We start from the raw sequence: 72089 nt of genomic DNA on the forward strand, positions 1-72089 counted from the left end.
TAAAAAGTTTTAAAACATCCCAAACCCCTCCCAGTGATGTAACCACTAAAGCTTTTGTGAGCTTAAGGAACCTGGCCAAGCCTCTTCCCAAATATGCCTGTCTCCCTATCAGTTGAATTAACAGAGAGCTAAATCCCTTCATTGCAAGCTACCCCTGTTAGTTCCCAGTGAGTACATCATTTACATGTATCACCCTGCTCTTTCTTTTATTGTGTTCTTGTTTCGGTTCACTGTTTCCCTTAATTTGAAATGCCAGTTTCCCTTGCTGTACATTTGGAGGTATTTGGTAGAAGGACAGAAAAGGCTTGTTATTGAAGCTGAATTAACCTAACAAAGAGAGAAGGAAAAAAAAATCAGAGCCTCACACAGAGCCATTAAACTTCAACGGCAATTTCAATACTTAAACAGCATAAGCTTGGTACAAAAATAATGTTTCTTTAATTTGCATTTATTTTTCCTGTTATGCACATCATACATCTGTATCTATGTAATAGATATGTTTGATGTATCCAATTATAAAAAAAGTAGAAAGCATGATATGTATAAAGAATAGTAAATCACATCTAATTCTGGTGTCTTGTTTGTAACTATAAATTAGTTCTTTTGTACCTGAAATGACTTTTATTATCAGTGCAAGGACACATCTACAGTACTTCAAGTGCAAAGCTCAAATTATATGTATTCAGCATATACAGTACAGTATTTGTTTCTTCAAAACCCACTGGGATTTCAAGTCACCAAGCATTTATTATGCTGAAACAGTCTTTTAAAATGGATTATTTTGAAAGCTTACAAGGAAGAGCTTCTCCATCTCTATTAGCAAGCTGTGGACTGGTTCCCTTTGTAAGAAGCTGCAGGGGATGGAAATACTTGGCATCACATTGCACTTTGCTCAGGAAAATGTTCAATATCCTAGTACAAAATACAATAAGAGAGCTGTTTACCATGGTGTCTATCACAATATCTGTTCAGAACCGCCAAAAAAACCAAGGGTCTTACAACAGAGATAACAAAATAGCCAGGAAGACAAAAATCTACTCAACACTTGATTTAGAGAGTTTCTGTGGGAATCTGTGGTTCATGCTTGAGGGTACAATGCTTCTTGTTTAACATAGTTAATAGTCCATTGAACATTCCCTGCACCATTAGACTTACACACATATTGTGCACAGAAAGGGGACACAAACACTGTGGATTACCACCTATGGTTTTATTAACTGAAGGAGAGATGAAGCGAGAAATATAATAAAGGCGTATGCTAGCCCAAATGAATGGATTTTTTAAACATCCATGGGGAAAAATAAGAAACATTGTTGTAAGGTGTTATAGAAAAATACATTTTAGAAACAGGAAGGTTATAATTTTCATTACAGATCAATTTGATTTTCTCAAGATTCAAAATCAAAAGGAAACAAATCTCTTGATCACCTCATAAACTGAGCTCTTTTTAAAGCTGGTTCAAGATGCACCATCTCCAATGAAGCAACATAAGGAAACATGCAACAGACCCCTCAGACAGGTACTCTCATTTGTGATTTTTTTCATCTGTTTTAACAAGCATGACTTGCTTCCTATCTCTGGATAGGGTGCATTTAGAGTTCAGTGTTATAGTCTGTGTGGTTACTTTCTCTTCTCAAAGTCAAATTTGAGAATTACTATGGTCAGCTCATACACTACAACTTTCCTTTAAGCATAATAGTTTGTACTTCATTTTATGAATCTCAGCATGACTTATGAAAATGATTTGTTTCCTCATGACAAAAGTTGTTCTCAAAAAAGGTAGTTTCATCTAGATAAAGTGATTTTAGGTGGTTTTTTTTTAATTAAGGTAAAATTGTCCTTCCTAGCTAATTTCATGGCAGGCTGTACTTGTGCTATCATGATATCTAATTCATGTTAGTATTATTCTGTTAAAAAAATTCATACAATTATGTTTCTGATTAAAAAAAATTGCTGCCATATTTAAATAATATTTCTCTACCAACTCAGTCATAGAAAGTTTAAATTGCTTATGTAGATATAATGTTCCCCTGTATTTTAGGCAGTGAGTTGGAAGGCCTATATCTTGGTTCTGGAAATTTTTGTATTCACATTCCACCTTCTTTAATTACTGAAGCAAGGGGCCTTCTACATGTGTGTATTATATCTGCTTTTGCAAGAACAAACTCTGCCCCACTTATAACCCTGTGTAAGTGTTGTGGGTTTACATGCCAGTTTCATTAGTGTAATCTTTTAAATTGCTTTATTTGTGTCTCCCTTTACTGCGTAAGAGCTCTCAGAAGTTTACCTTCCCCTTTTTCATGTGTCAATACATAGCTCTGCTACAGAAAATTAGACCCATTAGTATTTCTTTCATATAGCTTTTACAGTTTCATAAACTGAGAGGGAAGGAGGTACAAGTGAAACTTCAAGCAGTGTCTTGAAATGGGAATAATTTAGTTTTATGTTACACAGGAGCTTAGGCAGTCTTAATAGTTTCTTCCTTACCTGAAATCAATGAATCTATATATCAGTGAAGTCCTGTGTTTTTTTTACAGATGTCTGTAGTAAACTGAACATAGAAATTTGAAAAATAACAAAGAAACAATATAAAACAAAAATAATGCGGGCTATTGCTCTCAGTATGCTTTTCAGCTAAGTGATCATTGCAATAAAAAAAAAAAGCTTCCTCTTTAAATATCCCCAAAATTGCCTTAGAGTTCAAGCTAGCACTCAGTTTTGCTGATGAGACAAATGTTATTGTCCCAATATTTTTAAAATCCTTATACAAAGGGATATTACCCTAATTGGTATAAATAACCTATATAGTCTATATTTCCTAACTTTGTATGGTTATGTTCATCCCTTGCAGCTAAGGATTCACTCCAGTTATCACATAAGCAAAATTATTATTTGCTTAAACAAAAGGAGTTGTAGCTGACAAAGTGAAACTCCAAACTTCACAACCTGTAAAGCTATAAATGAGCCTTTTATTGGAAGTTACCTTTATGGTAATGGGTAATGCTGAAGTGTACGTAATTGACAGTTGCAGTTCATACATATGCAGTTCACAAACAAGGTCTTCAGACATTCTTCTCCCATTATGGGAAAGTAAGAGCCTTCATGAGGATCTCAGGATATTTTTTCCAAATAAAGGGTCTTTTCTTTCACTGTCACAGTGCCTGGGAAGCCTGCATCTCCTTTTCTCCTGTCTTTAGTTGTTCTGTGGCACACTAAGCTGGTAGGTGCAACCATTTGCAATGAGCCATGCAATATTGATTCTTCAGTTTGTCTTCCAGAGGGAGGAATTGCAGTGTTTGGAAGACTGTTCCCCTAGAATTATCACCAGCTATATCACACTGAACAATCTGACCAACTTGTAATGCTGGGCACAATGCCATTGCAACAGATGGGCATGGATGCAGTGAGCCAAAAAATCATGTATATGTATCAAATGTGAGAAATGAGGGCAAGACTCCAAAGGCAAAAATATAGAAGTGTCAGTCTTGATCTGATACAGCTTGCATTCAAAGATGGTTCATAACTAGGATCTTGGCAGATTAGCTAAAAGAAAAGATGCTCGAACTGCGTAATAAGAAATGTGGCCCTTTTAACCAGGTAGAAACAAGGCAGTAATCAACAAAGTAATCTACCCTTTCTCATCTTCTTGCAGTGGGTACCAGGGAATGGGCTAAACCAAGAATAATTAATTAACAGGCATAAACTCTGCTCATCTGTATTTCTGCTTTACAATACTATATGTAGAGCCACACACCTCTAAGAGCTGGACAGAAAGTAATGAACAGAGGAGTGGAGCTGAATTCCATCTTATGTTAGAGTAATTTTGGACATCTGAAGTTTCTTTCTGTTTTGTGGAAGTGAGATTTATGGAGGATATTAGCCTCGTGATGAGGTTTGCATCTAAGCTCACAGCTTCTCAGGTAGTATTCCTGGTCTTTGTGCTGTCCTTTTTCTAGCCAGCACTTTACAGAAAGTGCAAACATTTCCAGTCTTACATGCTGAAGAATGAGCAATGCTTACCCATGCTTTTCCTCTTGGTTGGTCTCCACTTAGACATTCCCCCAAAGAGCAACAATTTTCCATCAGCTGCTGTGTGTGGTTGGCAAGATCTTGCAATATCACTGCCTTTATATACAATGTTATATTTCTTCTCATATAATATCTTTTTTACAAATGGTGATGATAATAAAATGCACAAGTAATAGAAAACTGTAAAGAAATTAACCTATGAAGACATATATATGAAAAAATAGGATATATTATTAATTTCAAAAAAGAGAAAGTAATGGTGAAAAGAGCAGTTAAATCCATCTCCAGATATCTCAAAATACAGCTGTTGGCCTATCCAAACTTTTATTTCTTTCCAAGACACAAAATGCAGCAACTCAGTTTTGCTTGCTTTTTAAAAAATATTTTCCTTATCAAAACACAAGATAATTGTACAGTTCTCATGACTGAAGGAAGAGAAGGAGGAAATCTTTCAATCTGCAGGTTCAGGAGCACAGGTCTACAAATTTTTCAGGTTTTGTTTCAATTTACAATGCACCTGTAATTACACCCATGGTGACACTGAGTTTGGTTCAATCTCCACTGAAGTCAGTGGAACACCATACAGGTGTCCTCTCCACCCACCTCTTCCTGAAATATTGAGGTCAGAAGGTAAAATGACCAGGTCAGATCTAAGAAATAGCTATCATAAAAAAAATGGCCTCTGCAAAGTTCATGGGCGATCTGAAGTTCAGAGGTTTTAATAAAGGGCACAGCACAAAATCCCTATGCCTCATTCAGAGCATGACTTGGGGAAAACTATAGTCAAAGGGTGTGGTGGGGGAAATGTCACAGTGTCTATGGATGCTGACAGTGTCAGAGTGTTAGACAGGATCTGTAGGTTTGCCTTGAAACACTCAGATCCTTGCAAACTTTCTGAGTAGCTCTGTGGATCCTATTTCTAGTGAAATAATTTATATGCAGTATTTTTCTAGATGTAAAATTCAGTTCACGTACATTTATTATTTAAAATTCTTATTCTTTTGAAATTGTCTTATTTAAAATCTAACTGACATTACATATTCAGAATTGGTCTTATTGGGCATGTAAAACTTTCTGTTTGGAAGGATTCAAACCGTTATAAATAAGTTTCTGTTTTATTGACTGCAGAAAGAAAGAAATATGTGGTTTTCCACTTCTGTCAAGCAATCATGCTACAATTAGCTTTCTGCAAACATAACTTCATAACCCAACTGTGGTCACTTGACAAGTAGTGTGAAAAAGATCAGAATGAAAAGTTAACTTCCAGGTAACTTAAAAGTTATTCAAAGCACTTAACAAGTTACTTGAAAATTAACCTTTAATTTTTACTTACTTCTTGAAGAAATTATTCTCAATATTTGCTCATAAAGTTACTGAGATTTTGACATAGATTTTCTTCAGTACTTGGCAAATGTTAGCAGAAAAATCAGGAATTGTTAAGTCTTGCTAAATTTTTCTAGAATTGCTAAAAATAATTTCTCTGCAGTAAAAGATGATCAAAACTTATCCCCTGAAACTTCAAAAAAACATTTTGCATTCTGAAAATTATTTCAAGTTGATGCTCTTTTTTTCCCTTCTAATGTAACTCTGAGTAGCCTATGCAAGTTTATTATTGACATATAAATGTTTCAGATCACATTTTATCATCGGTTTTAGTTAGTTTTGGTTTTACATAAAGATAAAACTTTTACTCATACATGTTAAGATAGAAGGACCTCGTTTCTTTCACATGTGCATGTTTATAGACCTACTTACACATAAACTTTAAAAGTTACTTTCTACAGTATATATAATATAAACCAGCCAGTTTGCAGTCTCTTCCTTTACTATCGTCTTTGTTCTCTCCATATTTGTTTTCCCTCTCTACAATTCTCCACTATATTTGCCTTTCTTTCTACTAGCTTTTTTATTTTCATTTTTCCTGCTTCATCTGAATTAGACAGGAGCACAGTGATTCATAAATTGAATTTAAATTTAAAAGTATTCGTGATCAAATATGTTTAACATTAGGCCAGATCTACATGCAGTTTTGATAGACTATCAACTGGAATGAATGTATTTAATAAGTAGATAATTTTTTTATCTTCATGCTAAATTTCAGTGAATAATTTAAAAAATGAGAAGCACTAGATGAAACTAAAAAATAAAGATGCAATTTTGTGGCACTGCAATTCCCATATACAGTGCCTGTTAGTGAAAATCCAAGCTAATAAGGAGATAATATTTCATGAGGGATGGTATACAGACATGATTCTTACCCAGGCAAGGTTTTTGCAATTGAATTATGATGGGACTATCAAATTACTTTATATAGGATCTGTCATTTGTAAGCTGTTTAAAGTATAGTTAAAGCTAGCATTGTGGCAAGAGACTATATACCATAGGTCTCTACATCTTTAATAAGGAAGGATTTATTTTTTTGTTGAAAAGAAATTCAAAAGGGGGCACTGTGCTTTAATTAAATAAAACACAATAAAGATTTTTTTCATGGCCTCTGCAGCAAAACACACAGTGATAAACCCATGTGTATGTGTCTTGTTTCCCCCTCCAGACTCCAGTGCTAGCAAAAGATTTTGCCCTTGATCATGCGGTTTTAGACATGAAAGGCTTCAAATCTGTCCAAGCTCAAGATGAACACAGAATGCTAATTTGGGTTCACATGAAGAGCTGGACAAGCAGTCTTTAATTTTAAATTATTAAAAATTCATTCTTATTGAGGTCCTTTACCTACTGTATGTTTCTGAGTTACACAAAACTGATTCACTGATCCTTTATGAAAATATAAATAATTTCTATAAAATATGCCTTTTACACTAACACGCTTCCCTATATTTGAAGAAGCTTAAAATGTTATCTAATTTTAAAAAATATTCTTTTTTATATACTTTGTACTTTTTTATCATATTGTAATTATACACTATAAATGGAAGTAGTTTTACACACACAATGTATACTGAAAAAAATATAAAAGGCTTAAAATCAAAATATAACAAAACTCACCAAAACATGACACTTCCTGGGAATACGTCAGTTTAGAAAAAGGGATTTTGGAGAACACTGGTGGAAAGAACAAAGGTGGTATTCAGTGAATTAATAATTTTCTAAAAGCTATATATGGAAACCCAAAAATGATGTATTAAATTTATAATATATGATGGTAGGATGAGAAATAAAAGTCATGTTTAATTGTGATGAGTTTAGTATGTTGTATGATGATGCATCCCTCTCTTTCACTCTCTCAGTCCAAAGGAATGTCAAGTAAATCTCTCTAAGTAGAAGAATGTCATAATTTGAAGTTCAGTATCTGGGGATGCGCTACAAGCAATTACTTCATATCTCACTGGAACACAGAGACTTTGTCCCTTTTTAAGAATGTAATGGTTTAAAACTACTAAGTTTGCAAGGCACAAAAAATTAACTTACCATTGACACATTCATGAACATTGTTCATTATTGTCACTGAAAAATTCTAATTGAATTTCGGGCAAGGAAAAGGGAGAGAACAAGGGAGGAAGAGCTAGTAGATTTATTACTACTGCTAGATACCACATCTGACTAGATACTGGCTGACATTTCTCTGCCACCTGGAAAACAATTACCTCAACCATTTAGATTGCTGACCTCTAAATCTGACTAGATCAGTCCGCTTCTGAAACCATCTATTTCTGTTGTAAACTGGTCAGAAGCATGTCTCTTCAATGTAACTGCAATTGCTCTTGCTGTCCAAAATTGTTGTTTTTCTTGGAACCAAAATTGCTAACAGAAACATTCTGCACCTCTGAGCTGTAGATAGGAATGAATGGATGAATAAAAATCCAGTGTAATGAAAATGAGAAAGAATGAAAGTGAGAACTGGTTTCTTGTTCTTCCCTAATTAATTTTCTTGCAGTTCATGAAGTTTAGTGTTCTTGAAGTATTTTGATTTTTTTATCTTTTCTGGAAACCAGATTAACAGGAATGTAGTATTCTGGAATTACCACCTCAACCTCATATAATCTTCAGATACTCATACAACCAATACAGAAAAGAACGGAACGGAACAGATTGGAATGGAATGGAATGGAATGGAGGTAGAATCAGTATCAGAAACAAAAAAAAACTTAGTATCCCAGCTGCATTTTTTTCTTGCAGCATTCTGAAACTAGTGAAAAAATTTTTATGACAATGAAATCTGAAGAATGGAATGCTACAATGTTTTTCATTACAGATTACAAGCTTTTTTTACTTTTTCATCTACTACCCTCTGTAAACTCTGAAATGCCCTCCAGTGTTGATCGACCCTTGTGCACATCATTAGAAGCTATATAGTAAAGAACAAAAAAAGATCATTCAAATTTGACAACAGGAATAGAAATACAAGGATAATATTCATGTAATGTATGAATCCAGCCAAACAGAAAACTGGTCCCATAAGGTTTTTGAGCAAAGGATTTTGTTCTCTCCAGCACTTCATGAAAGATTGTAAGCCAGACTGTGGGTAAACCACGTGAAAAAAAAATCACTTTTCTTGAAAAGTGTCTTGAAAATAGTATAAAGCTATACTAAAAGGAGGTGAGATCAATTAATTGAATACTATCTATGTTAGAGATCCTAGACTTCATCTCTTTCTAAATAAAAAATGAGAACACACTAAACACGTATGTAAATTATATGTATATACACACATATATAAAGATCAAGAGAAGACTGAATCTCTGTGCCTGTAGCATCAAGCAGATATATTTTGTGTTGATGACCTGCAGTTCAGGCAAAAGTAGTTGACTTAGAACGGAACTGAAGATGTGTTAGCAATTACAGCAGTAAATGTTACTGCAACCACTCAATGACATGGAGTCACAGCTGGTAAGCCAGTAGTACTCCGTTGTACTGTTAAAATGCTAAAAAGCAATAATCTAGCACCAAATATTAGCTAATGCAAACATGTATATTCAGACACCATGCTGGACTCTTTATTTAGCTGAACCATGTAACCATATTTCACTTAAAATTTTCCTATATTAAAAAAAACTTCAAACCTTCATATAAAACTTTATTTTCTTGTCTAGACAAAATTAGGGGAAAAAATTAGCATTGCAGACCAAAGATAATTTTCCATTTGATATTTATTTATTTATACTATGTTAATTTTAAACATTCTTATAATAGCTGGTGAAAGTCTTTAATTATTTCCCTGAGTATATTATTTGTATGTTAAACAGTAATGCAACTTTTCAGTAGATACACCAATTAGACAGATTTCTGATTGTGAATGACAACATTTTAAGAGCAATATCTTAAACTAAATTATAAATAAATTGTGGATAATTTCAAAATTAAATAATTTCTGTTCATCTCATCTGAAAAGATTGTTCTTCCACTCTCCTAGCCTCCCCATCCAACCCATCAGAAGTAGCACAATTGGATACAATCACATAACTGAGGGAATGCTGTGTAGCATGATGGTCCCTAAGCAATTTTTATACTAATCAAATCCATTGTATCATTCGTCTTCTTGCTGTTATTCATGCACATTTGGCTAATCACTACAGACAAACATCATTCAACTGTATGTCATGAAAGCACCTGGAAATGGAAAATTTGCTGACATTTTCACTGCCAATCAAGAGTCTATCACTTCAGCACCAATACTACCACTTGCTGAGGAGTCTTACCGTGCTGCCTTATGGATAAAAATACATTTATCAGATTCTGAATTAAGGCACAGATTCCAGATCCAACAGTAGTACTTCTTGCACTTGGCATGTTTATACTTCTTAAGGCTATAATCAGCCCACCTCACAAGCGTGTCAAGGTCCCTCTGGATGGCATTCCTTCCCTCAAGCGTATCAACCAAATCACACAGCTTGGTGCCATCGACAAACTTGCTGAGGGAGCACTCAATCCCACTGCCCATGTCAGCAACGAAGATGTTGAACAAGACCGGTCCCAGCACTGATCCCTGAGGGACACCACTCGTTACTGGTCTCCAGCTGGACATTGAGCCATTGACCACAACTCTTTGTGTGCAGCCATCTAGCCAGTTCTTTATCCACTGAGTGGTCCATCCATCAAATTGATGTCTCTCCAATTTAGAGACAAGGATGTCGTATTCTTAAGAGGTAAGCCAGCATTTCATTTAGTCAAAGGAGACAAGTTAGGGTTTGTTTTCAAAATATATTGTATAATTGCTTTTTGATTAAGACTCTGCAGAGAAGAATAGTGTTATAAAGAATATATATAATATAGGGAAGGAATCCTGGTATCCAGATCAGATCTCATGTCTGATGCTGCTCCATTATTCCCCTTCCTCTTTGGGCTGCAGCTCAAAGGAAATCAGACTCATGGGATGAAGAGACACAGACAGCAACCCTTATCACAGAGGCAGGTCCTTTCTCCAGTCACCCTTACTGTTACTAAAAATGAAACAGAAGTTGGACTTTGTGGCACTCTCACAAACCTGTAGGAGGTGATAAAGACTATTCAAAGAGAGAATACCAGTAAAAAAGGAAAGATGAAAACCATACTAAGGATGAAATCAAGACAAGTCCTGCTTGCAAGAAAAAAATGTTCTACCTCTGTCAAGACAAGACAAAAAAAATTAGTCAATATGTACTGTTGCAGAGTTTTGGATTTGAGAAGGTATTTAGGGAATTGGGTGAGAGCAATTTCAATTGCACTGAAGATACAGAAGTGGATTGGGAAATGTATAGAATATGATTAGAAACTAATACTGAACAGCAATTGCAAACATTCTCAGTGAGCACACTGATAGAAGAAAAAGTTTGTAGAATAAAGCAGAGTCAAGCAGACTTCTTCCTATGAAAAGAAAAACTGAACCATTTTGCTGAACAGCACTGGTTTTGCTGAATAGTACTGGTTCTGCTGAACTGTAATGCACTCTGTGGTCCTGTATTGTAAAATGCCATCAGGAAAGATGGATAAGATTAGAGTGGATGTATTTGAACTAGTCGGAGAAAGAAAGGAGATAAAATACAATACTATGAGGGAAAAAAAGTGGAAGCAGAAGGAGTGAAGGGGTTTGAAGAATTGTGTTACAGCAGCTCGGTCTGTCCATGTAGGGTCCAGATTTGTTTACCTAGGATGAATATAGACCTGAGGAACAGGAGATTGAGTATAAGGTGAAGAAAGGCAGCATAGTTGTGATAATTGCAGGCATTTGCTTCTTTCTGAAAGCAAAATCCTAGGATGTAGACACTGCAAATGGCAATAATGGGACAGACCTGCAGAAAGAGCTAAAATCATAAAGTGCAGAAAAGCCTTGCTGGTATCACTGAAAAAAAAAAAACACAAAAAAAAACAGGAAGAGAAGGCACAGCATAGGAAGCTGAGAAATTGTAAGAAGGCACAGAAAGGTTGAAGATGAAAAGCTGAGAAAGGATAACACCAAAGATGATACAAGTGGGTCACAAAATGCTGGAAGAAGAATCAGGAGAGCTGGGTTTGATGAAGACTGAGTGGAGTAAACAGTCCATGTGGGTATCAGCAAAGCTGAATGAGTAAGGGACAACTGAGAATGGGTAAGAAAAAGCTCAGCTAAGGTATTAGACAAATAATCAAATACAACTGAGTTACTGATACTACTAGCTGTAGCTAAACTCATCTGTAACTATCTGTGCACCTTAGTCCTTCAAATCTGCACTAGTAATATATATGTAACAGCACATTTCTGATTATTTGAAGCTTACATAGAGAATTCATAGCCTCTTTCTTATACCTTAGCAAGCTGATTTCTTCCTAGAAGACATATATAAGAGAAGATAAAAGCAATTTAAAGGATAATTTTCTTCCTAGAGCCAATGCTGGCAATTTTGTTTGGATTTACACGTGACTGTATGGTGAGAGAAAAACAGATTAAATGGAAAAAGATATAAACAAAATCATTTTGAAAGAGTACTCAAGGATTTATGGAACTGTACTTGCCTAGAAGTGATTGGCAGCACATTAAATAGAGCTTTGTGTCAGCTGCAGAGTGGACTCTGCAAAGACAGGATGTCAAGTTACGAACTGCAGACTTTGAGACTCCAACTTAACTCCTTGTTACATTTTGTGATATTAGCTGGGAGAAAGTTTATATCTACAGCACTGAAGAAATTAAACACACACACATTGTCATGTTAGCCAAGCAAAATTTTAACTAAAATAAAATATTAGTGAAACAAAACTAAAAAGAGAAATAAAACAATCCTGGCACTTTATAAGTAGGTTATTTCAACAGGAGCTGGATGCATTGCAGAGGCCCTACACTAAGCTGTAACTTTGTCTTTGAAATAAAACTATTAGTTCTCCCTGAAGGTTAGGGCCTCTTCAGTTTGACAAACTTCACTTAATTGGTTTCTAAAGATTACTTAACAATCTGTGCTCCAGCTTTTTTTTCTCCGTTAATGTTTATGACACCATAGTCACAGTACAGTATCATTGGCACAAATAGAAAAACCTGGTTTATGTACAAGTAACCAAGTTTATTTTTTTGTTCTACTCATTTAAAAGATCTTCTCAGGAAATATCTACTGGGATCTAATTGAGTTCTGGAAACATATGGGAGCCTAAAAGATGTGGACATTGAAATCAAAGTAAAAAATATTCCCTACTGGCAAAAATAAATACTTAGAACTGCTATGTCCATTCTACGTGGGGAACTCAAAGTGTGTTGTGGATATTAGCCAGTGATTCTACGTTCATGTTGGCCCTGTTAGAGAAGTAGGCAGAGTTTTAATGCCACTGTCTATGGCCCACAGACTATAGTTGGGAATTGCATTGCCTTTGTAAACTATAGATTTCTACGAGGCCTCTAGACATCATTCAGTATCAAATCCTCATAATAGCAATTTTCAGAATTTATTAAGTACTCTGAAGGGTTTTACTATATATATTGTTACTGCCATACTTAGAGTAGCTTGAAATCATATAGTGCTTTGTTTGCCTTTCCTTACAAATACCATGTATAAATGACAGCTGCAATTAAGAACAATTTTATCCAAAGGATTCTGTGAGAGAAAGATTTAAACTTTCATATGTTCAGAATACGGGCTCTGCAGCAGAGTTACATTTTCCAAGATCTGACTCTGATAGAGAAGCAAAATAAAAAACTATCTGTATCAATCAGCAGCTTCCTGAAGAAAGCCCTAAGATTCATCAGAATGATGTATTTTAAAAGTTGTTTTGCACCATATTTCCTTATTACTGAATTTTGTGTTTCCTCAGGTGTCTTGGGTCTCTTGTGTCTAACAGCTACTACTCTCCCTCAAATATGTATGAGCAGAGGTGCCATGTGATTGCCAGATGGGTTGAAGTTTCGGTGTCCATTAGGCTGTTTGCATTCATTGCTAAGCCATCTGGAAGCAGGTGTGACTGGCACCAGCATCACCCCTGCTACCTACCCAAACTCTGCCAATTATGTCCGATACATAGATCCAATTTTTACTCATGAAGATGCCTCACCTGTGAATTTTAAAGGACGTAGTTCTGCCCTTCTGGCTCCATTCTAATCCCATAAGCCTTGCCAACCCATTCTTCATCCTCAGCACTGCTGACTCACTGAACCACCATAAACGCTGACCTATATGAAGATCTGATCTTTCAAACTGGACCTATTACAAATACCAAAATGGATTTTAAATATCTCTTCTTTTCTACTCAGATGACTGTGCCAGACTTTCAGACAACATGAATTAATGGAGAGCTATTCTTCCTTGTAACAGCTGAGGGGCTGATCCACTTTCTAATTGAATGTATCACCTCCCTTCCTCCCAAGAATGTCAATTTACAAACTAACAATTAGTCAACATTTAAATTTTATGGACACAGTCTGAACCTGCTGGGGTTTATTTAGGGAAAAAAGAAGAACATATTCTGTGGCACTACATACACATTAATTTGAAAAACGCAACCATTACTTTACAAAGACAAATAAGATGGACTTTGCCTTTACCTCCAGATTTCTACTGAAGCAAAAATTCTCGTTGTTCCTTGTAGAGAGAGTAAATATTGTTTCTTCTTGCAGTACTGATCAATGAAGAAAACCAGGGAGGTCAGTTTTAGTCATATCAATGAGTGCATCCTTTATCACTCTTCCAGATTAACTATCAAAAGTTAAATATATCTATGAGATAGTGATATTAGGAGAATGTACCATATGTTTTTTCATAATTAATTCCATGGAGTGCAAATAAAATTGGCATGAAATTCTTTATTACATACAGAATTCTGAATAAAAGATAATGAAAGGAAGAAAAGAATATAAACCAGCAGTCTATAATTTTTTCATTTCTTTTGTTTATTACTTTTCCTAACACACATTCTAAAGTTGACACCGCAGTAGTACCATTAGAAAGTAAAACCTATATGTTGTTACCAACAATATTCAGTTACACTTTATTGCGATGTAATATACTCTAATGTGACATTTCTAAGATTGTCAGTTTTAAGAAACTGTTCTTACAAATTTTGTCCTTTATATAAATTTAAGAATGAAACCTAATAATTTCCCCAAGTATTCTTAACAAGAATTTTTTTCAATGATCCAGCAACCACTACATAATATGTAAAGATTGGATTATGGAAGAATAAAATAATTAACTTCTTCCAGTAAGAATAAAGATAGACAGAAAGAGGCCTTTACTATTATTAGAAGTTAAAAACAATTCTTTCAGATAATATTTAACAGTTTGAGGAGAGATGCTGTGATAATTTTCAAATAAATCACGCATGTATAGTAAATAGAACAATAATAAAAACCAAATGACACTAAAAGCATTGCACTGTTCTCACTGAAATAGTTTCATTTTCTCAGTTTCCCTATATTGTTGAATTCACTGTACTTGTGTGGTTTACATAATATGCATTCATTTTTATATTTATATTTCAATTATCTGAACAAGGAAATTCTTAGAGAGGAAGTAGACACTCTGAAAGGAAGGCATATCACTCTTTTGCCTTTAATGGATATTTTTGGTGGGTAACTTTTCAAAATTTCTGATCTCCTGAATTCATTTTGGAGAGAGACAAATAGAAGGTGGATCCTGTTAGAGCAAAATGCATTCTTGAGCTTTTACCCTGTATATTTTACAGATGAAGGCACAATCGTCAGGGGGTTTCCATAAGGTGAGGTTTCTGAGAAGTGTTACCTACACACACAGATAAAAGAAAGAACATTAATGGACACGGAATTTTTGTACCAGGCAATCTTATTAGTAAGAAAGTTTTCTGGGCACACTGATACAGTAAGACTAGCAAAGGGAAATTCCACAAAGGAATAAATGTTACTCTAAATGGAAAAACATAAGTACTGTGCAACATAGACTCCACACAAAAGAAGTTTCCAAGTATTTAAGCTCTCCTTTAGATACATGACCATGTAATTATCATAGTTACTCAAAATCACAATAAAACTAAGAAAATTAGTATAGCTATTAAGCATATTTAAGATAAATATTGCCAGGATTCTTTTAAATAATAGCATAAATGAATGAGAGAAAATTTTATTTAAAAATATAAGGATTTTTTTCCTGGGGATGGATTACATTGACAACATTCACATTTAGTAATTAACTCAAGTAACACATGTATTTAAAAAATAACTGGCTATAATTTAAAGGATATGATAGTCTGATTTGTCATCACTATAAATAACCTTGGGTGTTGTTTTTTGTTTTGAAAGAGTGAAAAAAGTGCTTACCAGTGACATTCTACAAAACCATGGCAATTTCCTTGTTATGCTACACAGTTCATATATTGACTGAAGCCACATGACGAGGCCAGCAAAGTCCTCACTAAGGGTGGGAAGTGCACCAGTCTCAAGGGCTATCTCTTCCCCTGGGAGGTGTCCAGTGAGTGCCTGAGGCTGAGACTGCTGCTATATGCCTCAGATATCCTGCTCCTGGCTGCCAGTCCCTGCCCTGACTGCTCCTGAGGAACCCCACCACTCCTAGCCCCTGGGAGCCACCAGGCCTTGGAGCATCCTAAAAGCGTAGTGTAGCCCTGGGAACTCATATTTTCCTCTGTAAAACATGTTTGTAATATTTATAAGCTCTTAGGACTGCTGTGAAAATTAATTAATTGTCTTTGCAAAGTGCTCTGAGGTCTTCAGATGAAAACTACTATGTACAGCCTCATTCCTCAGATTGCTGTTGATTATTCTTGTTTTGAAGTCATGGTCCTGTCTGGTTGTCATACACATGCTTTGCATTAGTCTTACCTCATGCTCTTGGTCTCATAAAGAAATATGCAGTCTTATATCTTAGGCCATCCAACACCATGTCTGGGTGAGAAGGAAGATCTGCTAGGACAATGAATACACATTATGGCACCGGGGAATAAAAAGGCAGGAGATACAGTGGAGAGTTTTAGCAGCATAAGGTGCAATTCAGGTCTTTTTGCACTGCAAAAATGAAGGTTGAACCACTTTAAAATTTCATCTCTGAACACTCAAGAACCTACTCTGAATTTCTTTCACTTAAAAAATTTCATAGAATCATAGAGCCATTAGGGTTGGAAAGGACCTTAAGATCATCTAGTTCCAACCCCCCTGCTGTGGGCAGGGACACCTTACGCTAAAAACAAACTACTGTGATTGTGCCACAGATATTATAATTTTGTCTTTATATGTGTCTGTATCGTTTTTCCTTAGAATCTGAAACTGGAATGCAAATGGAAAAGATTATTTTGTGCTATGCATTGTCAAAGGAAAAACAAAAGACAAGGTGGGGAAGGGAATATGGTTTCATGTCAATGCAAAGGAATGAGGTTCTTATACCAACAAAACCATTAAAAAATAATGAAAAATAGAACACATATAACTTCAGAAAGCATTCATGTTAAATCAAAACTTTGTTCAGAAACAATGATTCAGCTCTGTCTCCTGTCAGTGATGAGGTAAAGTTTAGATTATCATCTAAGAAGTGTTTAGTGCTTCATGATGTGTTTGATTCTGGGTGGAGCTGCACACCTTGCCTGATAGTCTTTGCCAAGACTCTAAAAAAAGGAGGTCAAATATCCTCCATACTTTCATGCCAAGAGCTACTTTCACTCAGGTTCTTGGCAGGAAGAGAGGGTTGACGATATGCCTGCCTTCACCACAGCCACGTTGTTTTCAAACTGACTGTCAACCTCCAAACCTGCCAGATGTTCCCTTCTGTAAGGTCTGGACTTATACAAAAAAGTTATTAAAACAAATAAACTTTTAATATGTTTGATTGCTCTCCCTCATCATCACTATCTTTGTTTTATTAACATTTTTTTCCAGTTTCTATTTTCTCCACATAATAGCTTAAGAATTTATTCATTAAGACTTAAAATCTATTTTACATTAAGTCAATACATAACTTACTTTTAAAAATTATTCTTTTTGGATTATTTAAGGTAATTCAATCTTTAACTAAGAGATTGAAAATGCACATGACCCGCCGCCACTGACTGTGTCAAATCCTATTACCATGCTAAACTCAATTGTTAAGATAATTAGGTTAATGTGCATTTATTGATCTCTTTTTAATGAGAAGAAAATAACTTTTCATAATTTTGTGCTTTGATAGGTTGTCTGAATTATTGCTGATTTTGTTGTATCCGTAAAAATAAAACTAAGCTGAACTCACAATGTTTCTGTACAAGAAATATAAAAATAGTATTGTTGTCAAGCTGAATAAAGGCATGAGAATGGCTGTCAGAGAGAGGTACAGAAGTAGGAGGGCATTCATTGAGTTCACTATGATTTATAATCAATATTAACTACATAATATACCGAGCACAATGCTCAGAGAAAAGGCGTGATTGGTACTGTTCTTTTATCCTATGAAGGCTGTAATAAGATAGGTGAAATGACAAGAAAAATTGATGGAAGATAGTTTAAACTACAATGGGAAAAAGAAAAAACCAGCTGTTATGATGAAGAATTCCCTCCAGAAATCTTGCAAAAGGACTGACCTCTGCTGTAAATTTGCTTGAGAACTAGAATAGAAAGTTTAAATGAGATCTTTAGTGATTTCTGGCCTCACTGAAAGCTGGAAAATGACAATTATTCAATTTAAGGGTCTCTCTGTCTCAGAAAGGTAGAAAAAGGGTCTGACTTGATGGCTCAACAGACTAATGCTACAGCCTGTAGACCCTCTTGCTTCTGAGACCTGGTGTTCTAAACACCGCTAATCATGTCAACACATTTGTTTGTTGTGTCAAGTAGTGGAAGGCTTTGTGAATTGATCTTAATTTCAGTTGAAGGGGAAAAGAGGAAGAAATGTTGATAAAATTCCCTCAGGAATTTTCAGGTAGATGTATGTAAGTAATTTCACCAAGTAAAATTCCCATAGAAGCTTTAAAGTGCCTTAATGTTTCCCCTAGTTTTCCTCACCTCACTTAATGATCCCCCGTAGATTTCCTTTTAGATAAATTTTGAAATACTCTAGGCCGAGGAAAGGCCAGTACTATGAACTACCATCTGATATTCCTCAGTAGGGCAAGGAAGCTAACATTACTATGAATTCTCTTTTCTATTACCTTCTATACTAATTTTACTTAAAGAGTTGCTTGCTGTATGGAGTTGCTTCTCTTAACTGAATACTACCACAGTGAACGTTTCTGTGTCATTCACAGTGAAGAGTTTAATGCACATTAGGGAAAGAGTGTCATCCTCGTCACTTATACGATGTAATACTAAAAGTGGTGAAAGTGTCCTTGTGTGAAGATTGAACTAAAAAATAATACCTATTTGTTTCTAATGTCTGGCTGATGGTTTCATCACAATGTAGAGGTGAGTTTCATGAGGTCCAGGTTCACAGAGATACTGCTCTTTGGTACAAGCACTTCTTGCTTTTTCTGATAGACAGGCCTCCTCATTATATTTTCTCCTTGTTTCAGAACATATTAGTTATTGATATAAAGGTTTGTTTCTGCTTTCCACATTCTAGCCTTCTAATTTAAAAATAGCATTAGTAGTTTTGCCTTTTCCTACCATTCCCAAAGCAACAATCTAGATTCCCTTATTATCTGAAATGAAGGTAGATTGAAGACACAGAAGGAAACGTGAATTGTCACAGTTAGATTAATAAATTTGATTTCTAAAGCCCAATCCCAAATGCTTAAAATAAAATACCAGAAATGCTCTGAGGTACTGCCTGCTCCTTTGCTAACATTTATTTTAAAGATAATGTCTGGAAGCAGTTTCCCCAGGGTTCACCAAATAATTTTGTGCTCAAAAGGTCACACTATTACTGAATGGTGATTAACAAGAAATAACTATCAATAATAACCAGGACTTGTAAACAACCCTATCCAATTTTAGCTTTGAATTCAAATATTTTGCAGATACCTTAGAGGCAGCGTCCCATAAGCATCAATTCATAAAAGGTGATAGAAGATGGTATGCTCATTCCTACTAGATAGAAAGGTACAAACCTGTAGGCACATGGCAAGGAAACACAATTTAGCAGCCACTCATCTCAGGTTCAAGACTGTCTGCTTACATTTCCTGGTCCAACCTACCTTTAGCAGCTGCTCACGTTACATAGTTCTTATTCTCATTGAAGTCTTTCTTTCTGTCTCTTTTGCTTTCCTGGTTTAACTTACATTGCCCACTTGTACCTAGTATAAAATGGAGATGCTCACAAAAAGAGGGGAGGGCAAATACTGCAAACAGTCTTTGACAGGTGTGAAACAATTCTTATTCAGCATTAATTTATTCAACTGCTTTTGTAAATTGGAAACTGCTGCATTTGGAAAACAAATATTTCTTTTACATTGTTATGCTTTCATATTTGAATATTAAAATACAAATATATTTCTCTGGATATTTTTGTTTTCTCACTTGCTTTTTTAACAAAGTTTTTCAGATATTCAAATTAAACCCTAAAAACAAATTAACGATAAGAACAAAAAAAAATTCCACAAAAAATAACAAAATAAACTGAAACTCTGGAAGATCGTCCCTTTACAGTTTTGTACGGTTCACTCTCATATAAATTGAATGTAGCCCTACAGCTTCCAAAATGTGAATTGTGGAAGATATCAAACACTGGAAGAATGCCAATTATTCAAGTGTCTTATTTTCTGCTTGGACAACAGATTCAAGAAGAAAAAGTTCACTCAAATTAAGTGTAAAAAAACACTCTGGCAGAAAACATTTAGCAACATTTCAAGCACTATATCTTTTAGTTTAGTTCAAGTAAAATCAAAATCAGAATATTTTCCATGTTTTTAATCATTTTCCACTTCATTTTCTATATTCATATCTACACATCTTAAATATCCAGAAAGTTTGTTTTGAAAGTTTGCTCAAAACAATCCTTGCAGCAGACTATCAAAGGAAACAGATTTAAGCTTGAACACTACTTTAATTTCCATCTATGATCCTGCAAATATTTCAAAATGCATTTGACATAGAACATTGCAAACATTATTTTGCAATGCCCTTTATGCAACATAAATACACTAGGAATTCAATAATAAGGTGCCACAAAGCATCTGTCTATATTCCTGTATAATAAATAGCTCAGCTCAAAAAAAAGAGGATACTCAATATTTGGTGGAAATGAACTGTATGATTTTACTGTTTCAAAGATTCCCATTTTACCAAAATAAACATCCTCTTTATGTAGCAATAGCTTTTTTTAAATCTCAAATTTTACACATATAACAATAATGATACATATTGTAGGATTTCCACTAGAATATACAAGGCAAGATCAGCAGGTGGAAGTAAGAACATTCGTAAGATACATTTCTCCATGTTAAATCCCCACACAACACAGCACTATTTAAATACTCATATTGCCACTTTTTTCCATTAGGATCTATAAAAATCTAAAAAGATCTTTTATTTTACTACTTTTCTAAGCAGCCTTTTTAAAGGATAATTTGTATCCACCATGCTTGCATTCTTAGAGTTCACATAAGATGGGATCTCCTTTAACTAAATTCTGAGAAATGTGTCCTACTTGCCCCCTAGAATTTTATAGTGTTTACTCCTTTGTGTTACTTCTTATAACTCCTGACCCAAATCTGAAAGACTAAGTTCCCTCAGGAAATAGAAAACCTAAAGTTTTGATAAGAAAGACACAGTCAGAACAAAGCTCCTGCTGCAAAGAAGTTAACCTCTTGGCAAGGCTTAATATAATTCTTAGACTTCAGGTTGATAGCAAGATGTTGTTTTATGCCCTACAATATTGTCTGCTAACAGAGGTCATGTGTCATGCAGATATACTTCCCTGTATTGAGTGGCCTTTTAATTGTCTGTCAGTTCTGTCTAGGGTCCTGCCTGTGTACACTCCAGATGCAAATATGAAAAGCATGAAAGGTGGAGCAGAGCCCATGCTTTCATCTGTGTATCATTTTTCAAACTAACTGAAGCTAGCCTGTCATTATATTACAGCCCATGCATTAGGCACTCTTGTTTCACAGTAGCACAAATCATAGTGGGAATAGGGGCCAATCTGTCAAGCAAGGCTTCCAGGCAAATTCTTGTTCGGCACAATGGGAAATGCTACAAAATTCCTTTCTTCAACCTCTCGGTAAGAAAGGTTGCAAGACTTCTACCGATGCTGACAGTTTGCCTGAATATGATGCCCTGATGATTCATACCATGGTGCTTCTGTTACGGTGTCTCAGGGCAACCTCTAAGGGCTTTTTTATTTCCTTGAGTAAAGGGCTTTGCTCTTTAATGTTTTGCAACACTGAACTCACAAGTGTAAATTGCTTTTGCATCACTTCCCTCCTTAAAAAAATGTCCAGTTCTCTCCAGCCCATTGTGCTTTCAAATTGCCTCAGTAGGATATGGCAAGAGATGATTTTTACATAGCTAAATCAATCCATTAAGCTTGCAAAACCAAAGTATAACTCACTAAGGATCACTACCTACCAAACATTATAATTTACTATTCTGAAATTAACACAAGGCTTTCCATGCACCCCTTATAGTTGTACTCGCTATCGTCAGTGGACCCAAGACACATGAAGGAGATTAATTGATTCTGAAGATGAACTTTCCTGCTGTTCTGCATATTTGCTACAACAGAGCTGTGCCTCCAGGCACAAGTCTAGCTTTTGTGTATGAAACACACTATTCTGGGGTCACCCTGTGTCTCAGAGAAATCCTCAAAGGAGACTGGGAGTTGGTTGTTAGTTGCAGAGGCCACCACCAGTTCTGAGTTCTTGCATGCTGTTTCTAGGTCCTGTGTCTACCCAGCCTTATATCTTACTCATGGCCCCACCTTCTTCCTGAAACAGTCTGTTAGCATGGGTTTCTGGAGAAATACTCAGGACACAACAGATCATGGTAGTTTGGGCCACCGCTGTCTGGCAGGGAAAACATCAGTCCATTAGTATACTCCCTGAAGTTGAGCCTGGGTGTTTCAGAGGTCAGTTCCATATGGGCAGCATGTGATTGCATCTGAACCACAAAATGTCATTTCACCTCCTATAGGCAATTTTAAGCAATAATGAATAAGAAATAGCAGTGAAATTAGCCTTTTGCTTGAAAGCCTTGAGTTTGAGTATGTTTTCTGGTAACATCTGTTGAAATTAAAAGAAAATAAAACTCAGGAAGTTGTCACTTATGACCTTTGTCTGCCTTTTCAAAAAGTGATAAAGTAAGTGTGTGTATTTGGATTCCTCCTAGTACTACACAGACCTCTGCCATGTGAACAGCTGAATGATTTCTGTGGGTATAAATTGCTAACATGTGTATTCACATACTCCACTATCTCTAATGAACAGTATTGTGCGATAAATATAAACACTTTTGCAGCTACTGATGTGTAAATTTATATATATATGCAGTCAGTATCAGGCTGCATGATAATGAACAGTTGATTTGACAAATTGTTTGGAACAGGCATTCAGAAAACCATTGTCTAATGAATTTCTGTGGGTTGAGCCACATGTCTCCTCTTTATTCAACTTGTTTCTAATAACTTATGTCTTTGGACTATGAATTCTGTAGTTGGTTCATATCACAGAGAGGAGTCTCACTGTTGAACTAAAATGGAAACAGCAGGCCCAAGTTCTTCAGCTTTTTTTCTGCCAAATACCACAGTTATTTTAAAGGCGTTTGCCAAACCACTTATGAAAATTTCCATACAGGAAGAAAGGGTTCCAGTATAGTTGTAAATCACAAGACAAATATTCTTCATTTGACAAATTTGGTCTTGTGGTCTGTAAGAGCAATGAGTGGTTCAACGAAGGCATGATGATTTGACTTTTCATTATTCAAATCAGTTCACTGGCAGTCAAAAATTTTCAGGAAGTCAACACTGACTGATACATATACATATTCTCTTCAAATGTAGGGACAACTGTCAATTCCAGAACTTTACCATGGCTTCTCTAGGTCTAACAAACTCCAGATCAACTCCAGCATCATCATAAATGGTCACTTCCTGGCATTAGGTCATGTTTATCACTTTGCCTACTAGCTGGTAAATGAATTCAGTCCACTGGAGATAACTTTAAAGTAAGGAATGTGGGCAATTTAGCAGAATGATGAAAAGAAATCACATCAGCAAACTAAATCAGCTAACGTAGCTTTTAATTTTCACAGAAAATTATGTTTACTTTTTTTAGTCCACCACTGAACTCAGTCTTGAATAACATATTTGGAGCACATCAGAAATCTTCTTGAGTACAGCACTTTTCCTAAAGAATAACCTTTCAGTGTTCACTTACATATTTTGTTTCATATGATAGCATTCTGATATAAACTGAAGATGACCATAATTTTCCTTAGAAAAGACAACCTTGCTATCAAACATCCACCTAGCAAATTCCTCATTGGAAAGTTGCTTATCAAGATTGTATGCAAGAGACAGAGCTATTTTGAAAGTCAATGGTTTTTAAAAAAGCTCTACTTGCTGTGTGTTTTTTAGATGCAAGCTTCAAACCTTCAGGTTATGTTATTGTTGATAAAGCTGGCCAGGGATTGATGCCCAGAGGGGGGTCTGAATTGAAATTATGAGGCAAAACTTGAATTTAATTCTCTTGTTAGGACGAGCAAAGGACAGGAGACAATACAACCCTGTTGCTATCATACTAACGGCTAATCTATGATGATTACTGGTTACTAAATACCTTCATCTTCCAGTTTAAAAGACATGTTTAAGATCTAGTTTTCAGCAGAACTACATTTATACCTTTATTAGCATTTTTCATTTAGAAAAGTGACTATCAAATATAGACTCATAACACCTAAATATCCTGAAATACCTTTCCGTACTATAAATAGAAATTACTTCAAAAGTGACTGTACATCATTTTCAATTAATATTTGTGACAAAATCTTTATTTATGCCCCTGTAAAGAAGGTCTGTTAGATTTCAATTTCAAACTAACCACCATAGAGATTGTGAAAAAATTTTCTTTGCCTGATGGTCTTCTAACTTACTAGATGTAGAAGAGAGAAACCCCAGAAAGATCAGTGTAAATAAACTCTGCCTTGAGTTTTCAACAAAAAAATAAATCTATAGAAAAATATTCTATTTCTAGGCAATGTGGAGCCTGAAGTGACTGACATGTCAGCCCATACACAGTGTAAGGCAAGAAGGTAGTCTTTTTTATTACAAATCTAGGCAGACTCAAAATATATAGCATATATTAGTGCAAACTGACATTTCAAATTGCTTCCCACCATAAATGCACCTTGGAACCAGAAACAATTGAAATGTTTTACATAAAATGTTGCATTTCTTTGCGGTAGTTTCACAAGATTGTAATAATATTGTGGTATCTCTTCAGGGGGCATGACACAAGTTCAAATATTATGATCTCACCGTACAACTTGATGTGAGTTTCCTTGTATCAAATTTATTTTCCTTCCATACCACAAATGAGTGCAAATACTGAGTGAAGGTTACTGCTAAAACTGTACTTTTGAAATAGTGCTTTTTCCAGTATTTTTCCAGCTGTCTTTTCCTATTAATGTACAGTTGAAGCATCAGCTCCACACCCTCAAAAGCTGGAAAAAGCCAGTTGTTAATGCAAGCAGCTAGTAATAACAACATGATATTAAAGCAGCTGCATAGCTTTCTTTTTTCTCTCTTACTGGACGCTGTCACCTCAGTCTTACTATTCAGTCAGTTCACCCTAAAGAATGATTTATCATTGGAATTTAAGTGAGATACCCCATCCCTGGAAGTGTTCAAGGCCAGGCTGGACAAGGCTTTGGGCAACCTGGTCTAGTGGAAGGTGTCCTTTCCCATGGCAGGAGGTTGGACATAGGTGATCTTTAAGGTCTTTTCCAACCCAAACTGTGATTCTGTGATTCTATGATTAAAGTTTTGAAGACTGAAACTCAAGCCATGAGAGAGAGCAGCAAGAGCCAACAACCCAGTTTGTCACGTGCACATGAGGTGAGAGCAGCCGTGAGATACCCCAATCCATTCTGACAGAGCCCAGAATAGTGCCTGCTACTCATGAATGGTGAATGGTAGTGTTAAATGAAGATCCAGAGACCATGAGGGTGGTCATGACCATTCAGGCTTATTAGTGCACACAAGCCAACCACTGTTCTTCATAGTGACAACTAATGGATTTCTTACTGTTCTCCAAATAAGCAAAGACATAGGACCCAAGCTGGCAAAAATCTAGCTATCAGTAACTTCTGAGTGATTGACTTAACTAATGACACACACAAATTAAAGATGTTAATCTAAACCACCAGATATAGATAGGAATTTTTCTTTCATACATGTAAACAGTAATTTTATACACTTGATTTGTTTTAAACCATACTAATTTTGTGTCATATTCAAGAGCAATAAATTTCACTGAAATCTCATGGCTGAATCTAATGAAAGTAAAAAGTCAATTTTTTTTTTTTAATAAAAGAAAATAAAAGCATGCTACCCATTTTTTAGTGGTTTAAGCCCAGCCAGTAATTCAGAATCATGCACCCGTGCCATCACACACCCTCCTTCTCCTCCAGGCAGGATGGGGAGGAGAATTGAAAGAATGTAAAAATTGAAAGAATGTAAAGAACAGTCCAATAACTAAAGTATAATACAAAACTACTACTGATACCAATATTAATGATAAGGAACAACAAGGGGAGAGGATATAAAAATCAAAAAATGGAAAGAAAAAAAAACAAAACAACCAATAAACACCTGTGATGCACAATACAACTGCTCACTACCCACCGACCAATACCCAGCCTGACCTAAGCAGTGATTGGTCTCTTCTGGGTAACTCCTTCTCAGTTTATATACTGGGCATGATGTGCTGTGGTATGGAATACCCCTTTGGCTCTTTTGAGTCAGGTGTCTCCTCTCTGCTTCCTCCCAGCTTCCCATGCCCCTTCTTACTGGCAAAGCACGAGAAACTGAAAAGTCCTTGATCAGGGTATGCGTTCTTTAGCAACAACTAAAACATCGGTGTTATCAGCATTGTTTTCAAAGCCAAAACACAGCACTGCACCACCTAATAGGAAAGAGAAAAATAGTTGTTACAGGACACTATCACTGTAGGATTTAATGTAACAATTTTACTGGAACAGAGGTTGCACACTTAGCCAAATATAACTCGGCAAAAATTATTTGAAAATGTAAGCAGAAAAGGCTTAGTTCGTAGTTTAGTTTTTGCTAATTCAGCTGTGACTTTTGTTTATCTGTGTTTTCTTTACAAGGGCTTAGAAAAATATAAGAATAAGAAATTAAAAACTAATTCTCTTAGTCATTTCTAATCATTTCTTCCATTTCTGTACATGAGCAAGCTCTATGGGACTGAATGCTAATCATTGCTGTGTTGTGAACTATCTATTGTTAGAGAAGCATTTCTTAGTTTTAAGATAGATAGACTTAAAACGCAGAACAAGACTTGTGACATACTGAGATATGCTATGAATTTAAAATAGTCTTACAAAGCTAGACATCTAAACAAGAGAACTCTGGTAAATTTGTTTGATCACTCCTGCTTCTGATTTTTCTACCACATTAATATAGGGTAAAGTAAATACCCTTATAACAATGAATTAGTTTAAATTTTATCGTATCACTTAACACCTTAACTAAATGGTAGTGGCACTACCAGAGGCTCTCAGAAAAAAAAAACTGAGCTAAATGTGGGAGAGATCGTTTCCTCACAGAATGTTTTTATTTACCATTTCAGTAATCTCTTTTATCATGCAGACCACTTAACAAGTTACATTCGTAAAACAGTCCCTATTTTTAGAAACTCATTACCAGCATCTTGTAATAAATCAGCAATAAGATTTAGCAAACTGTTACCATAAGAAAGCATACAAAAAAAAAAACAACAAAAAAAGAAAGCGAGTTTGTATAGAAAAGAAACAAAACCATGAACTTATAAACTGCAAATTGTGAAGCAGGGACTTTTTACAAAGAGCAGGAGCTAAGAACTGAAGTACAGAGGAGTCTGATGTTGAAGCAGAAGTCTCATTGAATGAAAAGACTTTTTCCTGTCCTTGTTTCTAACATATTTTTTGTCCTCAAGCCATATTATACCCTAATACCATTGTTATTTTGAAAAATTTGCTTTATTATAGATTAGCAAATGCTTACCTTCCAAATGTAGCTTTGCTGAAAGAATGATCTAGAAACTGTTCTGAAGTCCCTAAGCTGCAAACAGTTTAGTATGCTCAAGAAGCAGTCTGTGAAAAGGCCACTGCATTTTGGCTCTAATCATCTTATTATAAACAGTCTTGTTACACTATTCAAATGTTACTAACCATTGTGTTTGTTATCCCATTGTGATAAGGGTATTATTGCTGTACATATAATCATGCTTTTGTTTGCTTTAGGATTTTGAGGTTCCTATTTAAGTAAAAGTATTTATGAAGGTTACAATTTAAAGCACTCTACTGCTGTTTCTTCAAACAACAGTAATCAGTGTATAGCCATAACAAAGGAAGACAAGATTTTTCCTGTGCAAATATTCAGCCATATTTCAACCTTGGCAAGCAATACAGCATAGTAACAAAGCTGGTGTACAAAACTTGAGATTTAAGGCAACAAATATTTACTGTAGCTGCTTCAAACCTTTCTGTACACAACTGACACCACTTTACTTTGATGTTTTATTAGTAACAATTGAAACTTCATGCTTAAATACTTGCTCTGAAATGGTAAGATTGGTTTGTGTAACTTTATAGCAGATCATGTGAGCTGTACAGTCTGTTATGAGACTGCTTGTGTCATTAGGATTCTTCATATTTATTTGCATTCTGTAATTTTAAGGATATTTCACACTCTCCTTTTAATAATATGAGCATTAATTTAGCAAAGATCTTGAGTTAACTATGTGCTTAGCTTTGGCTATGCATGTAATACTTCAGAGGAACAACCTACAGGGTGGAAATTAAACATGTGCTTAAAAGGCTTTGCTCAATCAGGGTCATATCTGCTAATATGTCCATTGTCGCTATGTCCATATGTCCATATCTGCTAATATGTCCATTGTCGCTGACATGGACAGTGGGATTGAGTGCACCCTCAGCAAGTTTGCCGATGACACCAAGCTGTGTGGTTCGGTTGATACACTGGATGGAATGAATGCCATCCAGAGGGACCTTGACATGCCTGTGAAGTGGTCTGAAAGGTCCTACACCTGGGTTGGAGCAATCCCAGGCACAGCTACAGGTTGGGCAGAGAAGAGATTCAGAGCAGCCCTGCAGAGAAGGACTTGGGGGTGTTGGCTGATGAGAAAATGAACACGAGCCAGCAGTGTGTACTCGCAGCCCAGAAAGCCAGCCGTATCCTGGGCTGCATCAAAAGGAGCGTGACCAGCAGGTCAAAGGAGGTGATCCTGCTCCTCTACTCTGCTCTTGTGAGACCCCACTTGGAGGTGTGCATTTTTGGTGTCCTCAACATAAAAAGGACATGGAACTGTTGGAACAAGTCCAGAGAAGGGCCACGAGGATGATCAGGGGACTGGAGCACCTCCCGTATGAAGACAGGCTGAGGACGTTGGTGCTGTTCAGCCTGGAGAAGAGAAGGCTGCTTGGAGACCTCATAGCAACCTTCCAGTATCTGAAGGGGGCCTATAGGGATGCTGGGGAGGGATTCTTCATTAGAGACTGTAGTGACAGGACAAGGGGTAACAGGTTAAATCTTAAACAGGGGAAGTTTATATTGGATATAAGAAGGAAATTCTTTCCTATTAGGGTGGTGAGGCACTAGAATAGGTTGCCCTGGGAGGCTGTGAATGCTCCATCCCTGGCAGTGTTCAAAGCCAGGTTAGACGAGGCCTTGGGTGATATGATTTAGCGTAAGGTGTCCCTGCCCACAGCAGGGGGGGTGGAACTTGATGATCTTAAAGTCCTTTCCAACCCTAACGATTCTATGATTCTATGATTCTAATCATGCAACTTGAAGACTTATATGTGTCATTGAAGCTTGCTGAATTTTCTCTCTATTTACATCAATAGGTGCTTATTTTGTGATTATGGATGCACAAATATTGTATACATAAAAGAGAGGATGTAGTGTTTCTCTGTAGTGTTCACTTCCTGTGTTCATACAAGAGAACAACCCATTCTCACAGGATTAATGGTATTTCTACATGTGCACACAGACACAAATTATGGGAAAAGTGGTAGTAACACGTTAACACTTAACTAGTTTGTTTTTCTAATCAGTTTGGTATTTACATTATGGATATTCTATACCTGAAACCTCTGTATTTTTCGTACTCTCTTCCACTGTCCCTGAATATAGGCATTGCCGGAGCACCTGTGTCTTTTGCTGTCAACATTCATAAGCAGTGTCCTGCAATCATTCAAGCCTGCAGTTACTTAAACAATGACCAAAACATTCAAAATAGCTGTTGACTCCTGAATCAATTTTAAGGAGTTAAATAAATGTCCCTAACAATTTTCAATAGTAAGTGGAGCTATGCAAGGATAAAACTTCATCGGAGGCATAATTCTAAACCAGAGTATCCATAACAACATTTTACCTTTATATTTTTTCAAGATGAAAGCCACCTTTGCAAAAAATGTGTTCTGATAGGGCTTGACCTGTCAGCAAGCAGAAGCTCTTCACTGATCTCAATGGCACAACAATATACTAAAAAGTCTTCCTCAGAGATATCCTATGAAATAACTTTTGAAGAATTTTACCAAGAAGTCATTTCTTTCTTTGGGACTGGACAAGACAGAATTTGGGCACTAAATAAGAAGTTGCTTTCCTTCTCTCCCCATTTGTAGGAAGAGTGCACACACATTTAACAACAGATCTCCTGTGTAAAGACTTTCAGCCAGAAAGGTGCTGAGTTCCTTTGGTCCTTGCTTGAGATTGGTCAGTGAGAATTACAGATTTCTCCTGGCTCAAGCCCAGAGTGTAAGAAGGATTAGCAGCACCTTTTTCCAGAAGAAAGATGAAACTGATTCTTCTACACTCTGAATGTTTGAAAGATTTACAGTAATGACACATGCCAGGCTAAAACTCTATTCAAGTACCAGTAAATTCAGGTCTTTTTTGTGTGCTTTAAGAGTATCATGATATCAATTTCTCTTGGCAAGAAGTACCTAATGGTAATCTTTTCCTGCATTCCACGAGAGTTATTAGTCAAAGTAATAGTTTATTTTTTTTACCAGAAAAATAAACCATAACGCACTCAGGACTGCAGTTCACTAAACCATAATTCTACTTTGTTTGACTTACAAAGTGCTCTATATTTTGAAAAATTGTTCTGTAATGGATGAGGGATCTGTGAAAAGTTCTACCCCACATTAATTTGCTAGCTCTGTTGGAATTGCCACTGAATGAGACCACCAAGAATTATCTTCCAAGACTGTGCTACTGATGAGATAGCATAATTTATGAAAGATTTCATGCTGAAAAAAACTTTAACTGCCTTGGCTGATCTTTGGTTACAGTGTGAAAGCAATGCTGAAATATAAGTAAGTCTTCTCCAGGAACTGTAGATTCTCCAGTGAGGAGAAAGCTGCAATTCGATACATAAGAAAGAGCTGTAGCAGGTTAATAAAAATAAATGTTAATAAAATTATGTCTACAGAAGAAGATACATAATGCATACGTAAATTATATCGCATTCAAAAACTTCCTTGCTCTACCTTAATGATTATGGCATATACATGAAATTATTTATTTTATCATATAAAGCTTTTATAATAATTAAGTAATAAAAGTTCTAAGGAAAAGACAGATCTGATGTATGGCAATATAGGTATATAATGTATACCAAAAAGCATACCTTCCAACATTATATATATTGCTTGGAAAACTAACAGAATGCCGTTTTCTCATTTCTCTAGAGAAGACTTTTCATTTTTGTCCTCTTAAATATTCCATCACTGTCTTAATAATTTTTATTTCAAAGATCTAAGGAAATAACATATATGTATACATGTATAAATATACATATTTGTCAACAGAGTATAGAACCAAGAACTGTGGCTCTATCTCTTTAAATGACTCAATAAATTAATCCTGAAGAAAAATCATTGTTTCTTAGAACAGATAAAATGTTAGAAATTCAACCGCAATGGGTTCTTTTTTCTCTGAAAAATAATTTGCTAGGGATAATGCTGAAAATCTTAAGAGCATCCGTGGTAAAAGACAGTAACAATACAATAGTCTTTAGCACATAAGTTACAAGACAACAAGAGACAAGCAATAATGAAAATAGGATATATGCAGGTTTATCGTCACCTATTTCATATGCAGTATTAAAAATTATCATGCCTACAAAACAACAATACTATTTGATGAATGCTCTGTGAAGTTGCATTGGTTTATTTTATAAATCTGTATTACTTTTCTACTCACTATAGTTTTTGTTTACACAGAAGTTACCCTTACAATAGCTCTTTCTCAGTGATTTTGTATACGTAAACACTTATTTACCAAATGATAATGTTCTTGATGCAAAAGGGGCTCAGGATTTCCAATGAATAAATATTTTCTACCAAATTATTGAGATCACTCCATATATTTACTATTATCATCTCTGAGACATTAAGTGGTCCTCATCCTTTTAAGAAACAAGGATTTTTTCCCTTTCTTTAGGTGGTGAAATTTCATGTTAGGCTGCATTAGTTAGTGAACTATAACAAGCTTTTTATACTCTTGTTCTCAGAAAATCTGTTACTGATCTAGAATTGGGCTTCTTATGCCCTTACTCTCTCTTAGATAGATAACTTGATACAAATTTAAGCAGAACAGATTAAAAAGGGATATGCTCTAGAAAGGGACTTTGAAATAGCATCTATTTAAAAGTACTGAGGGTAAAATGTTAGAGTAACTTTCAAAAGGGTTATATTGGTGAACAGGAAGCAGGTGGTCTGATCACAGATGTGTGAAAATTCATTGCCTGGTTCTGCAGTTTACTATATAAATGCTATTTCTACATACGTGGTATGCAAAACAGAGAGAAACACTACTTCTTACCCTACCAGACAAACAAAACCTGAACCCAATTATGTTAAATGAATGTTATTTAAATTGCGAAACAAAGCACTTGAAAGTTAGGAAATGCCAGAAGGCATGTTATCCATGTAATGTTAAATATGGCCTCCTACAAAGCAAGGTTTATAATGTAAGGTACAGTTTCAGAAGTCCATAGATGTCTTATGAGCCAAACTTTTAATGTCACTTAGAAGCCTGGTTGATTTCTGTCTAGGTAAAAGTTTTATCAACAATACTTACTTTAACAGTATATTTTCAGTAAGACTATGCCTTTATCCAGGGCATATAATTCACATGAAGTCATATGAAGTCAGTTCTCATCCATACAAGGTTTCCCTTTGCAGCATATGAATCCTTCCCAAAATTATATGATGTTCATTCACTTCTTCACTGTCTGAAAGTATCACACACCATGAAACATATTTAATACACTGTGAGCATCAATTTCATCCAGAGAATCCCTAACATTTTCAAATTTTACTTAATTACTTTGTTTCTCCCCTCTTTGCTTCCCACTTTAATTCACTTCTCATCAACAAAACATCAATAATTGAGACCAGTAAAGAATCTCTAGTATATATACCATTTGGGGGTGAAGGGGGAAAGTGTGTTAAACAGTGAAGCTATCCCCAGTAATTTTTATGGTGATGTGAATTAGTTCTGTTGCAAAAATATTTCCCACACTGCTAATTATGTTGGGATTTTTCTTTTCTATAGCTCTGTTCCTAAAGAAGACTGACTTGCCTGCTGTTAAGTAACGGATAAAAAATTCACTGCCACTGCAAGAATTGCTGTCTTTAGATTTGCCTAGACCAGAACTATGTCTATTGCAATGTTTTCAGAGGTAAGCACAGAAACTCTAGTCCTTGTTTGCTTTCCAGCAATACCAAGAGAATGTCAGATACATACTTTAATTACTCATTATTTTGGAAATGTTATTCACAGTTATTCAGCACAAGTTGCCACGCTGCTCTGTAGTCTGGGTACCACTGTGGAATCAGACTGAAGGCTCCATTAATGCTTGGATAAAACGTTCAAAGAGATGGTAGATTCAGGTAGTTTGCTTCACAATATGAAACAAACCATCTGATATTTGTCTGTCCCTTGTTAAAATCCTGTCCAGCCACTTTCCTTCCAACCTCTTATCTCTGCTGCTTAAGCATGCTTGGCAGGAGCTGTGACAAAGAAACACTGACAAAATTTCAATAAAATATGACTGAATCATAAAAGTGATGAAAGAATGAAATTGTACTTTGTGAAGCATATATTTGAATGTAAAAGGAACAAGCTTGCCTCTTGTATCACTCAAATTGTTTTAAAATATATCCAGCCAAGATCACCTGTGGAAAAAAGAAACAGATTGAAAAAACAGGATGAAGGAAGATTGCATCTGAAAAAACTTTGCTTAACAACGTTAGCTTTTTTGAATAGCTTTTTTGAAACCAGCATCTTTTAGATTTTTGTGATCATTTTCTCTATTAAGAAGGTAAATAATTCAGGAGTTGTTTGGGTTTTTTTATTTATTTCTGACTAAAGAGGGACTCAGCAGTGCTGGAGAATTATTTGATACATAACTTCTATCTCCTGTTTTCCGAAACCAAATAATTAGACGTGGACAACTATTTCCTTGGATGCATCAATTTCAGAATGCAACAAAGCTTCAGTGTGGTGCAAATTATTCCATGCCAAGATTTTTTATTTATATGTCATTTTCCCAACAATTTTAACCACATATTTACAAAGCCTAACACTTTAGTGTGGTATTCATACAGTGTTGCAACTTTTGACAGTTCCATGTAGGTTGAGCCAGTGTGAAAGTGGAGCAACAGGATGAATCAGGTCTTGGAATATATATACAACAGACAAAGCATTCAAACCCGGTGCTTCACCCAAGCACTGGAGTTGAATGAATTCATCTTATTTACTGTAGGAGCAGTCTGGGCATAGGGGTAACAGTCATGTCACTGTGAACAGGATATTTTTGCCTTTCCTTTTTCCTTTTGTCTCCCACTTCCAGCTTAACACACACAGGTTAAATGGAAAGTCACTTAACTTCTGGAAAACAGGGTTTTCCAGGTACTCAGGCATCATATTTTTACTTTTGCCTATGATCTTATATTTTTAAAATTGTACAGGCTCAAGACCACATCCAAATCTAACCCCAGCCTCCAATCAGATATATTCAATTCAAAAGCAAAAGCCGTTATCTTTCTACATTGTCCTGATACAAATCTAGGTAAAAAGTTGAGATCTGGGAAAAAATGTACATGAGTTGAAATAATGTATTGCATCTAAATTAACAATGATTAGGCATTTTTAGATTAGATAAGATAAAAATTACCTGAAATGTGGACTAAACGGTGCAGGTTTCAAGCTAAAATTTGTCTAGTGAACCACACATTCCAACAGAGGTGTGACTAATACAGATCAAGGTGAATAGCTGAAAAAAATAACATTTACAGTGAATAAAAGGAAGGTGATATATAAACTTGACATTAGATTATATGCCTTGATCTTATGTGCCTTCTGTCCCTTACTATTATGCCTTTATTAATGGATAAAGATACATTGTTTTATATTATTATGCTTCAAAAATATCAGTAAACAATTCAAATAGGAAAGAAATATATTTGGTGCTATAAATTTCTAAAATTAAACCATTTAAATTCCTTTCCTTGTCATTCTTCCTATAGAGAATGAACTTTCAAGTGAACTAAAAGCATTCTTTAATTACAGGAGTGTTGTCTACATTGGTCATTGACTCTTTAGATATTATAAATCAATGTTTAATATATTTTATGCTCTCCATCAGGGTCTTACTCAAAACCCTGCTGTGAGTCAGTCAACACTTACTGTCATATGTGGGGGATTTGAGACCTTCTCTAAGATGCTTCAGTGGCTGGTGCATAAGGCACCTTCCCCTATTGCTTGTGCACATCTTTTTGCAAAGATGGCCTGCTTTGTTCAAGACTTTGATCAGCATCTGTCAGCCTCCAAGTCCTCAGAGGCATTTTATTTTAGAGCATGATTTTATTAAATCAAAATCCCTTATTATATTGTGTTATTTTAGATTATGTGAGGAGGTGACAGGATGTCAACAGATGGAATAGTATAGTGACAACTCAAAAAGGCAAAATAAAAAAGCTTATTTAGACTGTAATTTGTGTCAAATTTATTTGATCTGAATCATTACAGACCAGAATATGAGGACACAAAAAAGCATGTTTTCTCCCCTGTTGCAATCTAATGCAAATGTGAAGGAGAATATCATTACGTCTCACATGGTGAACTGGAGCAGAGAGGAGAACACTCTAATAAGCTTCAGTGGAATTACAAGTCAGCATAAACCCATCTTGAACCAGTGGTATAGCCTCACTATAGACAGTTTACAGTAAGCATTAATAAGTGCTGACACACTGCAATAAAAAGTTGCTAATAAGGCAAAGACAACTAATGTTGCAACTAATCTAGCAGTGATGGGTACATCACCAGGAGGCCTCAAACAAATCAGCTGCAGTAAACAAAGAAGTGGTCAACCTCTGTAAAAATAGAAAAGCCAGATTCTGATCTGCAAACCGCAGACACCATAATTAGAGTTGAATGCAGGAACAAACACATAATAGAAATAAACATGTAGGTACTTTGTGTTCTCTACAGGTAATTGAAGGTACATCCAAAGTAACCAACCTGGCAATGCCTGAAGAAGGAAAATGGCTATTTTTTCATCAGCTCTTCTTTGTGCACTACAATTTTTTCACAGCAGTTACTCAAGAGGACCTCATGATTAGATGAAATAACACTGTTAAGAAATTATACTCCTGAACAAAGCAATTGAAGGAATGTCAAGTAAGCAAGATCTACAGGATGACATTCAGTCTCTGCTTTTCCTGGTGCTTGAAAATATTTCCCACATGACAGGTTGCTTTGGTCCTTTTCCATTCTTCATAGCCCGAGGACACAAAAAGCAAACAAAACCTTCATTGCTTTATATATATGAAAAGCCAAATAAATAAGATTTGATCGTTTTCCCCGATGTGTCAGCAAAACTGTTTTCAGAGGGAAATTTGCACAGGCAGATTCTTCTGGCTCAATGTGTGTCTTCTTAATCATATTAACATGGAAACATAAAAGTTCATAAAGCAACACATTCTCCTTTAGAAATAAAATCCACACGGGAAAGCTAAATCCTGAGGCATTTACTCTTTTTAACAAAATTTAATATTCTGCCAGTCTTCTATTGAAATCAAATGGAATGTACTGGAGTAAAGCGTTTAGGATTTACTCAACAGTGTGAGCTAGTCTGAACACACTGGCATTAGAAAGACTAATTAAGCAACTTACAGTAGTATCATTCAGTCCATTTTTTTTTTACTTTGAAATTCATATAAACATCCAGATCTTTTACATTCAATCTACTGAGAGAGATGTTTCTGATACTGCACATGTACACATTAAGTTACTGGAGCTAATTATAATAAAAAATAGATTCCAAGAAAGTAACATTTTTGAAAGAACTTTTGGTTCTGGGTCCTTTTGTTGGCCTGACCCCAGTCCTGTGGACTGTGTCTGCCTGGACATAGATGGTCAATTGTCTCCATGCTTAGCCCAGTGGAAAAGGGGAAATTCCTGCTACACTCTGGATTATCAGCTGGACACATATTCCAGGAGCATGGGGTAGCTTGGGGATTAACCCAGCTCACTCTCCTGGCCAGACATCGCACTCTGGAAAACAGGCTGCACTGGAAGGCTTGTGTCTTCTATCCTTCTCCTCCTGGTGCCATCTGCACTTCCAGTCATGGGGAAGGATTTGCATTTAGCATAGAGAAGAAAAAAGCCGTGTAGCACATACACTGCCTACCCCTCGGGAACTCTCAATAGCCATAGACTGGCAGCATCCAGTTGCTGGCAGCATTCCCACCTGGCCCCTACTTATTCCTACCCTGATACCTTCTCTCCCAAAGCACACATGATACATAGTGACTCACAGTGTTCAGAGTCTATAGCGGCTCAGCACAGCCCTTCCATGTGGCTGGACCTCATAGGCCTGTTTTTTAGCGCTCAAAAAGAATCCAAAATGCTCAAGATCTAACAGGCATTTTACAGCATGTTTTGGACCGTGTTGAATCAACTGTCCTCATGGATTCTAACCATAAACAAAGCATTGCCAGAAGACCTTTCCTCTGAAGTTTCTGGTTTTGTTTTCTCAGTCTGCTTTTTTTATATTAATGTTTTTCAGAAGAAGCATTTATTCCTATTCCATATAATACAGGAAGAAAAGTGGTCTTGAGAGACAAAAAGCTCCACTCAGCCAATTTTAGGTCATCTGGATGTGTTAAAATAGTTCACATTCATGTTTAAAAGGTAGACTCCAGGTTTTTTATCACTCAGAGTCATATGTGCAACAGCACATATGTCTTAAAACTCAGACTAGGATATTTATTGTCTCAAGTAAGTAATTTGAGCTTTGTCTTATCTGAGAAAACTTAACTTTGAAGTGGATATTTTTGCCTGTGTAGTAGTGGCAGATATCTAGCTGCCTTCACCATGGAAAAAGGAAACGGATAGTAGGCAATTTGAATATATTCTGAATGTTTCTTGCTTCCTGCACACATAGTGCAGGGTTGGCACTGCTGTGTAGGTTTGGACTTCCACCCTATTCTGTTCCCTTCAGCTGACGGCAATGCACTATCTCAAGTGAGACACTTGCACTCAGTACAGACACAACAACAAGGACGCATCCAGACATTCACAAAGGGCCGCAGCCAGTTAAGCCTATTCCTGGAGACTTCATATAATGTTGTTAATGCCCTGGCTTACTTCAGGTAAATGGTACCTGGAAGATCTACTTTGATGTTGTCATTCAAGATATGTATATGTGTGCATCTTGACATACAAAATGTATTCATTTGCATGAGCAGCAACCAAAAAAGATGTAGAGGTGTCTACTGTGAACACACATTCCCAGTATGCTGAGAGAAAAAGTGTGAAATGGGATGATTAGTTATACTTTTACATTATGTGAAAAAGGATGGTTTTGAAAAGGCAGGATCCATTCCCATTAGGATAACCAGGTGTTTTACACATTTGTCAGGACCCTTATGGCTTCTTAAGGATCAGTGTATCTGGGACAATATCAATATTGGCAAGTTATAACATTTCTGGGTGTACATTTAGGACCCATGTAAGCTGTTGGGTTTGTTTAGGGAAAGGAACTGAATACTCAGAAATGAGTTTGAAGGAATCTGAATGTAACCTTTCTTGGATGATTTTAACACACTAGCTGTAACGGTTGTGTAAAGGCCTGAAACAGAATATACCTGAAATGACCTCTACCTTTCCTCCATTGCACCAGAGTTCCCCTGTGTCATGGTTTAAACCCAGTCAGACAGCTTGTTCACTCACTTCCCCCCCTTCTTGCCCTCCCCCTACTCCCGGAGGGACAGAGAGGAGAATCGAAAAGAATGCAACTCCCACAGGTTGAGATAAGAACAGTTTAGTAACTAAGGTATAACACAAATCACTACTGCTTCCACCAATAATAATGATGATAAAGGAAACAACTAGGGAAGAGAATAGATCTCACCACCAGCCAACTGATAACTCCCCCCTCCCCCAGCCCAACCAATCACCAACCCTGCAGTCTCCCAGCCCTTCCAGCTAACTCCCAGTTACATCCTGGGCATGACGTGCTGTGGTATGGAATACCTCTTTGATCAGTTTGGGTCAGGTGTCCTGTCTCTGCTTCCTCCCGGCTTCCCCTCCTTCCTGGCAGAGCATGAGGCTCACAAAGTCCTTGGCTAAACCAAAACATCCTTGTTATCAGCTCTGTTCCTGAGCCGAAAGTCAAAACACAGCACTGCACCAGCTACCAAGAAGGAGAAAAATGACTGCTACTGCTGAACAAAGGACACCCTGACTTCACTAAACTGGTCTGCTTAACTGAGTCTACTTAATCAACTGGTTTTACTTCTTATATATATATATATATATAAATATATAAAAATATATATATAAAAAAAAAGAATTTATGTATCATTGTATATGTATTTATATGAAATACATATAAATTATGTATATATATGTATTTCATTGACTTTTTAAAGCTATTGGCTGAAGATCTTAAAAGACATTAAGCTCTAATGTTTTACATTGATATGGCCTTTTCATACTACCTGACATTTTAATCTACTTATACACATCCAATTATACTGAAACTTGATTTTAAACTACAGGTATGTTACACATACATCTTCATAATGCCATATGATAGAAAATCTTATTTTATTACTCACAGATTCTCTGTTGCTCACTATTTTTTTACAAATAATTTTTGTCTGTGCAAGCATTTACAGTGTAATGCTTAGCAACATATGTAGTCATACGACTGAATTTGTCTTAAAATGACAGTTCACTTAAAAAGTACAATTTAATATGTATAGAAAAAGTTCCCTGAGGAAAAAAAATAAATAAATATCTCTAGTTATATATACCTCTGTAAATCCTGAAGGCCTTCCAACATAAATTCAGTTTCTCAATGAATACACATAGTATCACTTATTTGAAAGAAAAAAAAAAAAACAACCAGAAAGTAAAACTAAATTACAGTATTAATTGTACATCATGCAGATTGAGTAAATTTTTTAGAAGGGATTATCACAAACTTTGACAGGGTAAGTTTGCTTGACTGTTCCATACATGTAAAGGTAATATAAAACCAAAGCATTTTTTTCAATATTATCTACAAGAAAGAGCATGAAGAGAAATAACAAAGCAGAGATCACTTTTGCTCACCAGCTTGGACGGTGTAGATTTCATTGGCAATTAGAGAAATAGCAGCTCCAAATGTGCTTTCTCCCCTGTTCTGGCTTATCTTCACATAGCAACAAAGCATGAACAAAGCTGTTCAATTAAAGGAAACATTAAAAAATACAATAAGTTATTTGCATCATCTCAGTGATTTGGGATTGATGTCTTGTACCTTTTAATAACACAGCTTGGTTTTTCCATCCTCACTGGGTCTCTTGCCAGTCATCAGGCTTTTCCAGCTGCAGACTGTGGTCATTTACAGTTTTATAGACACTAGAGAGGTCTGTGTGAAGGATAAGAAAACACAAATTAGCTCTTGCAGATTGGCCTCTGTCAATGCCGGCTTTGTGCTGCAATATCCTTATTCAAACAGTTGGATATATCACTTCAGGCATGTTGTGTCAAAGAATTATTCAGAAAATTACTAGAAGGATGGTTTCCCTTTGTGTGTTGTGTTTTTGAAGCTTTTGAGGACTTCTGAACATCTTTGAAATGCAACACTATATGTGTATGTTGCAAAAGGGAGCGGTAGCCAAGTTGAAAATTTTATGTCAGGCATTTTGTAAAGAAACAACAAAATGCAAATGTCCTCTTAATTAATAGCCAAAACAAAAAGGGAAAGGCCTCCTTTTTACATTTTTTTCTCTTTCTAAATGAAACTGTGATCGTGCAAATTATATGTTTCCAGTATGCAATAATTTCCTAAACTGTGTGCTTTACAAAGAAATCCCAAAATCTTTGACTTGATTCCCCAAATTTATTAATAACTAATAAATTTCAAACCTTTTTACAGGAAATTTGCCAAAACATATGGCATTCATCATCTAAATAATTCATTGCGATCTATCCACTCAGCTTTATTATTAATAAAATTTTCTTTGAAATTGTTGAAAATCCTATGGATTTTAAATTAGTTAGATTCTGAAATTTTTAGAAGTGTCTGTGTTATTATTCATATTTGACAGTGTTGAAACTGTCTTTTCCTGGTGGAATCAAAGAAAATATTTTTTCCTCTAAAAGGAGTGACAATCATAGTAAGCCACCAAAACATCTACTCTTCTATAGCATTAGCCTAAATGTTCAACATCTCTTGCAGACTGGATCTGACAATCATTCCTGTTTTCTTTGAACCATCTCCCTCTTCCTGTCTCATAACAAAAAGGGGAACATTTGGCAGGGGAGGGGTGTTCATTTGACATGGACTGGTTCATTTTACCCATAACATATTACATCATTCAAGATAGATAGTTTCTAGAAAACACTATTTGTAAACAGATACCTGCATCTACTTAATTAACTTTAAACTGCATTCATTTTATGGAGTGTAATCAAGATCTCATTTCTAGTACCAGCATATTCCTCTGCTTAAGTAAACCCTTTACAGAGAAGCATAAAGTTAAATGCTGTTCTTAGGGATGTTTTTCTCAATTGCGGCATAATAACAGACATGGCCCAGACCTTGCTCATTTTGTCCAACTCCTGACTGTACATATGAAGACTATATATCTCCTTGGAAAAGCGTTTTTGTCATATGTGGCTTTGTATTGTCATAGAAAGTCAGAGACCTGAATTTAGCACTCCATAAAACACTACTAGCCTGGTATGCTCTGTGCTAATACTTACGTATAAACACAAGACAAAAGTCACTGTAAATACAAGCATTTGCCCTTTGCTTCTAATACGTCTCTTTTATGAGGTTTGAATGTCCAGTAATATCAGAACTGAAAACCTTTAGATTTATTTCTGCATGGAATGAAAATGCTTCTTCCTAGAGAGTTTTTATTTGCTTACCTGGATCTTTCCATATTTATGAAGAGCGTTCTGTCCATTTATTGAGTTGTTTCCTGGCATTAGAGGTCAGAATGCACTGTCAAATGAGGAGGGTGGGAACATCTAAGAAAAAAACAAAAACCAAAATACAAACAAAAAAACAAAACGAAAACTGAAAATATGAAAGCAGGGGATAAAATGGAAATACTAAAGAGATATTTAACATTCCTATAAAATGTAGCAGGTTTAATACATGACCAGTGTGGTGATTCAAAAAAATGAATAAGAGAGAAAATCATATACTTCTTTGTGAAACCATTCTTTTCAGGGTCTTCACAGTCTCTAATATTAATTATGTAGTCAGATATGGTATTTTGATATGTGTGGACAATTAAAAATTCTTACTTTGTACTCTGAAGGATGCCATTTAACATTTAGACCCTAATTTTGCCTCTTCTCCCATTGTTAAGCCTTTTATGTCAGAAATGAGATATTCTATCATGGGTAAAATAAAACAGCCACAATCAATCTGCAAAGGGAGAAGTTATTTATTATTTTTTTCTTTCAAACATGTTGTACAACTGCATAATATTCTTCTGTTAGAAATTCTGTTGCAGTGAGAAACACAATAAGTATTGAACAGCATAAACCAACATGCCTTGCACTATACATTTCTATGAAATTCTGTTCTCATTTCAAATTTTTCTGTTCAGTTTGACAAACTGTAATACAGCATTCAGCTTCACTTTCCCTCAGGTGGGTATAAACTTTCTACTAAAATAATTTAAACATGAAATTTGGCTGATAGTGAAAAATGTTCACAAAGCCATTGATACCACAATCATAAATTTAAATGCCACTTTTTGAGTAGATTTCATAGCGCAAGATATACATTCAAATAGCCTGAATACTAATGTGAGGTCTCCGCTACACGTTATTTTTGATAGCCAGGTTCTTTCCAAGATTTTAGCAAAATGAAAATACCACAAGGCATCTGTGGTGATATATTCCCTTTAAAAAAAAAAACCCTTTCAACTAAGTTTCACCTATTATTTCCTTCTGTATTGCACTTTTGTAGTATTTTTGTAGAAAATCTTTAAAAATATACAAAATGTACAAAAAAAATACCATACTGTATGAAAATTCTCAACTATTTCTATCTAAAAGCCTTGAAAACTCAACCCATTTATTTATCTACCCATGTTCTTTGTGCTGGCATTGTAAACTGTTGTTGTAATTAAGTTACTTTCTACAGGTTTTAGGAAAACATTAAAGTAGGACCAGGTTAGGAATGAGAAGTTCTGTCTTATTAATGAGTTTTAGGTAAGTTCTATGGAAAACAGTAGTTTCTGTTGTTATTTGCATAACATATGTTGGAGCTTGCTGAGCAACTTATGTGGAACTCAGTCTGAAAGTAATTAAGAACATACTATGCAGTAAATAAAAGTTCCAAGTCAACAATTCATTTCTCTGCTTTAAAAAATAAAATCACTAACATGTTTCACACTTGAAAGTTTATAGAGAAGCTGATACGAGTGGTATGATATCCCTTTCACTGTTCTTTACATGCAGCAGAAATGTAACATGCCAGTCAAAAATCTATTTTGTTGCTTTTTAGGACTGGCCAGACCTATCATATATGAAACCACCAGACACCCTTATTCTTTGGATGAAAATCATCTGGACACCTTTGCCTGTTCAGGAGCACACAAATAAGCCTGTAACACACATGTAAAACATCATTATGGTCTAGAAATAGACAGAGAATTGACTCAACACTTTACAAGTGCTATATTTTAGTCTAGTGAATGGGATCACTGGATCCCATACAAATAAATAATCCTTCATGCAAACAAGAAAAAATTTGTCATCACAATAAGTAACTGCAGGGTTTCTTACAGATCTTTACAGAATTCACAGGAAATAGGTCATGAATATTCCTTTAGATATTCAAAAAATTACAGTCGGGATTCAAGATTTGAAATACACATATTCTAATCTTTTCAGCATTGGATCTATATATAATCCTAATTTTATTTTTTTTTTCTAGATAATTTTTTTAACAGTTGAAGATGCCAAATTCTTCAGTTTCTGCAAATGTATAAACTGCAATCTAGTAAGTATTCATTACTGGGAAAAGAAAACTGCGCTAGGCAAAGAAAGGTGGGGTAGTAATATGAATAGTAGGAGGTTCAGATATTAAAACTATAGATTTTATGCAGGCAGCAGCTCCTGTGAATCCAGCACTCTTTTATGAAAGTCCAAAGACTTTGAAATATAGTAAACTAAACTGAACACAAACAGAAGGATACACACACACAAATAAAAACAACAACAAAAACAGTCCATATTTTTGTCAGATGAAATCTGCTGTGATTGCAGAGAAGGTCCCAGTATGTTTTCTGTGTTGCTCTGTGTGTCTAGAATTAGAAGATGTAAATACCATCTGCAGATTTTACTGCTTGGACCCCTTGAACTTCCATAATTTTATAGCCAAAAAAGCAGATCTAAAAATATTGAGAAGCATCCAAAATTATTGGGGGAATGTTTAAGATAAAATAAATTAAAAAAAAAAAAAAAAGAAATAATTCATAAGACCAATATATTTCAATTACATAAGGATATTGGTTAGGAGAATTATACTACACTTTTATCTCTTTTGTTACAGCTTTGCAAGGAAATTCAAGAAAATCAGTAGCAGTTAAATACATTAAGTAGAATTTTGCTCTCAGTTACACCAGTGTAAAATGAGGCAACAGCACTGTTTTCAAAAATGTTATTCAAAACTTCATGTTTCACTGTGAGCACACATGGACTAATTATCTTTACTACACTATCATTAAAAGCAAACACACAAAGTCTTGAGTGTAGATACTGACAAAACATTTTTTGTGAGTTGATTTTCCTCTCATTTGAAAGGACTGAATTACAGAAATATATGTGTACTAAAAAGAGGTTTTCATTAATAGCAGCTCTCAGTATTTTGAGAAAAAACACTGCAAGTTTGCTTTTAAAGTATTTTTACTTCCTTTTACGCATTTTTATGAGTTTTATAGAAATAATCTTTTATATTTGTAACAGTGATGTTCATGGCAGCAATTCGTGCACATGTGCACTCTTCAGAATGCACAACTAGGAATCTGAACAGGTTTTTAAGGACAAAATGCTCACACAATCCTCTCTAAACTTTTTGCACCTACTCACACAATGCAAGGGATGAATTAACAATCATCAATATATTTCAAACAACCCACAGGCTGAAATATGATGGAATGAAGAACCCACTGAATTATTGCAAATATCAAAGTTGGTGAAAATCAAAATGTAAATTATAAATAGAAAAGATTATTCTGATGAAATATATTAAAGACAAATAAATTGGCCATCCCTATTCTAGGGATATGGATGTCATCCAAATCCTGTTCCATATTTTTCTGCCATTCCAAATACAAAAGAATGAAATGAATGCAGGTGATTGGAAAAACACATTGAATGAGGAAAAACACTAAGCTGCTTCATAAAGATGTTGGAAAGTAAAGTGATTAGGAAGCTTAATCTGAAAGCCGAAATGACCTGATTTTAAAACTGTAAGTTGTTCAGAATGGCAGTCCAAGCAAGGCTCAATAGCTACAGGGTTTGCTTTTTTCTCTCAGTTATTCCCACATACCTGATAGTGGCCTATGGAATGTCAGGCACCATGTAAGAATAAACCAAATGGCACAGCTGACTTTCTGGAGACCCATGAAGCTGCTGTGCACAGGTGACTAACACTTAGCATATAGGGATAACAGAAGTGTGTTTGGATTTCGTCATTCACACTCTAGTGGAAGAAATTACCTTCTAAGTACAGAGGATATAAAAGTTAAGGAATCATTATCAAGGAACTTTAATAGACACTTTCAAAAAGACTTGACAGGAGAATTCAATGAAAAATGGAATGAAAAAATTTCTATAAACCCCTTTCCTTACTCAAGACTCAAGTTCTTTGACCCAGGAAAATTTCTACAGCATATAAAAGTGATACTACATTAAAAGAGCAAATAACTTCGTTCACTCCAACCGGTACTGTATGTCTTTAATGAAACATAGTACAAGGGGCACATCCATGCTGGTCAGAGCATTTGATCTTTGGAAGTGAACTGACTGGTTAGTCTTCTCATAAGAATCAGGCAGTATCTTCACCCATATAGAAATCTATGAGTGACAAAGAATATCAAAGGATATTATTTGTTAATGGAGTTGGTCACATGTCACTGCCTGAAAGTACAAGCCCTAAGAACATGAGAGAAGACATTCCAAGTCTCTGAAGAGCCTGAACTGCATATTAGCGTGAACTATTCACCCATTTTTTTTGTTATTGTTATCATGTAAAGCGACTAAGTCAGTACATGAACACTACAGTTGCACCTACATGTTGCTGGATAGTCCTCCAAAGTCCACATGCAGGGAAGGGCATCTGTATAAATACATTTCCTTTACAAGATGGGAATCCTACTAATGTTGGGTAAGATCATATAACTTTGCTTACACAGCCTCTCTGTTGGCATATTGTCTCAGCTTGAATCCTTCTTACTACTATTAATCAATTTTTGAGCAAGAGGATTTTGAATGAGGTGTGACCTCCTTTGCAGATGATGGACAGAACACAAAAATTAAGACTCTCATGTTTCATTCTAGATCTTCTCGGAGGACTTACACTGAAAAAGAAGCACGATAAAAATATGAAGTTTTGTTGAAGCCAAAGTGATTTTTTTGAAACATATAGGATTTCCATAAAGTTTTCAAAACATGAGTTCTTGGGCTGAAAGGGAGAATCATTAAAATACTTGTTTGCCATTACAAAATTGCATTTCAGCATATTCAGAAGTTTTAATAAAATTTCATGCTGTGATGTACACAGAGAAGTATTATAAGTAGATTACTAACGTTTGCTTTATTTACAATGTTATGAACACGTTAGTCCATATCAAGTGTGCTGAGACTGTAAGAGCTAGGAAGAGCCAAGTGACACCTCTACAAGACTACACTCTTTGTTAGGATGCTTCCAGTTCTTCATTACATGTTCAGATACAAAACCTTTCCCCTCAGAATACCAGAGCTGCTTCACTGCAACTCTTATACAGTGGTAGGGTAGACATGCTCTCTCAGGAGCTCAGTAGGGAAGAACTATTTTTTGTGCAACCAGTTTGGATGAAAAGATATTAAAACCTGAGATGTCCACAACACAGCCTGACAAGAAGGAAAGGATTTCGTTTCCTTGTGAATGGAAAATCTAATCAGTAGCCTTCTCAGGAGGAACAAGAATGGCTTTAGTTGAACGTGCTGGATGCTTCTCACTACTGGGAAGACAGCTACTAAATCCTTATAATGTCAAAAATACTGTTAGCTTCATGTACATATCTATATTATTGAGCATGTATGTCTGCATGTGTAAGAGAACACCAGTTCCCTACCAAAGACTTTGAACATATTAAGGAGGCAATCACAGCCAAGCCTATCAGAGGCCTTTGATTTTTTCGTTTTGCAAAAATAAACTCAACATATGGATTAAAAAGATCACCAGCACTGATAACACCACAAATTAAAAGTAAGTTATAAAAATTTAGTGGTAAATTACATTTTCTTGGACAGTTTCTGAACCACAGAAAGGCTTCCTGCAAAGAAAGAAGTATTCGGTCCTCAAACCTCCCACATGAAACCCATCATCATAAGGCAGCAGTTGTCTCTACCTTAAATGAATACTGGATTCTCATCTGAGCAGTAACATGAGATCTCATAGCAGCTTTCCAGTACCTGAAAGGGGCCTATAACGATGGTAGGGAGGGACTCTTCTTTAGAGACTGTAGTGATAGGGCAAGGGGTAGTGGGTTAAAACTTAAACAGGGGAAGTTTAGACTGGATATAAGGAAGAAGTTCTTTACTGTAAGGGTGGCGAGGAACTGGAATGGGTTGCCCAAAGAAGTTGTGAATGTTCCATCCCTGGCGGTGTTCAAGGCCAGGTTGGACAGAGCCTTGGGTGACATGGTTTAGTTTGAGGTGTCCCTGCCTATGGCAGGCGGTTGGATCTAGATGTCTTAACTTCTAACTATACTATGATTCTATGATTCTATGATTATTTTAATCTCTTTGGTGTAAGGAAGTGAAGATGATATTACGGTGACTCTATTGCTGTATCTCAAACAAGATTTGGAAAAGGGGATGGTTTTCAGATGTGAAAGTCCTCAGTTCAGAACAACAGACAAAATTTTAACTTTTTATGTGAAAAAAAAAAAAAAATAGCCAAGCATTTGAAATCTGAACTTTTAAATAAGTCTTTTAAATATTTCATCTTTTAGCTGTGCAATTTCTACAGCAATAAGTTTTTCAATAATCTTTTAAATCGTACTAATCAAGAATTTAAGTCCTAATTCTCCTGGAACTGACTGAAAAACAATAATACCTAGCAGATTGTAGACACTACTACAAAATTTTAGGCTGGAACTCCCTGGGTTTTAAGATTATTTTTGCATTATTGGTTGGAAGCCAGTGAATTTCAGTCCCTCTTTCAGCAGGAGGTGAAGATCTCATGGAAGAAAACAAGAATCCCTTAATGGGATCCACAAAGTGTGTTTCTTGTTGAAACTACTTGAGTCATTATTTACCCTGATGCATAATGTAATATGTGTAGCACTGAATTACAGGACTAGGATTTGGAGTTTAAAGGATTAAGGTGAACATACATCATACTTTTCAGCACTTACCAAATAATTTGTGACTCTTTAAAGAGTCTTACAAGGTTAAAAAATAAGTTGTACAGTATATTATTGCCTCTAACAATTACATCTCTCCTTTAGAAATGTTTACATTCCATGGCACTTTAGGACATCATTGTCAGAAGGGGTGGAAGAATGCAATCAATAGCTGTTAGAAACTACACAGCATAAGGGCCTGAGGAAGATAAAGTTCACAGGTGCATTGACTGCAACACTACTGCAGTAACAATGTGGTTTTTAGTCAGTGTTGAAGACTTTTAAAAGAGCATTTGTGAGAGACTGATCTGAAATCAGACTCCACTGTCCATTGTCTCAAAGATTGGTGTGAGGAACTGAAATAGGACTCCACCAACCACTGTCCCAGAGATGTGTGGGAGGAATTGAAATAAGACTCCAATATCCATTGCTTGGGAGAAGGGTGAGAGGAGCTGAACTGGGACTCCACCATCCATTGCCTGAGGGATGAGTGAGAAAGAGCTGAGATAAGACTCTTCTGTTCATTACTTTGAGGATTGGTGTGAGCTATTATTCCAAGAATTGCTGCAGACACACGTGTCAAAGAGCTGACTGCAAGACCAGGGAAACTGGACCACCAGGAGCCTGTAATACATGACGTGAAGAGCAGAAGTACTCCCCCTAACTCTTTACAAAAGGGGAAAAGCTAATCACCAAGAGACACATCACCAAGAGGCACATTGCCAGGGAGTCTCTCCCATGAGGATGACACCAGAAGGACACCTCCATGAGGACACTCTCCATTGATGACTACTACAGACCCTGAGGGACACCCCCCGTGAGACATGGCCACGAGGGCAACTCCACGAGACACACTCCATGGGGTACCTTCAAGGGGACTTCAGAAGGACACCTCCATGAGGACACCCACCTCTGATGGACTCTTGGGGGAAACTCTGGTCTGATACTACGAGACTATGAACCCTGAAGAATTCCCATCACCAATGATGACAATCACAGATCTCTGGAACACTGCTGGATCGATGGTGTTGACTCACTCTTTCTCCAAATTCTTGCTTCACTTGCACCCCAAATTCTTACTTCATCTTCTACCTTTTTTCCAATCTGTCCTACCACTATCCCCTTTATTACAATAATATCCCTTTTTTACAATAACTGTCTTTTTGCAATTTGCAATAAACAAACTGTGCAATTATGGTATTTGACCTTGTTTGTGCCTTAATTTCACTCTTGGGATCAAGAACTAAAACAGGGTCCAGCACTGGAGTTTTTCTCCGATCGGATCCTGACAGCATTTTGTGAAATAAAATTCACATTTTCTAATAATTGTGCCATTTAAAAAAGGCTTTCCTCACCGACAACCCTGGACAATTCTAAGACCATTTATGAACTTCATTTGCTACTCAACATACTTTCTTTTCAAGTACTTCAAGCCTTTTTTTAATGTCCTAAAATCCTTGCAAAATCACAGTGGCATTTTTTTTCTTTTATTATTTTTACTTGTTCAGGGCCATGCAACCTAGAAACTATTAGATGAGCATCTTCAACAGTTTCTGGTGGGAATAAGTGTTTTTCCAGCTCCTCCTTCCACTGCAGAAGGCAATTAGTATTGCACAAAGAAGGTAAGAATCCTTTCATAGGAACAGTGGACATTACTTACCTTGTGTCTGTCTGACATGAGGTGTTCATCACAAAAGGCTCCATCAGGTTTATTGCAGAATTAAAAACTAACCTGATCACAAGAAAATTTTTCTCCTAAAGCCCCATTGGATCCCAAGTTTGGTTATATCCTAGGGCAGAGATTCCTGTGCCTTATATTTTTATTCTTGTGTCTGTATCTCTTGGCATTCCTCTGCACCAGGAAAAGAAACAGGTACCTAAACCTACTGAGATTCCTGACACCCACAAGTATCTGACCAGGAGACAGAATTAAATACACTGATTCACTACTGACTGCAGCCTATCAACAATGAAAGTGTTGCACAGCATGCTGAAAAAAAAGGAAGATAAGTTTGGCATTAATTACACGTGGAATATGTCAGGAATTTTAAGTTCTTTTTCAAAAGAGAACTTATTGAAAAGGGAGTTAAAAACTGCTGGTTTATTGTTAATGAAAAAAATCATTAAAAAAAAAAGGAAAGAAGCAGAAAAGTTCTATATTTCTTTTGAGATGATATTACCCACCTTTTGTTGTTCTCTTTTCTTCTTCCCAGTCCTATTGGTGTAGATTATTTGTACAGGATCTTCTGCAAAAAATGGTTTAAGGAATCAGAAAAATCTCCACAACTTTCCAAATTCTATTTGAAGATGAATAAATGTTTAAGGATTTTTAGGGATTGCAAGATTTTTCACCAACTAAAGCAGCACCATGAAGACATGTCCAGGATTCCAGACATCTGCGTCCCAGATCAGCTGAGATTCTCCGCTCATGCTGACAAAGAATTTATAGGTACTGACTCACAAGTGACCCTGTAAAAGCCAAGCCCAGTGCTCTATGGTAACATATTACAACCAGAATAGCCTTTGAAAGAGCATGTGTCTATTCCATGACCATGCAAGCTTACTGGGAGGATATGGGTTTTCTGGACAAGCACTAGTAACATTCTCAATATCATGCCAAAGGATCCTATTTATGGAAAGAAACATGAAGTATTATTCCACTATTTTTTTTCTCCATATATTCTGCAGATAAAAATATTTTACACGACAACAATAACATATTTCTTAATGCTGTCCGATGTCAACATGCTGTTTGGGTAACAACGAAGTTTAATTCTTACTAAAGTGCTGCATGACATTTCTCTCCTTTAAAATAAAAATATGACAAGGCCTAAAGCAAGGCTTAGAAACAAACATTTAAATATTCCAGCTCTAACCACACTGCTTACAGAAGGAGTTTTGAATAAAGAACCTCCCTTCTCTCAGGAGCTGCTTTTAACTTTCAAATGAAGCATGACTAAATTCTAGCAAAGCAGATTTGATGTTTCCAATTAGCTCAGAGAGTTAAAAATAATAGTTGTGATGTTATCAGACAGTGGGTTCTGTGAATGGGAGCCACATCCTAACACAGCCTGCATGCTGGCAATAATTTCAGAAGAAACATAAAAATTACTTAATAACATAATTATGCATTCTGATTTTTTTGCATTATTAAATATTTTCCAAAGAACTGCTGCTCATAACCAAGCAACTGAGTTTTATTGTTTGGTCATACCTTTGGCAGACAAATTGACTAATCTGTCTTAAAACAGTTAGCTTCCACAACATTTTCACCCAGGGTCTGATCCAGATTTCTCTGGGAAAAAAACTCAAAAAAAAATCAATATGAGCCCTTCCCAGTTTTGTGTATTTTTGTTAGCTTGCTGTAACTTGATTACGAGCAATAATACCAACCTAGGCCACTATCACCCAAAGCCTAATCTTTGCACTAAGCACAATTGCTGCTATTGGAGACAAGTGCGACAAGCCTGAGTCTTGCACTTTTCCTAACATTTAAAAATGTAAACAAAAAATGTTACATTACTAATGAGTTATTCTCTCTTTAAATTGTGCTTAATAAAATAAAAGACCCAATGCTATCGGTAATGTAAGAATCCTTTGTTCACATGCTGGTTTATTATTACTGTATTATAGTTGGCTCTAGCCTATGGCTTTTTTTGTAATTCTTATTGTTTCCTTGTATTCTCTGTTTATTTTTACAGCTAGTAAAAAACAGGCTCATCCAGGACATGCAGACTGGATTAAACTGAACAAAGCATTTTTAGAGTCAATAAACTAGTTGTTTAGCAGTTGGAGTTTGGTCAATAAAATGGCTCTTGTAAACTGAATGCAAAATGAGTAGGCAGCATTAACATATTTTTTCCAATATTTTTAATTTATTTTTAGTGTAAACACGAAGGACAAAATACGGAACACAAATTTTGAACAACACACACATATTTTCCTGGGTTTCCTTCCTTGTTGAAAACACTACAATGTTGTCATTTGCACTTGAGATTGTATTGCTAACACATTTTCGACTTCTGTCACAGGAAATCAGATGGTGGTGCATTCTTTTCAAGACTACACAAAATCTAATAGGGTTGCACAGTGTGAGAAAAAGTAAAAAACTTTATTTGACAGAACCTTCATCTGACTCATGTGGTCAAATCAGTACCTGTCATGAGTGTGAATGCCTTTGAATACACAGAACTCAGTAAAATATTTTTTCTTCTAAATTGCCTCAGAAGTAGCATCAATTGCATGAGAAAGTAAATAGCTTTTCAGTAATACTTCTGTTTCCAGTTAATTTCATAACTCAATCTCAGGGTTTTGGGGAAATAAAAAAGCAAAACAAAACAAACTTATTCTGGGTGAAGAAATTAAGCTGGTGGTAAAATCTGTGGGCCTTCAGAGAGGTCAAATTTTCACCACCAGTTTTTAAGCTGCACTGTGATCTAATTGACATTATTTTGTCAGGAAAAAATTCACAAAGTATTTTAGAAAAAGAGATCACCTTTTCAAGGACTGATTATGATATGGAAATTGGCATGTCATAGAATACATTTTAAGCAGGGTCTCTTTTTTCCAACATTAGTTTAGAAAGATACTGACTTTTTCCTTTCTTGGTTTTGTTATTTTTTTTTGCTTTATAGGGAAAGAAACATCCCTCATCCCTGAGTCCCTTCCAAATGTGAAACCAGTTTCAGCCAATTATTTAAAAAGAAACAGCAAATTATATGCAAGGTTTCTCGCCTGTTATACTCTATAACAGGAGCTGCTACTGTCCTACAGTTTTTCCAGAAGTTTGTGAGGTTTGTTTCCTGACTTTATTGAGAACTTCTCCTATATCCCTGGAAATCCCTTGAAGAAGATGAGGAAGTCCAGCCTCTGAGCAGGAGGACTCCTTATATGGTAGACCTCTCTGCATCTATTATACTGCAGCTGTGTGCAAACCTCTTCCTTATACTAGCTAGAGGAACAGAAAAACAAGTGTAAGCTATACTGTGAACAAGTTGTGCTAAGGAATGGAGCTCAGCTTTGCTTAGAACGTGGGTTTGTCAAATGAAATAGAAGGTTGATGAGTCTGAAAGGGGAACTAGAAAAAGATAATCCAGGAGCCATCATTCTCCATTCCTGACGTACATACCACTGTCAGTATCTTCAGGTCTGAGGCTTTTTCTGCTTGAAAAGTAAATACATAGCAGACTACTCATTTGGTGATTAACAAGAAAACAACCCCAAACCCAGCACTGTAACCCTTGGAGCCTCAGGTATAGCTGCACATTTACTCTGAAAATAGAGATGATCACATTTAATTGCTTCCATGCGTAGTTGGATCACAGATGTGACAGGCACTGTGCCTGACCACAAATTATTAGTGAAAAACATTAGCTGGTATAAGTCCTGTTTATGAAAGAGTGCCAGTGGAAAAAGTCACAGGATAGTGGTATCCAGCTACTACACAGATGCCAAGGAAAAGCATATCAACAAGGGCTGAAGTTTATAAAAAGGATGCTGTGCTTTCTGGAATAAAGAGGTTTCTGACTGCATTAACTTACGTTGTTGTTATTTTAACAGTAAATAACTTGCAGACATCCAGATAGCTAATTGGTTGCTGGAGTTTTCATTTGGAATAATTTACAAAACCACAACACAAGATATTATGTAACGATTGGCTGTCCACGAGTATAATTTCACACCACGGCCCTATCTAAGCAAAATATCAGTTGGGCAGACATTGTCCATTTTTCCTCTCGTTTGGCTCCAGGTTAAAGATGTTGATTGCCAAGCACTGGGCTAGGCCTGTTAGTCCACCCCAGGCTCTGCAGGCTCATGTCACCCCAGGGGGAGCCCTCAATAAAGAGTGTCCTGGTGAACAGCTACCCAGCTCCAGCGGATACCTGGGACACTGCTTCCGGCACATCACTGAGGGCTACAGCAATGCACCTCCCCAGGGGGTATTTAGTTCCCGTATTGCATTTGCAGGGAAGGTTTTGGTAGTGGGGAGGCTAAAGGAGTGGCTTTTGTGAGAAGCTGCCAGAAGCTTTTCCTATGTTAAATAGAGCCAATGCCTTGGTCAAGGCTGAGCTTCTCAGTGATAGTGGTAGCAGCCCTGAGATAGCATAGTTAAGAAAGAGTAAAAAAGTTCAAAAAAAACAACTATGCAACTGCAGCCAGAGAAAGGAGTGAGAATATGTGAGAGAAACAGCTCTGCAGACATCAAGGCCAATGTAGAAGAAGGGGAGGAGGTGTTCCAGGTGCCAGAACAGAGGTTCCTCTGCAGCCCATGACGAAGCCCATGGTGAGGGAGCTTTGCCCCTGCAGCCCATGGAGGTCCATGGTGGAGCAGACACCCAGCTGCAGCCCATGGAGGTCCACAGTGCAGCAGATAGCCACCTGCAGAGGACCCCATGCTGGAACAGGGGGATGCCCAAAGGAGGCTGTGACCCCGTGGGAAGCCCATGGCTCCTGGCAGGACCTGTGGCCCCATGGAGACCAGGTTTGCTGCAGGGCTTGTGACCACATGGCGGACGCACACTTGAGCGGTCTATGCCCAAAGGACTGCACCCCTTTTCCCTCCCGAGAACACATTGCTAAGCAAAGAGGTGTACCTGAACTGTTTTCCTCTTCAGTTTATCCTTTTTGCTAACTTTCTGTGCCTTCCTGCTCAGTCTGCTTCTGAATTGCTCCTTATTAGGTGCAGAACTGCGGTGGCTTATGTATGACTCTGACCAGCTGTAGAAAAGCTTCAGAATTGCAGCAAAATAGACACACAGAGGAGTGTCAGTATGCTTGTCTCACTTCCCCTTTTTAACCATCCAGAGGGCTAGAAATTACTAGTTCCCATCCTTTTAGACTTTTGGGGTTTAAATGGAAAAAACTCTGTGTCTATTATTTATCTCATGTCACTCTGCTTCATTGTTTACACTAAGTTTTGATGAAGCTTGATGGAGCAGTAGTGCTGTTGTAAGAAGAGCACAGGCAGAGGTATTTGCCGCCAAAAAAATCCAATCTCACCCCTCTACCTGTCATTTCTACATCTTTTTTGTAAAGATCTTGATCTACATCATAGAACTGAACACATAAATTCTTCACCAGTGAACCTGCTGCTAGACCTGTCAACATGCTGCTCTGCTGGAGAGACTTAAAAGTGCTTTTCTTTCCATAACATGTGCCCTTTATTAAGCCAGGAGGGGAAGATTTCCCAGTAGAAAGCATTTAGTGTCCATTTCCAGCTTCCACAGACTTCCCTCTATAGCTGCTCTTAGTACACCTCTGCCTAGCTGTAGCTGGCAAAGGAAATGACCTGTCAGATTACTGAGTCCTTTTCCTTGCAAGGGTAGGACAGAGTCCCATGGGAGGTAATGTATCAGATACTGAAGTGATTTCACACTTGATTTTAGTCAAGAGGTCAGACCTAATATTTATTGTACATGGCAGTTCTATGACTTTGGCTACTTAGCTGCATTGCAGTAAATAGACAAAATCTGTGTAGTAAACATAGGCTCATTGCCTTGTTTGGGGCACAGACTGACCCTAGTTGTAACAGCTTTGATTTTCAGGTAACTCAGGACCCTGATAATCCAAACAAGGACTCTCACAGAGGTATGGTTTCAGAAAGCTCCCAAAAGCATCAGTAGAAGGCCAAAGTTTAAACATCATGTGTGTACTGGAAAAAGTGCTGCTAGCTTATAGTATGTTGGACACCATTAACCATATGCACAGGAGCTTAATACCAGGCAAGGGGCATCCTTTATTAAATCCTAACATAATGTATTCAACAAAAAGCCCATTTAGAAATAAATTAACAACAAAACATAGTGAATTAAAAGTCACAATGGAGAAAAATACTTTAAGGAATGGAAAAACGAGAACAATTTTCAGCCATGAAATGTTTTTATCTTCTGATAACTTGCAAACGGTAAAGCCATGAATTTATGCATAAGATACAATACACAACAAAGAGATAATTCATATTCAAATCTCATGGTCCTCCATCACACATCCCTCTGTTTATATGTAGATAGTCTTATGAGAAAATGACACTAGGCACAACCAAAATTATGAGACAGCAAGTCAAGCCTGAAGATAATAATTACTTAGTTCACACAGGCATACTGAAATTCTTCGGCTCACTGTCTTGGTGGACTGCAGTGGCAAATGCATCGTGTGAAAGCAGTAAATTAGAAGGACATTCGTCTCTTTTTTCTCTTTTTTTTTTTTCCTGAAACACTTTATGAACTAATAACTGTTTGACACAAGTATGCCTGGTATTTAAGAGGCTGACTGAGAGTACCGCAAGACCTGATCCATTCACATTTACACTAGTGTAAATCTTGACCAAGCCCCCTGGCTTTGAGAGTTACTTTAGATATCAGTGGCATAATGTGGGGAAAAAATGGACAAAGGGATCATATTTTGCTACAGAAGGATATTTGCTTCCAAAAGAAACACACACTATATAAACACACACTATATAAACTGCAAGGAATACTCAGTGTCCTAGTTAAAGGTAATGTGGTAAAATAAAGCAATGAAAAATTAATCTAATCTTATAAAACAAAAGCATTAGAAAAACTTATTTACAACATTTTCCCCTTGATAAAAGGGACTATTTATCATTTTGTCAAGATGCTTAGCTATTCAAGGTCTTCGTTAGACTAGCCTATTGAGATATATTTAGCAGTTTACACAATAAATGCCTTAGTCGTCTCTTTCTGAGAAAAGTTTGCCTATTTACAGTTTCATCAACACCCATATTCTCCTTTTTTTTCCCCTCAAAACAGTCAACAGAGCAATTAATTATGACATTTCTCTCAAGATGACTACAGGTTGGAAAGTGTGCAAAGTGTCTGTTTAATATAACGATACATTTAAACTTCCTAATTGCTAGAATCATGATATACAATAGTCTTTTCTCATAGAAATTGTGATTAAATAGTCATCAGGTGTCTAAGAATAAAGTACTTCTGGCACTTCTGTAAGAGAATTTTAACATCAAGAAGGTTTTGTTCTAATGAGTCTTAAAGCAACAACATGTTACTGTTAAGAAATGCCAATACATAATTCTGCCTCAGGATTTTTTAATATGAATTTTTGTATTCTTTCTCCAGATTTTTTTTTTTTTTCTCTAAAAACACCTTTCTCTTCCAGTCTCTTAAGTCACTTATAAAAATGATCATTCATGTATTTGTCATTCCCATTAAAGCTGTAGTAATACCTGTAATAATTTTCTCACTCTACTGGTCAAGTTCACTGAAAATTGCTAGTTAGAATATACTGTATCCTGGTTCCCAAATGCGATTTCACAATTTGCTCAAAGTAAACCAAATGCCACTGACTTTTAAACCAGCTGAGACTATCACAAGAAATGTGAGAGGACACTGAGAAGAAATACTTCTTTCTGAAAGAATATAAAGTACAGCTTGTAAAATGGAGTGGTTCTTTCAGAGTTTCTGAGTCTGCTTGTGAGCTGGAGAGGACTAAATGTAGCAGATGAATACAAGCGAGTGCAAAGACCATCTGCTGAAATGAGTTGCAACAAAAAGAAACATTATAAAATACTAGGGTATATAAGATGTAAAACATGACCAGAGGAAAACACAAAATCAAAGACAATATAAAAATTTGGACATACAGGAAATTCATCACAAAGTTAAGACAATTATCTTAATTTAGAAATGTTTTAACAGAACTTGTGTAAACATATGTTAATATAGACTGAATTTGGAGAGATTGGCTGTACTGAAAAAAATAATTTGATTATTTTCTTCTATAAGATTTTGCGCAGGAAATTTGAATCTGGCTTTAGAAGTTACATTCATGCAGATGGAAATCTGGGAGAAAAACGCCTATGGGGAAAATTACTGCAATATAATACACTCAATTTTGTATAGTTTTGCAGTCCCATTAAGCTAGCTTTGCATTTTTGGTATGTACAGAAGTGATGAAACTGTAGTAAAAGAAGAGTTACTACAAGATTTCAGTTCAGTTTTCAACTAGAATTTTGTAAAACTAATAGTGTAATAAAAGGAAGTTCAAAATAACACTTAATTCTTAAAACCTTAATCCAAATGTTAAATTCTATTCCATAAAAAGTGTTAATTCACTAGCATTCTGCCAACTGCAGAATTTTTACTTTTTGATTTTCTTTCATGCTTTCCTGGCAAGTACCTATCAAGTAGTTCTCAAATATGACTAATATATTATATGGGCTTATGTTACAGAATAATTTAAAGGTACCAAGCCTATCATTTAATACTAATATGTCATAACAAAGGCAACCTTCCCAAGACAGTTCAAGAAACCCAATTCAATCCTTTAATTCATATTATAATAAATATTTAATAAAGATGAGCAGGTAATTCAAAAATCATATTTGCTTTATTTAATTCTTTTTTTTCTGCTCATAAATTACCTGCAAGCAGAACATATTATTCTTCAGTTATGAAATTATTTGAATTACAAATTTATTCCTCAAAAATCTAGCGATAATTTGTTAGATATATAACAACTCTGGGGTAGCTTATTTTGAATATATAATTTTAAAATTGGGTTATTTATATTAGATACACAGTTCATTTTTGTTCTTAAAATAGATAAGCTCAACTATTAAATCTCAGGTGTCTGATGCAAATTATTTTGATTACAGTTCAGTGAGTTTTCTTCAAAGGCAGTGATTCTCTAGAATATTTTACAGAACATGAAAAAAAAACCTGAATTTTCAAAGTCTAAATTTTCCATAAGATTCCCCAGCTTCCAAGTCCTTAGTTAATACTTGTTGTGTAGGAAGGGATGTAACAATTACTTCAGTCTCAAAATTAACTCTACAGAACTAGCTAATGTGCACTATCTTACACCCAGTAGTGTAAGCAAACATTCGCAGCTAAAATGATACACTTTACAGCAATAGAGCTACTGCTATGAACTGTAAGTACTGGACAAAAGACTGTTTGAACAGATATGCACACAATACAGTCTCAAATCAGAAATCAGAATCCAGTGGCAGCAATTCATTAGGTTGTTTAAATGAGTAAGAAAATAGAAAAGAAAGCATCATTTCTTCTCTCCTCTTACATTCTCTCATGAGCAGGAAAGCTTAATAGGCGGTTCCCCTCACCCCACACCCCCCGGAAATAAATTACAATTTTGAAGGAAAAATTCTCAGACTGCATTGCGCTTTCTTATCCACCATGAGGATCTCCTTTGCACTCGTGCTCTCTCTGGAATCCAAATGTTAAAGCCAGATCTGCATGCAGAGCAAATGCAGAGTAAGCACCTGGGACCCATTCTCTGGGTAATTAAAAGAAATCTTACTTCCTTACAGGACAGCAGATTTAAAAGACTTTGCATCTTCAGTGATTTAGATGTTCACAGCCACTACCATATAGACCAATTTATTAACACAGCTTGATAAAGGAAAATATAAAAGCTAAATTAAGCAATGTTATTTCTTTGATACTTAATAATTATTTTGAAAACCTAACCAAACAGCATATCAGAGACCTCCAATTCCTCATTCTACGTGCCTTCTATAAATTAGTGGAATCACAAGAAGAGTTAAAAAGAGCAAAGAAAGCAATTCTGTGGTTGTCGTTTGAGACTGTGTTATGGAATACTACCCAGTCCCCCGAGCTGCACATAATTTCACCTACTTTTGGTGCTGTGTTACTTTTGTTATGCTGTCTGTACATGCAAGAGTCTTTCAAAATTAACTTTAAAGACCTTTACAAGTAACATTGCTAATGTTTTGTGAAATGGTATGGCAAAGGTAATGGATGCTTATCATGGCTTCATAATGATGAATGCTCTGGAAGGCATTTTCATGTCACAGATTTCTCAGCTCTGTGTCATTTTCCAAAGATATTTTCCACTGAGAAGAATGTTCCAGTTATTTTCAATTTCATTTGAATTTGAGTTAATATGAGTTTTGTCAGAAGTTTTGATAAACAACCTCTAGTAGCGGCAAGATTACATAGCATTTGTGCTCTTCTTTTGGAGAGACAAAACATTTTTATGCAATGTAAATGAATGCAGTTTAACATTGGAAAGGTGAGCGTTGCTTACTTGAAGAGCAAAACACTGCTAATTTGAAGGTTTTCTGAAATACCAAAATGGGGTATTGTGTTTGTTGTGTTCCAGTTGTTTCCATACCAATTGTGATGACAGCAAAGTGTTGGGGTTCTAAAAGAGTCCTCTGGTCTGTTATTCATTAACTATACATGAATCTCAACCATCTGGGCTCTTGCCTAATTGTGAGCTCAAGCCTTTTATCCCTGTAGCACACTTTATGCACACTGAGTGGTACTTTAACAGTGATGGCCTCCTGTTTGTTTGTTTCCATAAAGAGTTGAGACCTCAACCTTCTACTCCAGCTTCCCTGTTTCCGTATCTTACAACAATCTACAGTCAAAGCACCATTTAATTTATTTCTCTATTTACCTCTTCTGTGATATGAGGCAGCAAGCCACACAAAACTCAGGTTTCTAGGATAGTAAATAAACATATTGCAAACATGGAAAATAGCTAAAAATAAACATATACCTACCTAGATAAAACAAATGGTTCATGTACACATTCTCTGCCATGTTTTCTTTTCCCTTCTGAACTTCAGAATTCAGGTCACTGTCTTCTAAGAAGTCCTACTGCACATAGGTTCTTCAGAGTAGAGAATCCCACCAGATCATACCTCCTGCATTTGAAGTAGCTAGCAAGAAATCAATCTATTCTTTTCTAGCCAGTGCTAACATGTTCAACTTCAACAGAGCCATGTGACTATTCCTGATAGAAAAATGCAGTCCTTTATTCAAAATATAGTTATGTTGATTTTGCACTTCACTGACTCCATGCAACTAGCAGAAACAAAACAAAACAGAAAAAATCATGGTTTACACATCTGGTTTTGTCAGTCTATTTGTTCTATGGAAGTGTGACTTGGCAGAGAGGTGGCCAAGATGTAGTCTCACAGCAGTACCAGCAGAGTAGCATATCACTTCTAAATGACAATAACAATCATAAAACCCTAATACATATCAGGGACACATTCTACTAAAACATATATATATATATATATATATATATATATATATATATATGCAATGAACACCTGTTGATTGTTGCCCAAAATTTGCTACAAAATAAATAAATAACATGCACAAAAAGCTAGTGGTCAAAAAATTATATGCACTAGTTTACATATTAGATGCATTACTGAGAATTTGTGTCTCAAATCATGCAGTTCACTGCTTGGTCCCATACACAGCAGGAAATACTAAACTTCAAATTCTGCAGCATTTTTTAAATGCAAGATTAAATTTTCTCACAACCCAAAACAGGTTAAATTTTGATACTCTACCTTCCTTTTATAAATGTAAGGTTTTCTTACCATTAATGAGGCATTCATGGCTGTTCTGTGGATGCAGAGAACACACTATAGGGGTGGAGATTTTCCATGTGTATCACAGAGAAGAATATTGTCTTCTGATTTTACGAAACTTTTAATAAGTTTTTGCCTCCAGTTGTTTTTTATGGCCAGCATTTTAAATGTCCACAGCATTTCAAAGTCATCTGAAAAATAAAATCCTTTCCCCTGAGGACTTTATAACACCATACATTAGCTCCAACACATAAGGTGTGCAGACATAATCACTGTCAGCATCAGCATAAGAAAACTTGGGCAAAAAAATTAAAAAGCATTTGAAGAGAAAATGAAACATGAGAAGTCTGGGGAATTCGGATGAAGACAATGGGCATGTGAATATGGGAAGGCAAAAACCAGCATCTAAAGGATAATTTTCCAATTTTCCAATGTGCGTATAAAGAAATCCTGGGGGGGGGGGGAAGGAGGTAAGATTTATTTAGTGGTAAATTTGTGTTGACTCTGCTGGCAGAGTAACAGCTTGGATGCAAGCGTACATGAGGGCAAGACATTTGTTGTGGTAACAGTAACTGAAGATGGTAATCTTAGATACAGCATTTGGGGTAAACAAAGAGAAGTTAAATGAGTGGAAACTAGGAAAGGAAAAAGGGTTACAACTACAGGCTTACAGGAAATAGATGTAAACACCGTTTCAGGAGCAGGAACAACAAACCCCACAGTTTCAGAAATAGGATTGAGAAGTAAACTCAGTCTTAATTATAATTACATTATGCAAAAACACAAGGTTCAAAGCAAATCTAAGAATTTTTAAAGTTGCTGAGAACCCACCTGGTCCTATTTATATCAATGAGAACTTCTGCATATTACAGACTTTTGAGAATCGGGACACTTTTGATTTGTGCTGATGATATTCAGATCTTAACCATTGACTTCTCTTCCAGAAAATCTTGGACACAAATTTCACCTTAGAATCTGTTTAAGGGGTTATAAATAAAAACTAAAAAATCACAGACAAGAAAGGATGAGAGTCATGCAGCACTATTCAATACAATTCTTATGAATATTAGCCCTGGTTTTCATTTTTCTTAATACTTCCACATATTTTATTTTGCCTCAAAATCCAGCTGAATATTTGAAAACTTTTGTATAAGGAAAATACATTTTATAACCCAATAAGGTGTTCAGAGATAACAAAAATGTTCCTTCAGTTGTCAGCCTATCAGGTTTGAACGAGTGTTAACTTTCCTAAAACCAGCATTATTAGTAATAAATTAACTAGTTTACTAATTAATATTAATAAACAGTGTTAGAATTATAGTTCTCCTGTGCCTGAAATATGCTAAATGAGTTGGTAATCTCTCTTCAGAACATAACATACAGCAGGCAGCTGTAGCTATGCTTCATTATTAGAAACCTCACTAAAGAGGCCATAAACAGAAAGAAAACACTGTCTATTAATTCTGAAGGATTATCTCCTGGTAGAATTTATTTGGTTTAAGTCTATCACTGTATTTACTGTGAGCATTAAGAACTGTCACTTTGTGCATGAGGTACAGTTCACTTATTTTTTCTTTATAGTACCTTAGAGAAACAAATTTACCATATAATATGTTTTTGCAGAGCTTGGATCTTATATTTAAGTAGCTTGCAGAATACTTGGTTTCTTTATCAAATTAGCAGCTTGAGCACAGCTGCATATCACAGTGAGGTCCAGTTGATATCATGCTGGTCTCTTATAAATGTCTCTATGAAGAAGTGAGAAAAGAAAGGAGAAATTTAATTGATAACATTGGCAGTATCCCACCTTTTTGCTTATAAAAGCTAGTTCTGCTTGACCCTACACTCTGGCAGGGAATCATTCAGTTTATGTGTATTTTTCATTCCTCCCACTGGTTCTGAGTGCAAAGAAGAGGTTTAACTGCACACTATAAATATGTAATATGAAAGCTATGTAAGCTGTCAAAGAATATTCCAGTGCTTAATGACAGTTTTCAGAATGTAAGGCTAACAGATCTCTGATAACATGCATACCTTGTCCAGTGAAATATATCCGTACTTCTGCTGTATTTATTTGAATATTTCAGTATTTTAAACTATTCCCATCCACTCAAGACTAACCAGGGCCTGAAATCTCAGAGTAAGTGCTACTCACAAATTTTGTCTTGGTGTCACAAAGGAATAAAGTCAGCAATAGAGGCTGCATGGAAAGTCTTTCCTGAATATCAACCTTATTCTATTCAGGAGACGAGGCTGTCAAAACCAAAAACTGCTCTACTTTTCAAAACCCTTTGGAAAAACAGCACATAAAAAAACTGACTAAATAAAACACTCCTACACACTGTAAAATTAAAGCAGGTGAAAAAAGCCTTTTCTTGGGCATACAAGATCATAAGAAAATTTACAATTTCTTACTGGCTTCTCAGATTCAGATCAAGCTCTTTAAACAGTAAAGGCTCACAAAGACTAATTCTGCCTACAGTCAAAATTCTGCCACATCAAATACAAGGGAATTGTGTTAACTTTAAGACTCAGAGTGGACTGAACTTTTCTGCATCCTTTAGCTTCAATTTAATAAAAAAATATAGGATTTATGTCAGTTTCTCAAAAATGTCAGAGAGTAGAAACATAGAAACAGATATCTTGATTTTGATGTTGAGAAGTAATATCTCTTGAATCAGACCTATAGAGCTTTGCTATGCATTTAATTATCAAAATATTTAAGGTATACTTTGCTGATAAATAGCATACCTTCTGTGACTTTTTTTTTTAAGGATAACAAGGCACACTCCTGTACTGTGACTAGAGTTAACATGAAATAGTTGAGTTGTTCTATGTTTTAAAACTGAATCCTCTCATCCTTGAGCTTCAGTAACTGGGAGACAGAAAATCTAACAGAGAAGAAATGGAAGATGGTTATTTCATTTTGGTCATTGTAAGGAGGTAAAGAGTCATTGTACAAGCAGTGCAGCAGCAGAAAACTTAGGGTAGCTTCTATGAACTCAGTGCCACCTTTACATGTAAGAAAGTTTGAAGAACACGTGTGGTTTGATATGTTGCTCCACTCCACCTCATTTCTGCCTGCTCTGAAAGACAAGGCACCATCAGCTTTCCTTTGAATTAAAGTAAGGAATGGACATCAGGTAAGCTGTGTTGGATGCCAGCTGTCTTTCCGCTCTGAAGGCACGATGTCATTAGAGATAAACCCTGCATAGCTCCAAGAGATGGGGAAAGATTTCTATGAACTTTCAGCATTGCAAGAGACCTGACCAAGTGCACTCATTCATTTATGTACATTTTAGCCAGAATGGAAATTTGAAGAACTGCTCCTTTTCTACAGATAAGACCATGAAGATAGGGGAGAACTCTTAATTTCTTCAAGAATTAATTATTGAACTCCAAGGTGAACCAATTAATAGAATTGCTGTAGATCATCAAGTTAAATAATTTTGCATTTAGAGGGTACCCACCATTACCTTTAATTTGTGGCAATCTATTTTGATAACCGACTATTGACCAGAAATTCTACTGAATGCATAATCTAACTTGTCAAATCTGAAAGAATTTGTGTTAAAAAAATTGAAATTAACAAATTGTCACTGACCCACACTTATTATGATTTAAATATATTACACACAACCTAAAACAGATTCAGAAATGAATCTATAATCACTTTAGCTTGTAATTTAGCTGTAACATGAAAACTAACATTGTGATTGCAATAGTCTACAATTACTGAGAAACATCATAACTCTCCTAAGCTAAAATATATGAGCACACCATTTTGGTTTAAGGACACAAATGACTGGCATAGATACCTGACTTTATTGCTTGTCATTCTTAAATTTCTAAAGTATGCACTAAAATCATGGGGTTATCACAGTAAAACCACTAGACAAGTAAACTTATCGTTAATTGAATGGTATTTCACTGGGAAATAACACAATTAGCATTTTACAATGCGAGTATCTAATATTTAAATATATATTTATGTTCATTGCATATTGTATTTTATGAAATACTTGAAAGTGTGTAATAAATTTAAAAAAAAAAAAAGGATTTCAAAAGTATTTACAATTATATATCTTGAACAAATACCTTCATATGAAAAGGAAAGAGGAGATCAGATAGATAGAAAACAATAAATCAAATAATGTTCACGTGGACCTTGGTTTGGATTTTATCTGTACCAGCACCTCTATCAACAGTTGGAATATTCTTTATCTAATGTGGAAGGATTCAAATTACTTTTTTTTTAGCATAAAACCAGCATAGGTTATTTTTCTCTTTAACAATATCACAGGCAGAAACACTTATGAAGGGCTGGGGAAAAGCAGACAGAAAGAATGCTGCAGATATTTACTCATTGACAGTGTGCAAATAACAAGCAGTAACCAAATATAAAGTAACTGATTTTTTGAGTAAATCGGTGGATTATGAGAAATCAGTCTGATACAGTCTGATAGATTTCTATAATTATGACATAGTCTAATTGGCAAATAATTAGAAACAGCCTCCTTAAAACTATTCCTGAAGAATAAAAGAAAAACATCTCTGGAAAAATTTAAGTAATTTAAGTTGTGTTGACTGCATAGCTAGAAAATAACTCAGTAGGAGGTATGAATTTAGAAACAGTCTGTGTTCAGAAGCCGTAAATAATCGTTTTAATAATGTAGTACATCCCATTGTTTATTTCACAGTTTCTCTTGACAACTTCTGAATAAGATGAATTGTTATTGAAAAAAAATGTTTAGACTATTAAAATACCATAATCTGATATTAAATTATCACAAAGTATCATCCAAAAGCTCCTATGAATTTTGGATTACAGAAATTCGTCTGTTCATAAAGCTATAGCTATTTCGTTACAGGAAATTTCTTGTGTTTTTCAGTCATCCAGAAATCACACGTGGTCTTTTCATGTCTCATGAGGTTAGTGTTGTAGTGTGGATGCTGAAGATGGTGCAGCGGCATCACAAACAGTACTTAAGAACTGCTTCCATTCTTCCCATCTTTCCTTACTTGCAGTTAGGGATGTGGGGAACTAATTCTGAACAGTTCTTATGAATAGACTTTATTAGCAACTTCTTAAAACAAACAGGAAGAATTTCGGGGAAATTTGTAGCCATTACAAAAGGGACAGGAACATCTTCTGGAATAAGCAAATAAGAAACAAAATCAGAACACTAGTTAAGACAGAAATACCAAGAAATACCATGTTATATCGTTCCTAGTTTGACAAAAGGGAATAAGCATAACATGAATTTGTTTTCAATAGCATACTAGCTAAAAAGGATTATAAACTATTAACTGAGAAACAGTTTATTGATATATATAGCCTTCACTTGAAGACTGATATCTGACTGTTATTGCTTAAGAAAATAACCAGAATACTTAGAAAGCTATTTAACAGAGATTAAAATGTACCCCTATAAGAGGAACAAGGACCACTAGATCCTGAGTATCTTTTTATCTTATGTTCTACTAAAAATTTTCTTGGAAGAAGAATTTGAGAAGCCACTGCTAAGCACAAGACGATAACAAAAGGCTATGTATCCCAGGCGCCATGAAGTACCTCTTCTCCCAGTTCAGAGAAACAGGGAAGCACACAGCTGGAGTCTGATCTCCCCTCTGCTCCACTCCACTCTCATGTGCACTTGCGTAGCTTCTCAATTCCCCAGCAAGCTAATGGCACATAGGAGCTGGGTGAAGGCACACAGGCTTTTAGAGTTGGGAGCAGCTCTGGGCTCAGTTCATTACTGCTTTTTAAGCTTTCATTACTATTACCTAGGTTTCATGCTGGTGATTTTCTTCCATGTAGACATCTGTTTTACGCATCTACATAATCCTGAGTACAGCTGCTTTCACAGACCCACATTAGCCCCTGTAAAGAAGTCTTCAAGGAGACTCTTAAATCATAGCTCCTCACTTTTACAAATATAAACAAGTTTTGCCAGCCTCTGCTCACCTTAATAACTAGAGAATATTGGGTGTAAAAAAAACAATTTCAGAGATTAGCCTTGTCATCTCCATTTTACATATAGGAAAACTAAGTAATGAGAAGGCAGTGAAACTCCCCAGGTTCATGCAAGAGACCAGAGCACAGACTGAAATATATATATGAAAATGAAATATATCCTGGTTCTATACTTTGCCTAGCCAAAACTATAGTTTAGACATAAAAAGGTCTGATATGATACTTTAATTTTGGAATGATAATTAGGTTTTTATCTTTCATTAACTAAAATAAGAGGTGTTTTATTAAAAAAAAAAAAAAAAAAGAAAAAACAAAAGAAAAAACACACCAGAATTCCTAAGCCTGAGAACTTTAATTTCATATATATTTATTCACTGCTGTTTAGAAATGAATAATAATTAAACAATTTTTTTTTCTGTTTTTAAGTACGGCTTCATTTAATAATCATCTGAGATAATACTAGTGAGAGATAAAAGCTTCCATATAATCACTAGTTAATAGAAGTGAAGCATGCTGAAAATCACTACAGTTAAATGGAATGGAGGCATATGGAAAACTCGTTTCTTTAACCACTGATTGCCTGACTGTCTAATTCCTGTGCACATATTGCCACAGTACATGTTCCTAAATTATGTCAGACACCCCTCTTCTTAATTTTAAAGTTATGAAAAATGCTAATAGTAAAACAATGCCAGGCAGCTGATTTTCCTCAGAGAAAAACAACTTTTGTGCCCCCTTTCTCAACAGTTTTTTCTCAGCTAACACTGTCTCAGAAAGAGATCTACGTTTGAATTCCAAGTATCCTTCAAAGAGTAAAGGCCAAATCTCTTTAGCAGAATGGAGGAGAAACAAAACTGATGGAGTTTCTGAGGACAACACACTTAAAAATATCTGCTGTGTAGTATGTACATCTAGCAAATGCTGCTTTCAAGATATGAGGAGATTTAGATGAGCTCTATCATCAATGAGTCCTAAATCAGTACCAAATCAAAACCATTTGAAAATTCTGTTTAGAAATGGAGATTTAGAACAGAATTAGAAGGGAAGACACTGCATGCATGATGTTGAGAAATGGTGAAAACTAATCTTCACTCAACTGGAAAGCCAAATCACTTCTTTATCCTACAGTGATTCACCATTAAAGCCAGTCTATGAAAAGAACTGGGATATAAAATAATTAGGTTTGGGACAGACAGCAGGTATAATTCAGGTGAACTGCTGTTTTGCGACAGACTAGTTGCTTCTAATCTCTAAGGAGCACTGTCCTTCATGCCATACCTGCTTCTCCTTTGTTCTCAAACAATTCATTTTTATTTTTTTATTTTAAATTCAATAATATTTCCTGCAAAGACTTTCTCTAGACTACATGCTGGAAATTTCTGGTATTTGGGGGCAAATTACTGATGTTGAAACAAACCTTGAAAAAGCTGGCCGCCTTCTGATGTCAAGAAGCGTCTAGGTACTGTTACTCTCCTGAACAATATCTTTCTGCATTTCTTACATCTGGCTGTTGTTGAGTATCAAAAAACAGTCATATCTTTCTTCACTGATACTGCCTTACCCTAAATCAGGCCACATTCACTAACTAGATGGGTGTAAAAGGCTTTACATAAAGTGGATTTTATTCAGCAGATCTTTGTTTCTTGCTTCTGAGGTCCCTGAAGACCCAATAACTACAAAGCAACCCTGAATAACAGGAATGTAGGAACAGATGTTATTTGGGCACTCTCACATAATAAAGACTTCTAAGAATCCCTGATGCCCAATTATCTAAACACTTATTCTTAAGTTTCCATTCAGTGCATGATGAATTTAGTCTATTTTAGCTGAATAAAAAAAAGACTGTAGTTAGTGTGAAAGTGATGCCAATCAAAACAGACACATAAATGGACTGGGTAACACTATCTCAGAAAGCATACATAACATAATCAAATAGGTAATTCAAATGAGATCAGTTTATCTGTAATAATTACATAAGTATCATGTGTAAAGAGGGTAATTATTATCTTCTTATTTTCAAATTATTTTGGATGCTATAGCATTATCATTTATACTGTACTATTATAATTAAAATCCACAATCACATGGTCCTTTTAAACTATAATCTTGGAATAAAAGTAAATATCAGTGATCTAGAATATCAATTCATTTTGATTTGAAGGATACTCAGTTTCACTAGCATTATATCCTACAAAGGATTTGAACAGGATAGATTTGCAATGTGTCAGAAGTGACGCAAATCCTCAGTGACCCCTAACAGCCAGAACTGTTACAGACAGTAAAACTACCTTCCTCTTCTCATCTCAGCTACTTCCAAACACTAGCTTCTTCAGCTCCTATCTGCTCATGGATGTCACTATCCCTAGTTGAAGGCAATACCACACAATTAAGTTAATATTATATACAAGACAAGAAGTTAATTTGTTCAATACTTTTCTTTGCCACCTTCCCCTACATGGTTCCCAAAGATGAAAAGAAAAAACCTCCAAATGTAGTTGAAATATTTTAAATTGTAACTCTAAAATTAGTGAGCCAGTTGTATTTTGTCTTTGTTTTTTGAGAGGGAAAACAAAGAAGATTCTCTACAAGTGGATCACAACTATGCAGAAGTCAGTAATTGCTGAATTGCAATAATGCACTGGCATTATTTTAAAAAATATTAGTAAAAGCCATGGTCCTGCTGCCTTCACAAAGGATTAAGAAGGCCAAGGTGAGTCTATGGGAGTACCAAGAACAGTCAGTTTAAACTCACAAAACTGCTTCCTGTTTATTAATTAAAAACAAGCTTTTTTTTTTTTTTTAAGAATGTCCTGGGTTCAGCAGTAGCAGTCATTTTTCTCCTTCTTAGTAGCTGCTGCAGTGCTGTGGTTTTGACTTTCAGCCTGGGAACAGCACTGATAACACCAATGTTTTTAGTTGTTGCTCAGTAATGCTTAGTCTGACCAAGGACTTCCTGAGTCTCATGCTATGCCAAGGAGGAGGGGAAGCCGGGAGGAAGCAGAGACAGGATACCGGACCCAAATTAGCCAAAGAGGTATTCCATACCACAGCACGTCATGCCCAGGATGTAAACTGGGGGCAGTTACCTGGAAGGGCTAGATCACTGCTTGGGTCGGGCTGGGTATCGATCAGTGGGTGGTGAGTGGTTGTATTCTCTTTCCTTGTTACTTCCCTTATCATTATTATTATTGGTGGTAGCAGCAGTGGTTTGTGTTATACCTTAGTTACTCGACTGTTTTTATCTCAACCAGTGGGAGTTACATCCTTTCTATTCGCCTCCCCATCCCTCGAGGAGCACGGGGAGGAAGGGGGGGAGTGAGCAAGCAGCTATGTGGTTCTGAATTGCTGACTGAACTTAAACCATGACAAAGAATAAAGATACTGGGTTTTTTAAGACAAAAATTTAATGTGTTATAAATTAACAGCCTTTTGTCTTCTATTGCTTGATGTTGTACAAATAAAAGGAGGAATAATTAAAAAAAAATATAAGTTAATTATTTTGAGGTAAATAAATTCCATCTCTGTTTTTCAATATTTTCTGTGGTGGTTGGTTATGACTGACAGATTGTACCAATAGCACTTGCCATGCCTATAGCATATCAAAAAGCAACATGGAATACTTATCTTTGCTTTCTTCATTAGCTGCTATTTTCTTTAATCAGAATCATTAAGACCCAGACTGACTTGGAGGAATCAGTATCACTCTAATGTTAAAATTCATCTTCTGTCTCAACTTCTTAATATGCTGCTCTCACTAAGGGTACACTTCTAAGAGGAATTTATACGCACAAAATCCTAGTGCTGTGGGGATTTTCCTTTGTAATATACATGAATCCAGTATAAAGCAATATGGATTATTTTCTATACATTTGTATCTGCCAGGCATGTGAAGTCCAAATAAAGACAGATAGAAGGGGGATAAAATCAAATATGAATAAATGATCTTTCATGAATGAAAAACAAAGAGGTTTTCAAACACTGAGCGTCTACATTCAAATCACCTTGAAGCAGGCCTAATATATGCAACAAACACTGTTGAGACAGGGGAAGCACTAAAACGG

At 35.9% G+C, this 72089-nt stretch overlaps 1 long non-coding RNA gene across 1 annotated transcript; it reads right to left on the reverse strand.

The window, feature by feature from the left end:
* Positions 1-39981: 39981 nt before the first annotated feature.
* LOC130606602 (uncharacterized) lies at positions 39982-51074 on the reverse strand. Its single transcript, XR_008974021.1, has 3 exons — positions 50879-51074; positions 41988-42063; positions 39982-40479 (listed from the first exon to the last, which is right to left on the reverse strand). It is a non-coding gene; the product is annotated as an uncharacterized LOC130606602 (long non-coding RNA).
* Between the last annotated feature and the right edge of the window lie 21015 nt (positions 51075-72089).

The sequence above is a fragment of the Pezoporus wallicus genome, unplaced genomic scaffold (genome assembly GCF_028554395.1).
Source record: "Pezoporus wallicus isolate ANWC-B61680 ecotype Strahan unplaced genomic scaffold, APGP_CSIRO_Pwel_v1 contig_749, whole genome shotgun sequence".
Classification (NCBI taxonomy): domain Eukaryota; kingdom Metazoa; phylum Chordata; class Aves; order Psittaciformes; family Psittacidae; genus Pezoporus; species Pezoporus wallicus.